General features: G+C 40.4%; 3 protein-coding genes across 3 annotated transcripts; 1 reads left to right on the top strand and 2 right to left on the bottom strand.

The window, feature by feature from the left end:
- Nucleotides 1-22,575: 22,575 nt before the first annotated feature.
- On the bottom strand, nt 22,576-34,620 carry tbc1d10ab (TBC1 domain family, member 10Ab). The gene is made up of 9 exons (XM_080742525.1): nt 34,028-34,620; nt 31,083-31,182; nt 30,321-30,428; nt 28,792-28,898; nt 28,392-28,506; nt 27,966-28,031; nt 26,814-27,003; nt 24,911-25,065; nt 22,576-23,386 (listed from the first exon to the last, which is right to left on the bottom strand). Exons 1-9 carry the CDS (start codon nt 34,234-34,236, stop codon nt 22,985-22,987), a joined length of 1,452 nt encoding a protein of 483 aa, XP_080598651.1. The 5' UTR covers nt 34,237-34,620; the 3' UTR covers nt 22,576-22,984.
- Nucleotides 34,621-35,990: 1,370 nt separating this feature from the next.
- LOC308298851 (protein phosphatase PTC7 homolog) lies at nt 35,991-46,636 on the bottom strand. Its single transcript, XM_080742539.1, has 6 exons — nt 46,165-46,636; nt 44,317-44,496; nt 42,723-42,921; nt 41,060-41,183; nt 40,800-40,929; nt 35,991-39,225 (listed from the first exon to the last, which is right to left on the bottom strand). Exons 1-6 carry the CDS (start codon nt 46,364-46,366, stop codon nt 39,167-39,169), a joined length of 894 nt encoding a protein of 297 aa, XP_080598665.1. The 5' UTR covers nt 46,367-46,636; the 3' UTR covers nt 35,991-39,166.
- A 1,759-nt stretch (nt 46,637-48,395) lies between these two features.
- LOC308298842 (uncharacterized protein) lies at nt 48,396-53,574 on the top strand. The gene is made up of 2 exons (XM_080742526.1): nt 48,396-48,498; nt 49,891-53,574. The coding sequence occupies exons 1-2, from the start codon at nt 48,470-48,472 to the stop codon at nt 51,299-51,301; spliced, it is 1,440 nt and encodes a 479-aa protein (XP_080598652.1). The 5' UTR covers nt 48,396-48,469; the 3' UTR covers nt 51,302-53,574.
- The last annotated feature ends 18,515 nt before the right edge of the window (nt 53,575-72,089 follow it).

Genomic DNA, 72,089 nt, shown 5'->3' with positions numbered 1-72,089 from the left:
GCTTGTAGTGTATTTATACTTCATGATTCATTCATTGTCAGAGTTGACAAGACTCTAGATATATTAAGAATTGGTGTCAATTACCTCATTCAACCCACCCACTGACTGTAGCACTGAGACATTTTATAAAGACAATACGCAGGTTTCTGTTAATAGAAAATAATGGGAAAAAAATATTAAAGCATACCAAGACACTGTAAGTAACTCGCTTAGTTTGCTAACTTCTGTGCACATGATAGAATGTTGGCGCCGTATTTGATTATGACAATAACACTGATAAGTATTCCAACATTCCCTAAGAGTGACAAGTTCCAATGGAACAGATGCATTCCATCTTGACCGCTGCTCCTTTCTCTTGCAATTACGCAATGTTCTTGGTGAGAACCAGCAGTCCTGTTTCCACAGAATAGCATGTTTTTCCTTGGACTAATTGCCCAATGCCCACCTGTCTTTCAAATCGATTGTTGTTTTTGGTACGGTGCACTGTTTATCCTGCTAGCCCCATATCCTCTCCTGTGTGGCCCGGTGCTGTAAACCACACACCATGAAGGCATTGAAGAAGCTCCGTGTCACGTTCCGCACGCTACCCACACCAAGGCCTCTCAGTTGCCATCATCTGACTGTGATCTATCAACACGTCAATAACATCTGAGTTATCTGAGGAACATAAAGGGGATAAATATGGAGACCACAAATATACACAAACACAGACACAGACAGACACGTAGGCCGGCTGGCAGACAGACAAGAGAGAAGTGCACACATGCACACAGACTCAGAGAAGACTGACACGCAATAACGTACACACTCTAGGAGTGTTTCTCAAACTCTCAAATTTCAAGGTCTCCCCTTAACTCTGGCAGTGTACAAATGGAACCAAATGAACCCGTTATCATTTGCTTCCATTTGTACACTGTCAGAGTTACAGACTTGTATGGGTCAATTTAGACCCCCTTAAAGGATCCCACAGAGTCCCTGGAATCCACTATTTGAGAACCACTGCACTATAGTGACAGACAGGGGATCCGTATCTGTCAGCAGGGCAGCTGACACCCCTTTTGATCCTCTAGTATCGTCACCCTGACCTTGTGTGTTAGCTGGTTTATAAGCCAGGTTCTTCTGGTATCTGTGGTGCCAAATGACTGAGTTAGTGGAATTGTCCTTTTGTGTGCGTGAGAGACAGGGAGACAGAGTGAGAGAGAAACGCAGCTCTTAATTGCTTTATTCCCTTTTAACTAGTAGTACATGTGTTCTATTTTGATTGTTTTGTTCCACTTTTGCTTTGATAATATCAAAATATTTCTTCTCATGCCAAAAAAGCCTCTTTGAATTGAAATTGAACTAAGAGAGACAGACAGACAGCTAGAAAGAAAGAGAAACAGAGTGAGAGAGACAGACAGAGAGACAGACAGACAGACAGACAGACAGACAGACAGAGAGAGTGCAGAGAGACAGACAGACAGAGTGAGAGAGAGACAGAGAGTGAGAGAGAGAGAGACAGACAGACAGACAGACAGACAGACAGACAGACAGAGAGTGAGTGAGTGAGAGAAAGAGACAGACAGTGAGAGAGAGAGAGAGCAAGGGATTCAGGCGGGTGACAGGACAGGGCGGCCGACAGTTGTTTGATGTGTGCATAAGCTGTCAGAGACCACATACATTGCCCCCCCCCCCCCCCCCTGCAGTGTGACAGCAGGTTATGCGAGGTTTGATTTGTGATCTGAGAGACAGTAGGCACCACTCTTATCTATCTCATGATACCACACACACAACTATATCTATCTCATGATACCACACACACAACTGATAAGAACTGCTGATAACAACCTGTCAACCTGGATGATAAGGCAGTGGTCTTCTTCAACGGTTTCAGGCCGAGGACCCCTTAGTTGAGACAGAGATGAAACAGGGACCCCCCCACAACCTTTTCATAGATTCCATATAGTTTCATCGTTCATATAGTTTCAGCACAATCATCAGTGTATTTTCGGTTCATGTCAATTTGAACCGTCAATACTTATAAAACTTGACCTTTCACTCTGTACTTGGTCTGCTCTTTTTCCCCTCAACACCAAAGCTCTTTGCCAAAAATAGCCGATCTACAAGCTCTGCGAGGTGTTGTGAGCTTGTAGATCGGCTATTTTTGGCTAAAGTTCTCCCAATATGGACGCTAGGGTTCAAGTGGTTAATTAATTTCTATCACACAAAGATTTGGGGGACCCCCTGTAGTAACTCTGAGGACCCCCTAGGGGTCTCGGACCCCCTGTTGAAGACCCCTGTGATAAGGAGAAATAAAAACTGAGCCACAAGTCAGCCTGATCTGGCGTTCCTCAACTGAGCGAGCCGTATCACAAGTAAACACCTTCTTCACAGCTGGAGAGCGTGAACATTTGGCCTTTTTTACAAGCCTCTTCCACTCCCCCTTGGACCCCCTTTAAGCAGGTTTAATGATTGACACCAGCTTGCTAAACACTGTGGCCACCTAGATTGACAAGGTTTACACCACTGGTTCTCAAAGTAGGGTCCAGGGACCACCAAGGGTCCTTGAGGGTGTTCCAGGTTGTCCCCAGCTAAATGAGGAGCACACAAGTCGCATCGCACTGCGCTGTGAGCTTGTAGATCGGCTATATTTGAAAAAATGTTGACAGAAACCTTGTCTTGTCGAAAACCTTTTCAGGGGAGTTTGTGGCCAAAAACATATCAATTTGGGGGTCCTTGACATGAAAATCTTTGAGAACCACAAGTTAGTACGTCTCGAGAGTCCGGTGATCCATCCATTCTAACAGGCCAGTGTGTGACCTTAACCATAGATAATAAAACCAGTAAGATGCCTTTTATGCCCATATATGGAGATACCTGACAGAATCCCTTTTATGCCCATATATGGAGATCCCTGCACTGAGTATCTGACATCACTGTGATGTCACCTGTTTATGCCTATATATGGAGATCCCTGCTCTGAGTATCTGAAATCACTGCGATGTCACCTATGATGTCACAGTGATGTGTCAGGCTAACCACAGTGTCAGGCGTTACCCGTACAGACGAATATGGACAATCTGTGACGGTTCTGATAGTAAACTGCGACCTATGAATATGAATATAGTTTATTTTCGGTGCCTTATATCATTACAGAACACCAAAAAATCACTTTGCACACATTTTGAGGGCTCTGAAAAAAGGCGTAGGGCTGAAGCCGAATCTTGTTGTGCCTACCCTACGGTCGCAACAATGATATGATAATATCTAAGAGATCATAAGTTTGATCATGTTCACATCAAATCTTTCAGTTGGGTAATCTGTTCATTTCGGTGAGCTAAATGGTCATATAATGAAGTATGAATTAGCCATAAGAATGTGTGACTAATGTCTCTGACTCATAGGCTTCTAATTGTTCTGTTTTGCTTTTGTGCAAATAACTCAAATAATATTGTGATTGCTTGAGGCCATATGACACGTTGGCGTGTGTAATGTTTATACCTTTTAATAAAAAAATGTCTCTCTCTCACACGCAGAGAAAGGACAGTGAGGCGGGGGTGGCGGGGCCCCAAGCCTCATCAAGCCGCTGAGAAAATGAATAATCACTCCTACACAGGCTGACCGTCAGGTCGCATGTAGACACAAATTGGTCTGTCCATGTTGATGACATGACTTTAGAGATACTGTGTACCGCTTTGTGTGATTTTAGGGCAGAATCTGTGGGAGCAGTGCCCAAAAATGTGTTTTTAAAAAATCAGCCTGATGTTGGCGCTAGATGGGACACATGCATTTTGCTGAGATGACTGTAGAGATACTGTGTACACTGTACAGCTTTGCGTAATTTTAGGGCAAAATCTGTAGGAGCAGTGTCCAAAAATGTGTCTTGCAAGAATCTGCCTCATGGTGGCGCTAGAAGAGGGCCATGTGAGAAATGAGGGTGAAACAGAGTCAAGGCTACACATATCCAGGTTAACTGGCTAGGCTAATCGGCCGAGATAACTCGGCTTTCATGAAACCGATTCATGGCTGATCCTGGATAACTTAATCCAGGGGTCTGTTCACCCTCTCGGCCGTTCGCCCTCATTTATTCCGCCGGTCTCAAGCTCGGTGGGGCTGTACTGTAAAGATGGTATGTCACACAAAAACAAGGTAAATAAGGATAGTTGTTTGGCTGATATTGTTGATGACGTCACGCTCTCTAAATTTTAAACTAGCAGTTGCAGCTGTAAAGATAATAAAGATTCCATAACATCATGGCATAATCACCGCAAAATATGTACCGGTACACGTTTTCAACAAACTAGCCGTCAAAAATGCTTGGGGGATGTTTAGCAGCTATGTCCAGCTCTCTAGTCGGTCTCAAGCAACTGAAGTGTCGGTGGAGCTCTTGACTACTGTAGGGTTCATGTGGTTAAATTAACACTAAGTATTTGTATTTTTAGCTTTTGTGTCCTGATGAAAGACGAAAAGTGAAGGAAAGGTCAAGGAAGGTCAGGATAGTTTTTTCCTCTGTGCAATCAGACATAGTGAGAAATGGGCAGCATGCGGCTTCTGTGCTGTAGGCCTATTTATTTTACAGTCTCTTATCAGCTCCAGTCAGAGGACATGGAATTAATGGAGAAGAGAAAAGGCCCAGGCACTTGTTCAGTCTGCCTTTACTGTATGAACGACGTGGCTGTATTTTGATGGCAGTCGATGTGCAAATTGTTGGAAAAGGAAGTTTGTTCTAACCACCGACACACTGTCGCTTAAGCCCTAGTTAAAGTGTGTGTCACGCACCAGTTATGGCCAATCTACAAGTTCACAACGCATCGTGGATGCGAGGCATAGCAGATCTGCTGATTTCAGTGAGTGTGTTACGACGCAGCATAAGTTAATCGATACAGAGAGTCATAGACCTTCCTTGGTGCATGCTTGAGAGACAGGAGTCTATTATGATTATGAATCATAATAATTAATTTCTATTTCATAGCCTATCAGTTTGACAATATAAATATAGGTCACCAGTTGTAGCCTAATAACACTAGTACTAATATTACATTTGGTTAAAGTACAACACAATCCTTTATTTCCTAGTTCCACATGGTATTTTCATGACCCGTGGCCTAAACCAGTGGTTCTCAACCTGTGGGTCAGGACCCCCAGGGGGGTCCCCGGTCCCCAGATGATTAACTTAATGTGAAACATTGTTTTCTCACTCAACAGTAAACAAACCAACATGAAGTTCAAGTGTACTGTATAGAGGGTATCTGCACACTCTAAAGTGACAATTTAAGGACGTTTTAAACCTCTAAAATGACAAATTAAACATTGGCCAAATTGTCAAACATTAGAGGCAGCAATTGTGAAAATAGCCGATCTACATGCTCACAACGCCTCGCAATGCGAGGCGTTGTGAGCATGTAGATCTGCTATTTTCACAATAGAACTGTGCAGGGTGGGGGGTCCCCAATTAAAATATGATTATTTTGGGGGTCGCGGCCTGAAAAGGTTGAGAACCTCTGGCCTAAACAACCCAGCTTGTGTTGCACACGCTAGCAGCTATGCTGGACCTGCCGCTAGCCTGACCCATATTCTATTGGCGTCAAACCAACAAAGCCACTGTTTGTGGGTCAGCCCATCCAAGTCTCTGTGGTGACACCATTTCTGCTTCTGTCAACTTGTTGTTGTCTGCAGCTGAGCCAACAGCGATGGAATATAAATATTGATCAAATCTAAAGGAAGGGGTGGGATTGCTGTATAATATAAATAACTTGCACTCAGGGTCACGGGTAAAAATACCCAGTAACCATCTTGGCTAGGACAGGGAAATTAATTGAAGTGAAAAGAAGTGGTGGAAGAAGTACTCAGATGTTTTACTTAATTACTGTAAAAGTATCACAACCACAATTTAAAAAATACTCTATTAAAAGTAAAAGTCCTATCAAAACGTTACTTGGGTAAAAGTGCAAAAGGATTGGCATCAAAATATACTTTTGGTATTAAAATGACTCATTATGTAGTTGACCCATCATATTATTAGTTTGTAATTATAGTAATGCATTCATGTGTTCATCACATCACAATCACATCAATGTTGTAGTTGTTAAACGTGGGGCTCCTTTTAATTACTTCATATGCTGCTGGGTAGCTTAACCTATAATCATTTATCAGTTCATGAATGTTTTGTGCTAATACTATAAATGTGCAAAGTAACTTGTAACTAATGCTGAAGTGGAGTCAAAAGTACAATATTTGCCTCTAAGATGTAGTGGAGTGGATTTATAAAACAAGAAAAAGTACCTCAAAATTGTATTTAAGTAAATGTACGGACTAGGGCATTCACCAAATATTCGAATATTCGACTATTCAAATATCAAAGTCACTATTCGACGTTGTTCACCGAAGTCGAATATTCGCTTATTTTAATTTTCTTATTGTTTCCTCTTTAGAAAATATATAGTTTATAAAGCTTGGCTAGATAGGAAGTTATAAGAATGAGTTGTCAATGCCCCTGGTGGATGAATTTGTTAATGCTCTATATCAGGGCTTCTCAAACCTTTTTAGGCCGTGACCCCCAAAATAAACATATTTGAACTGGGGACCCCCACCCTGACAAGCACTTGGAATTGTAGGTATAACATTTAATGTGACTCTGTTCCGCAGATAAATATTGTGAAAATAGCAGATCTACATGCTCACAACGCCTCGTAACACGAGGCGTTGTGAGCATGTAGATCGGCTATTTTCACTATGTTCGCCTCTCGAATATTCGACTATTCGAATACTTTGAGGTCGAATAATTCGAATACTAAAAATCACTTTTCGTGAATGCTCTAGTACGGACGGTACATTTACCGTCCATACATTGCAGTAACTCATCCCATGTGCCCACGAGCAGTTTGTTTCCATTTGACAGCTGTAGCAGTGTGACTGGTGAGAGTGTGTTTCCTGTCTGACACAGGATAGGGACCAATAACCTTAAGATGGGGGATGGGTTCTCTCCTTAGGTCATTGAGGATTATTCACACTATGGCAAAGGGGTTGCACATGCCAAGTGAACATGTACACTGGTATTAGCACTATGATATTGACTGTTATTAGATATTGCCGCTGTTGGGTAATAAACGTATTAAGTCTAAGTTCACTCCATTACTCAAAAATAATAATAATAATAATAATAACTGTGTTCCAATGGATCCAATTATTATTGTATTAAACAGTTCTTATTTTTTCTCTTGTTAAAACCAAGAGACATACTTAATCACTTAAATAGCACAGAGCACTGCGATGTCAAGCTTGTACTGTAGATCGACTATTTTTCCTACTTTTTCACTACACTGTCATACGATGAATTATGATTACTAGCCCTTACCCGTTCAAAGATATGAGCTCCGAAATGATGTGCAGTGTGTGGGTTATGGGATGTGCACTGTGCACACAGTATATGAGGGATGGAAAGTAACTTTAACTGGTGCTTGCATGCTAATATGTAGGAGCATCAATGTAAGAAATACCCGTTCCATTTAACGGCTACAGAGATACTGTGTACCGATCTGCATGATTTTTGGACAACATCTGTAACAGGGCCAGAATCCCCACCCCCCCCCCCCCCCCCGCCCCGCCCGCCCCGCCTGCACACACACACTCCCCCCCCCCCCCCTCCCCCCCCCGTGTGTGTGTGTGTGTGTGGGTGTGAGTGGGTTTGTGTGTGATTGTGCATGGCCTGAACAACAGCGCCCCTCCCTTAACATGTGTGGTCACAAAAGGTACTGTAGGCTAATATAGATACACCATAAAAATGCTAATATACAGCATACGATTTGTGAAAGTGACAAACGGGCTTCACAGTTATGTCAGGTGTGTTCATATGCTAATGGTGATGCGATTTCAGATCAATTGCTCCAGCCACTGAGGAGAAACGCTGTTTCAGACAGACAGACAGACAGACAGACAGACAGACACTCACTCACTCACTCACTCACTCACTCACTCAGACATTCGCAAAATTATAGTATAGATGGTATTCATTTATGAAATAAATACATTAAAATATGAAATATGTAAATACAAGGTTTCTGCCCGTCATCATAGATTCTCCATCCAAAATGTTTAAGAAGAAGAGATATGGACTTGTGCCTCATTTCGTCTTCAGTCTAAACAGAGGAAAAAACAGCAGCAATCAAAACACAACCTCTCTTCCTGTAGAGAGGGTCTACACAGCAGTGGTTCACTATCTTTTTAGCCCGTGACCCAACAGAGAAATTAGACCCAATTTGCCCGCGACCCAAACTAGTGAAAACAGCATAAGTATACAAAGCGTCGCTTCGCGCCACGTTGTGAGCTTGTAGATCAGCTATTTTCAATACTTCTTAAACGTGCTCTAATGTATGGAAGTTCTTCTTTTTCTTAGATTCTTTCATGAAATTACTGAAAAGGACAACGTTTTTTTGGAAATGTTTTTCGAAATTATTTTGAATAATAATAACTATATTTTTTTAACGTAGGAAACAAAAAATAATGGACCATAAAAATGTGTCTGCGACCCACAAATGGGACCTGACCCAGTGTTTGGGAAACAGTAGTCTATTAGGCAACCCTTCCTCCTGCTGCTTGCCTTGTCTTGCCTTTAGGACTGGTTCACAGGATGGCCTCTGCAGGTCAGTGGAGTGGGCAGGGGCGTCACAAGGGGTAGGAAAGTGGGACTGAGTTACTGGGGCCCAAGGTGGAGGGGCCCTTATAACTTTATCTATTGAAAAATAGCAGATATACAAGCTCACAGCGCGGCACCGAGTGCCGCGCTGTGAGCTTGTAGATCTGCTATTTTTGAAAAGTTGTGAAAATGTGTGAAAATCTTTGAATATGTGTATTTTTTAAGCAAACATGTCTAACTCAAATTTTGCTTCTGGTGGTCCCTGGAACTAAATAATTTGAGATCGGGGTCCGTGGCCAAATACATATCATCTTGGGGGTCCTTGACATAGGTTTCTTGCACACATTTTCAAGATTTTTCAAAAATAGCAGATATGCAAGCTCGCAGCGCGGCACTCGGTGCCGCGCTGTGAGCTTGTATATCTGCTATTTTTCAATAGTTAACATTCATGGGGGGCCCACAGTGAATCCTTGTACCCAGGGCCCAGAATTTGGTGTGACGCCCCTGGGAGTGGGCAACGTTCTATGAACCGTGAGGGAAATACTCTGAATGCATCGTAGGATTTAGCAGGTTTCTGAACTTTTATCCTTCACAAGTAACATGAACCTGATGGATTTTTATGGCTGTCGGGCTTCACAGTGTATGTGAAACTTAAGCGTCCACTTCGATTTAGTTCAAGGTCTAGAAGACGCATGCATAGGCCTACATCACACACATGCATGCACGCACACACAAACATGCACGCACGCACGCAGGCACGCACGCAGGCACGCGCACGCACACACACACACACACACACACACACACACACACACACACACACACACACACACACACACACACACACACACACACACGTGTGCACGCACACACACACACACACACACACACACACACACACACACACACACACACACACACACACACACACACACACACACACACACACACACACAGTGTAACACCCGTGACGACACCAGTTGGAACACAATAAGCCATTGTAACCTCAAACCAAAGGTCTTGCCGCCCATATGGTTTTATCATTGCTCTCAATTATAACAGCGCTGTGAGGTCACTTTCTGCTGTACGTATTAACACATTTATCCCTTACAGTCTCTGTCTGTGTGCGTGTGCGTGTGTGTGTGTGTGTGTGTGTGTGTGTGTGTGTGTGTGTGTGTGTATGTGTGTGTGTGTGTGCGCGCGTGTGCGTGTGTGTGTGTGTGTGTGCGCGCGCGCGCTTACAATCTCTCCAAGACTGTAAATATTCAATCTACTCTCCCCAAAGATATGAATGACTGCGTGTAAATATTGTGACATTTGTTCTGCTCATCTACCAGTCCAGCTCATTTGCTACGTGCTAGGGAACCAGACCTTCTGTTTTCTCTCTACTCTATCTGACTGTTATCACAGTCTGCTTCTGCGGCTTCCCATCCATATCAACTTAAGTCTGGCCCGACTTTCTCAGGGCCAGGGTAAAGAACAGGGTTCTTGCTTACACAGTGACACACACCAGGGGCGTGCAGAGAATGTTAGAGAGGCAGGGGCTGACATTTCTAAAAGGGCTTTTTTTGGTGAAAATATCGAAAATGGCAGACCTCCGACCTCCAAGCTTGGCTATTGTCGAAGCTTGATTTCTACACATTTCTTGATTTCAACATAAGATGCTGCACTCAAGTTCAGGAGAGTTTGGACAAGGCAATTCTCTTGAATGCTGCCTTCAGGTATGCCATGGAAAGAGGGCTTTGTAGCCCCCTTAGATGTCTATGTGTGCACATGCCTGACACACACTAACATGCTCAAGGTGTGCACATACACACTCGAGCACACATGCACGCACGCATGCGTGCACACATGCACACGTAAATGCACCTACAGTGCACCCACAGTCTTGCCCCCCAGCCCCCACCCTCCCCACTCTATGGGTATCCTCTCTAAAGCCCCTGCATGGTTTCCTTGTTGGGGAAAGAGGGAACTAGATGGACAGGAAGAGAGGAGACAGTAGGGACGTGACACAAGAATAGCAGGAAGTGACTTCAGATCAATACAGATTAGTGCGAAGAGCACCAACATGTAAACACGCGGTTACAAACTTCCCCGGTGAACAGATCAACAAGAAACACGTTCCCCTTGCCAGATAAGTTATTCTCAAACATGCTATTTAAGAAACTTGATGAATAACATTTGAACAACAAGCCAAAGAATAAGCAGATTACAAGGCCCTTGCAGACCAATAAAACACAAACTAAGTCTGAGCACAATGGACTGTAAAATAACTGAACATGCAGTAATCACATTCCCTCATTACAGTTTTGAAGTAACCTATAACAACATTCTCTTTCACTACAAATATACAGTCATTTGTCAAATACGCCTCTGATTGTCTAATGAGTGCAATCAGGTGTTAAGCTCTATCTTGTATGTTGTTGTTGTTCTTGCATGAAAATAGCGAAACTAACCAATCTATACAGATCTATACAGATTAATGCATGTAGACTATAGTAAAAAAATCCCGGTGGATGGAGAAACAAGAGACATGTTCCCCTTGCCAGGTAAGATGTTCATAAACACACTGAGTAACTTGATCCAAGGCCCTTGCATACCAATAAAACACATGGAAATTAAATCATATTGCAAACTATCAGAGCTTGTCTGAAACTCTTTTCTAATTTAACTCCTGAGCCCAAACTCCAATGCAGCAGGTGTTATTTATACTTTGTAGTATGATGGTGTTTGAAAAAGAATGTATCTTAAAAAATATATATTTATACCAAAATTGTGATATGCCCAAAAGAGGATCAATAGGTTGAAAGTGGTGAAAAGATCTTTTTCTCAAAAGAAAAAAGGTCCTTTTTTCACAAGCTTTCATCCTTTCTCCTGATTTTAACTACTAAATTACCAAGGACATGTTCAAATAAAACACAGTAGGGACACATCGATCACAATATTCTGCAAACCATAATCAAGTGCAAAGCAAAGAACAAAGCAACGATGTGAGATTGTACATCATCATACTGTATACATCATTATATACAGCAGGAGCAACTATTGTGCTCAAGCTACTGTTATTCTGAAAGAGCACCATAAAAGGGCACGCACACTTCCTGTCCACTGTCCATTGAAAGAGCATCTGTCTGACCCCTGGTGCCCTCTACCTGATGCAGCTTCCTGCTCCACATCTGCAGCTTCACTACTACTATCAGACACGTGCACACATAGACATCAAAGGGGGCTCGAGCCCCTGCCCTTTCATCACATAGCAGTGATAGCTGAGTGGTTAGTGTCCATACCTAGGACTCTGGAGGTCCCAGAGGACGCAGGTACGATTCCCCGCTCCAGCTATCACTGCTCCCCTTCCCTCGCGCTCCTTGTGGGCAGCACTGGGTTAAGTTGAAAAACTGAATTTCCCTTGTGGGATGATGTAGGTAAATTCTTCGTCTTATTCTTCTATCCGTCTGTAAAAAGCTAGTGCCCTCTCCCGACCATGAATGCAGTTTTTGCTACGGTGAAAGAAATGCAAATGCCCTCTTTCCATGCCATACCCGAAGGCAGCATCTTGAATTTGAATGTAGCATCTTATGTTGAAATCAAGAAATGTGTAGAAATCAAGCATCGAAAATAGCCGACCTCCAAGCTCACGCGTTATGAGCTTGGAGGTCTGCTGTTTTCACCAAAAGGCCCTTTTCGAAATTTCAGCCCTTGCCTCTCTAACATTCTATGCACGTCCCTGACTACTATGTTTCATCAAAGCCAGTGGTGGAAAATGTACTACACTTTTTCACCTGGGTAAAAGTATCAATATTGCTGCAATGTAGAAACACGCCTGAAAAGGTCTGGTAATGAAAACAAGTAAAAGTACAAAAGTATTGGCATCAAAATACTTAAATGAAAACATACTCAATATGCAGAAAGGTTTTCAAATGTCTAAAATGTATAAAGGATATTGTGAAAATAGCAGATCTACAAGCTCACAATGTGTCACAATGAGACACGTTGTGAGCTTGTAGATTGTCTAATGTATGTTTTGTAATAATAATAATACAAATCTACAAAGTAACTAAAGTTTCAAATAATTCTAGTGGAGTACATATTACAATATTTGCCTCTGAGATATAGTGGAGTAGAAGTAAAAGTATTGAAGTGTATTTCGTTGCATTTTTCGTTGAAAATATTGTCCATGCCCATGATGCCTCAATTCTCTCTCTTTCCCTCGCATCATGTATCACACGCACGCATGCATACTGTACATCCATAGATCAAAGCGTTATTGATAGGGTTTACAGACTGAATGCTATGTTAGCTATGTGAGGTATCAACAGTTACATGCTTGCATGCTTCAAGTAATTGTAACATTAAGTCCTAAGACTTGAACGGCAAGTAAAGTCCAATGAAGTCAAATCACAAGTAGCATGTTTTAACACAAATCTTTAATTCTTGACCTAGCAACAATAGCTTTGTAACTGTGAAGTATTATTTATCAAATAATGCCAGATGCCATTATGATCAGTGTTGGCTCTTGCATTGGATACAACTGACATCAGGGTTGATATGACATTTTTAATTAGAGAATAGAGAATATTTGTGCTTTTCTAATATCTAAATATTCGATATTCAAGGCCAGGTAGTCTACTTTCTTGTAGAAAGTATTATTGAAAATGAAAATGTTATTTTAAGTATTTGGATTGGGAATTGTCTACACAGCCTGTATTGTATACAGCTTTATAAAAGCAATAACTCAATCCAGGCCATATTGTCATTATATCACAGCTAAGGGGGATGTCAGCCCAATCTGTAACGCACCTTAGCTGTGATATAATTACAATATACCATGGGCTGTTGTGAGTTATTGCTTAAATATGCAGTATACCAAAGAAGACATCTCGCAGTCATCAGTCTCAACTATAACTCTGCATGGTGGTGTTTTTTGTTGTCCGGCCACCGCCCTTGACCTGTACCCTCTCTAATCCTCACTGGGTAGGCCACAATACATGGAGGCAGTTGGCAGGCAAGGGGATAACTGTAAGGGGGGCTCACTGTTTGTTACCAAAAAGCTTTAGAGGAGCTTTACAGCTTTAAATGAAGTCAGACCATAATCTCCCAGACGCTTCAAACATATGGCCCTATAATATAGTACTGTTCCCCACCCCCTCACAAAAAGAATGTAACAATGCATCTTCACAATAGATGATTAGAGGAAGGATTCGTTGGTAACCCTTTTTACAGGCTATAACTTACACAGTAATAACTGGAATAAATGTGTGTGCGTGCGTGTGTGTGTGTGCGTGTGTGTGTGTGTAGCACAGTCACCTGCAGTACGGACAGACTCGAGTGCAATCCATTGGATTGCCCACTGACTGTCGGCCAGATTATATGTTTAGCACTCTGATTGTCTGCAATCTGGCCAATGGCAAACTCCATGATGGAGTTTGCGCTGTGCATGGTCCCACAGTCATGAGTGAACAGGGAGTACAGGAGGAAGATGAGGACACAGCCCCAGTGAGCCCCAGTGCTATTAGAGGCAGTTTATGGAAGATGTGCTAGTGCCAATCCGCACCACCTGGGGTCCGGCTGTCAGGATGTCTGGGATCCAGTTGCACAGGGCGGTGTTGAGTTCTAGTTCTCCAAGCTTGATGACGAGCATGGAGGGCACGATAGTGCTGATTGCTGAACTGTATACAATGAACAGCATTCTCATTATATTCTCATTGCCCACTTCCAGGTGGAAGAGCGCAGTGTGGAGGCTGAGGGCAATAGCGTTGTCCATATACCTATTTTGGCAGTACGCAAACTGTAGTGGGTCTGAGAAAGAGGTTCGATATCCACTCAAATCACTTCAGGGTGACTGGTGTACAGTTAGTGCAATGTGGCGGTTATTATCCAGTCAGCAATAGTTTGAATACTTTAGTAGGCCTACAGGTACAATAGTGGTCTTTTTGAAACAGGTTGAAGACATGTACAGCTTCCCTAGATATTCCCAGTGGGCAGAGGTGGTGGTCCCGTTGCAAACAATGCATGGGATCTTTTCCTCAATGCATGGAAGGATAAGGTAAGGTAAACCTTCATTGATCCCTGGAGGGAAATTCAGGAAATTCACGACACCTCCTCCACATTATTGAGTCTCCCATTGTAATCTGTGATGGCTTTTACCACTCTGACCCTGGCGGCCGTTGTTTGGGGCAATGTCATTATAGGGCGAAGATTTTCAAAATGTTTCACATTTTGAGTTTATAGATCATCTATTTTTGAAGTATTATGAATAATTGGTTAAGACCATTCCTCATATTCCTGTAGCTGGAACCATTGTATTGAGCAGTAGCTGCTTTTAGATCACATAACCCGAGCCTCTGTTTTAATTTCACAATAAAGGTTTTCAAAAAAGCCATTGCTTCTGATTTGGAAATGACTGCACGGTAATCCTCAGTAAAATGATGCACTTGCTAATGTATGCAGTGACAGATTCCGTGTATTCATCAATATTATTTTTAGGGGCAGTCATAGCTGAGTGGGTAGACCTTCTGGTAATCAGAGGGTCGTCGGTTCACCCCAGCCCACCCAGTCTGTGTGTCGAAGTGTCCCTAAGCAAGACACTTAACCCCTTACTGCTGCCCGGGTTCTGTATTAATAACACTGAAGGGCGTCGGTGGTTAAGGGGCAGAGTGGCCACTTGGCAATCGGAAGGTTCCGAGTTCGATCCCGGGCTCGAAGAGTCCTTGAGCAAGACTCTGAACCCCTAATTGCTCCCGATGTAATGTAATGCACAATCTATGTAAAGCGCCTTGGATAAAGGCGCTATATAAATCCACCATTTACCATTACAACCCTCCACTGCTCCTTACAGTCAGGATGGGTTAAATGCACAGGAAAAATGTCAAGTACCGTACCGGTATTTAAAATGTACAGTCACTGTACATTTTAGTAGTGAAATTGTATTGAAATGACTGTAACTTCCCATGGCCTGTAATTATTACATGCATACATTAGGCCTTAAAGTAAACCTCTCCACCAAGATATCCTGAGGCTACAACAGACTTTTGTGAGAGCAGGTGCCCTAATGACTAGGGCACCTGCTCCAATGAAGGTCTGTGCACGGCCAAGGCAGCTTCAGGATATCTTGGTGTTTTGGAGTTGTACTATTTATATGTAATATAAAGTCACTGGCTGCAGTGGTGGCAGTAAAGTGAACATTCAAAAGTGCAGTATAAGGTCCCACTAAAACAATTTTAGTAGAGATTGCATACTGTAAATGTGAACGTAATCTGCACAGTATCTGTAAACTGTAATCCTGCGACAGTTCGTATCACTGTTTTGAGTGTTATATTTTTATATTACTTCACAATTGATAATCATCTCAAAACAATATCCAGTTGACTACATTAACCCTATAGTGCCCCTATTCTTGGGGGGGGGGGGACATCCGGCGAAAATAGACAAACTGAAAGCCAGAGACGCGCGTCATTGGGAGCTTGTAGATCTTCGTTCTAGAGAAGATTTCTTTGCAGAGGGAATAGAGTATAGGATAGAGCCCTTCAGGACCCCAGTCAACTAGGTTTAAGAAAACTGAACAATCAAAATGCATGTCCTAAATGCAGGTGTGTGTGTGTGTGTGTGTGTGTGTGTGTGTGTGTGTGTGTGTGTGTGTGTGTGTGTGTGTGTGTGTGTGTGTGTGTGTGTGTGTGTTGAATATGGGAGCATGTCTGGGTCATTGCACCCCTCAGATTAGCTTTCAAGTCAGTCTCCCGTTACACCCTCTAGTCTAGGCCCCCGTCTAATGGCTAAATTATACTTCATCGTGCGGCTGTGCTGCTCATTTTCGGCGAGCAACACAGTTGTAACAGTTGTATCAGTGGAGAGGGACAGGTGGAACGGCAGACAGACCAACATTGTTTACTGAGAGCATGAGGAAAATTATAATTATAAGCAGGGAGAAAAACAGAAAATATCCAAATGACAGGCATCGTCAGACAAAAGCACAGACCACCACGCATAGAAATAGAAACCATTTTGATGACCTTCAGGGAATTTAAGGAATGTGAATTGTGAACACAAATACTATGACAGGCTGTATCTGTCATCATCTAATCAGATCCGAGCTGTCCTCTGCCTCTTGTGGAAAACCATTTCCCTTGGAGTGTGATAAATTAAAACCCTCTTCATCGTCACCACTGACACTGACTCCTGGGCCCTATATAAGAAGGCCTGTATTCAGAAGTCTCCTACACACACTAAGACATACTAAAGTGACAAGTCTATTTTATATACTTCGTTGTACAACTGATGTGTCATTCACCCAAATGAGAGATTTTTCAAGTGAAATTTGTATTTTCCCCTTGGAAATTATCAGTTATTTTTTTCAGTGAGCAACGTGGTTATAAGACTAAATATAAATTAGGCCTAAAGCAATAGGACACTTTGGTAGAGAGTTGCCTTGAGCTGTTTCAGTAACCATGCAATGTAAGCCAATGAGGAGGACATTTTGAATGATCAATTTCTAATCAATGGAACAACTATTTTAGATGTTTCACCCACCTTTGGAGTTACATCATGACAAGGCAACTAGAGAACTCAAACCTCTACTTAAAGGGATATTACACTTTCAAACAAACTTTTAGGTCTAATCAGGCTTGTATGAACACCCTGAACAGTTTTTAATTTGCTTCATTCAGTATTTAGATATTTGATGTAAATGTTACCAGCTCCAACACGCCCAGGCCCTCTCCACATACACACCCATTGTAACTTCAAACTTCATTTTAACCATGATAGATTCATTAAAAACACACATTATTTTTTCTGGTGACTCATAATACCCTCCTAATACGTGAGCAGACCGTGTTTTTTCAATAACTTTTTTCATTTATTTTCAATAAAATATTATTGTATTGAATGTTTTCCATTTTCCCAAAGAATTATTAAAAATAAAAGAAAAAGGTTATTGAAAAAACACGGTCTGCTCACGTATTAGGAGGGCAGTATGAGTCACCAGAAAAAATAATGGGTGTTTTTAATTAATCTATCATGGTTAAAATGGAGTTTGAAGTTACAATGAGTGTGTATGTGGAGAGGGCCTGGGCGTGTTGGAGATGGTAACATTTACATCAAATATCTAAATACTGAATGAAGCAAATTAAAAACTGTTCAGGGTGTTCATACAAGCCTGATTAGACCTAAAAGTTTGTTTGAAAGTGTAATATCCCTTTAAGTATGAAACTCGCCGGAAAACACACTCGCCTTGGGCGTCTATCCGGTGGAACGGTAGAACGGTCTCTGCCTGGTAAACCTAACCTTATTCCTAACCTTAAAGGGATATTACACTTTCAAAGTCATTTTATCGTCTAATCAGGCTTTTATGAACACCCTGAACAGTTTTTAATTTGCTTGATTCAATATTTAGATATTTGATGTAAATGTTACCAGGCCCGACACGCCCAGGCCCTCTCCACATACACACCCATTGTAACTTCAAACTCCATTTTAACCATGATAGATTCATTAAAAACACCCGTTGTTTTTTCTGTTGACTCATACTACCCTCCTAATACGTGAGCAGGCCGTGTTTTTTCGATAACCTTTTTCATTAATTTTTAATAATTATTTGGGAAAATGAAAAATATTTAATACGAAAATGGATTATTAAAAATAAATGAAAAAAGTTATCGAAAAAACACGGCCTGCTCACGTATTAGGAGGGTAGTTTGAGTCACCAGAAAAAATAATGGTTGTTTTTAATGAATTTATCATGGTTAAAATGGAGTTTGAAGTTACAATGGGTGTGTATGTGGAGAGGGCCTGGGCGTGTCGGGCCTGGTAACATTTACATCAAATATCTAAATATTGAATCAAGCAAATTAAAAACTGTTCAGGGTGTTCATAAAAGCCTGATTAGACGATAAAATGACTTTGAAAGTGTAATATCCCTTTAACCTCAGTAAAACGGTGCCAAAACCTAACCCTATTCCTAATCTTTACCTCAGTAAAGCTATGCTTAACCCTAAAATTATATCTAACTGTATCCTCAGTCATACAAATAAAAGAATACTAGAACCGTTCCACCAAGCGGTCAGCGTGAGCTCGGTGGAAAGAATCTAGGCGAGAAGGTTTTCCGCCGAGTGTTACCGGTTAACCTAAGTATCCTATTGCTTTAAATGGGTAAATGGTTGAGTTTGGCGCTTGGGTAGAGCGGCGGGTGTTGTGGGAATTTGCCTAATTTGGGATGCAAATTCCTGACAGAGCTGAAAGACTCTGAGAAACAGGTGTCCAAGGAAGTGTACTACTGTGTGTGGGTGTTCTGTGTGTGGAGAGTGGGGGTCTTGAGTGATTACACTAGATGCATTGAATGGGGCTTATTCACACAGGTCTGACAGGTGTTTAAAATTAGGACAAATTCTACTTGTGTTCGAGAGTATGACATTTTATTTGTATAAACGTGATTTGGTACAAAACATTTGGTACATACAATAACAGTTATTTACTGATTTAATTTGTAAAATGAGAGCGAGATTATTCTATAAATATATGAACATGACAAGTTAACAAAGCAGGTTTCTTCCCAAAAATGCCTTCAGTAATGAGCAGTGTGTAGCTTCATACTGGACATATTGTGATGCAAAACCCACTAAAAGACTGTTAAAGATTACCAAGAGTTCCAATGAATCCTGTGACAAAGCTAACTGGCACCCTCTACAGGACAGCATAGAGAACTACTAGTACCTGCTCGGTTAGTTGATAATAGTTTGTCAGTTGGTTTGTGTTGGATTTGGATAATTGTACATGCACCAAAGCTTAACATAAGTATAACATACTCTCTTAATCTCTTAACAAGAAATGGCAACCTCATATGGCACTAAAACCACAATGCTGTTCTATTACAGCAATTAGAGTTTCGGGAATTGCTTCTGGTGATTTTTATTTGTCAGCTATCCCAGTTGTCATAATAAAGTAGAGCCAATTTCTAACCAGATAAAAGTTTTATGTGCCCTTCACGTTTAAAGTTGACTTGCACTTTATAAATCAGCTATATGACTTTACAGTATGTACAGGCAATCTCTTCTAAATTAGCGTTGAAAATACAAATGGTATTACTTGCATATATAAAAGGTTCATTGTTATATCTTAAGATTCTTTAAAAGATTTGGCAAATAAATCGAGCTTTCTAATGGATGAAAAATAAATCTCTAACCCTCTCAGAATCTCTAACCCAGACTGTTAAAATCAACACATTTAAGACAAACGTCTTCGCAATTAGTGTCTACAGTAAATATAATATATCATATACATATGATTGATAAGAAAATTGTGGAATTGACAGACATTTTGCATTGCTTTTCCTATAAAGGGGTATAACAGTTAAAAAAAAAAGAAAATACATACACGTAGCTTGCACTTTTGACATTTAGCGCATTTTGCTGCCCAACCAAATAATTTAACATTGTAGGATTGTTGTATTTGGCTTTTTCACATCTACAAAAGTTGTCTATTCAATCAATATGAAAATATACCTCAAATCATGGGAAGGTAAAAAAAAATCATATACAAGAAAAATCGAGTGATCATCTAGTGCAAAAGACATCCAAATGGTGTCCATAGAAAATGGGTCCAATATGTTGCTTTGCTCTTCACTTCACATTTAATTTGCAGTTGTGGGTTTGGAACAAGATTTCCATAAACAAGATATTGTTCTCCATCTAAAGTTAGGTCTCTTCGATTTACCTCGATAAGATTTTTGCATGTATACTTGATCCCAATTAACCACATGAACCCCTGCTTTCCTATTCTGGGCATGTCAGAACAGGCAAACATTCTGCGAAAATAACTGATCTACAAGCATGCAGCACGTTGTCATGAATGTGTTCTGGGCTTGTAGGTCTGCTATCTTACTTTGCAATTTACCTATAATGAAGTATATACGGTTTAAGTGGACCAAACAAAACAAGAGCATAGTGAGGACTGTGCGGTTCATTACTTCATTTAGAGTACAGTTAGCGAGGTTTCAAAGAAAAAATATAAATCACTCTCACTGTTCAATGTAAAGTACAAATACAAAGTATGCACTTTCAGTGGATTTTCTCTTACTTCATTTACAGAAATAAATTGACAAGCAATTTGATCCCACATTTTAAGCATTGTATATACATATTCTCCCATACTTCATTCAGAACATAACATTCTGCTCTCTCGCTCTCTCTCCCATACTCTGAACAGAATATGACATGTTTTTGTGGAAAAAAATCTTTGGTTTGGTACTTTCCCTGCAAACGTTTTCCTTAATTGGAATCAGAGTCAATACTTAAAGGGCCACTTCACCTCTGGGACAACTAGATCTTATTTTATTGTTGTTTGGGACACAATCAACACAATCCTGAGTTATTTTTGTATTCAATCTGTGTTTTGAGATATTTTAGTATTTCAGCTGTGCTAGTGATGCATTTTGCATCATATGATGCATTTTGCATCATCATGCTGCATCATATGATGCAAAACACATCACTAGCACAGCTGAATACTAAAATATCTCAAAACACAGATTGAACACAAAGAATAACTCAGGATTGTGTTGATTGTGTCCCAAACAACAATAAAATAAGATCTGGTTGTACCAGAGGTGAAGTGGCCCTTTAATATCAGTTTTCACACTCTCCAAATTGCTGCTGGTAATGGCTGAGAACCATTTTCTCAAGTGTTCAACAACAGCAAACAAAAAGACACAGACATCATCATTCCAACCAAGAAGCCAACCTATATTAGCAAACTGTGCGCAGTTCACTTTGAGTTATAAAAGGTGGTATAAGTGATATTCTTTGGTAAAATAGAAAGGGTTGTTAAAAGGTTAAAAATATACATTCCAATAGTAATCATTGCAATGTAGTTCTTGTTCAGTGACAGGCATTTCTCCACCTCTTTAATAAACAGAAAATACAGTTCCAGGTTGGGATATCAAGTGTATCCGATCAGGTGAGAGAACCCCACGCAAGATCATGTTTCAGCTTCAATTTTATAGTGTTCAGGTCAAAATGTGCAGATTTATTAATTTATTTTTTTGGTTCATTACTTAATTTTTTACTTTAATTTGTATTCTTTATGAGTTCTCTCTCCTGATTGGATACAATTGGTATCCTGATCAGAACATGCAGAGACAGGATGATACAGCAATGATCGCTATTAGAATATAGAGCTTTTGAACAATTATTTTAATGTAAAAATATCCTTTACACCACCTTTAAATGTGAACGATTTGATTCAGTACAACGTAGGATAAGCATGCAACTACTGTGCTGATGAAGTAGTGATTAATGTGGGTCAAGATGAAGACTACCAAAAGAAAAGTGCTATAGGAATAATCCCATAATTTATAACTATATCAGATTTCATTCATAGGAATTTATTTCAAGTCCAACATGAAGAAAGACCTTTACTATCCGACTCTCCCACTGTGTGCAAAACAACATTGTCTCCACTCGCCAACCCAAGTTGCTCCTTGGACAATTCATGTATTAAAAAGCCTTCTAACGGAGTGCATGTATACAGGGCTATGGAAGGTAGGAATTACACTGAGGACTTTGATGATTGTCAGATGTGTTTTTTGTGTGTATGCGTGCGAGCGAGCGTGTGTACGTGTGTGTGTGGTGCAGGTCGGTTGATCGGACGGAATGGTACGGTATGATTTAACCACTTAAGCCCCATACAGTATATATACTTATAGTTATTCGACCAATAGCAAAAAAATAACCAATCTACAATCTCACAACACATCACCTCGTGACACGATGGATGCTTGCAGATCGCCATCGAATTAACATAAAATCTTGGATATTTCTTTTGAAAATCTTAAATAGGGATGCCAGACCTGGAATGTTTTAACCACTTTAAACATTATTTTATACTTTGGCTATTGAAAAATAGCAGATATACAAGCTCATAGCGCGGCATCGAGGTGGCATCGAGGTGCACTCGGTGCCACGCTGTGAGCTTGTATATCTGCCATTTCCTATCTAAAGCATAAAATGATTAACGCCGTTCAAGTCTTAACGCGACAAAGATGCGTTCCATGTCTTAAGGTCTTTGCACACTACTGCGTTTTTCGGGTTGAATATCGGAATGAATTTCAGAACACGTAAATACAAAAATCAACCTCACCTTATGTCAATCACGTTTGTACACTGCCGCCCGTTTCGTATTTATTTTCGGACCAGGGTTGATTTTTTTCAGCTTTTCGCAACTGTTGCTACCGAGTCCCTTGCTCTCTCTCTCTCTCTCTCTTTCCTATCTCTCCCTGGCCTCTGGATTTTCGGATTTCCAAAACGCAACGAAAACACGCAGTGCAGTGTGCAACCAGCTTTAATGTGGTTAAACTGGAAGTGGTGGGAACCTCTATGGTCACTGTTACAGGTAGGTGTCGTGCTCTGCACTACTTAGACTCTCATTGGACCCTTGAACTGGCACGTGTTTGGGGAGAGGTGAGGGGTCACTGGGAGAAAGGTACGGTGTGCTCATCTCTGGTGGTAGAGACTGGGTTGCTTCCTTGTTATTTTCCCCTCTGGTCTTTTCCTCCGTCTCCTCTCCTCCCTGCACATCGCTCTTAGACGCTAGCGGAGACTCTACTATGATAGTGGGCCTCTGTCTCAGGTCCTGCCGGCTGGGGGGGTCGGCGGTTATGATGGCCTTGGCGCCGTGCATTCTGGGAGGGGACTTACAGTTTAGATCGCCGCGGGTCTCTTTCCATTGCCGCAGCTGGGCGAGGTGCTCCTTCTCGATGTCTCTCTCCGATACCGGCAACTCGATGATCTGAAACATGCAGAGAAGACAGAGAATCGAAAATGTAATAATAAGATTTAATGCATGACTTGGCCGAGTTTTTACTTGAGAATATGAGAATACATATTCATGGTTTTAAATGAATATTGTCAATTAAAAAAGGTGATATTTAGGCTCCAGTTAGATTTTTAGGCTGCATTGTTTGTATTTGATTTTCCACTAGGTGGCGACACATTGTAAATGTTTCACTTTGTAAATGTTGGAGGATAAAAAGATTATTGCCATATTATTTCATAATTCAAATGAATTAAATTAGATGGCTGAGCAAGCACACAACATCAACCATGATTCCATGTAGGAATATAAATACATATAAAATATAAACAAATAATATAAATACTTGGGCAATTGTATTGACAACTCACTAACTTGGAATGCACACATGGACAGTCTCTGTGGTAAACTACAGCAAAGACTGCACTTCCTCCGCTGCCTCAGGGTTCACGGTGTTGACCAAAAATGTACGCTAGTGTTCTAACGAGCGGTCTTGGAAAGCCTGGTCAGATTTGGCATCACAGTTTGTTTTGGTAATCACTCAGTGCAACTGAGGTCCAAATTGTTCAGATTGGTGCAGACTGCAGGGAAGATCAATCATAGGTAAGACAACTCCCCTCTCTGCAGTCTACTTATGAGCAGGCTATGTAAGACAGGCTAAAAGAAAGTCACGGTACCCATGTTTTACATGAAGAGTTTGTACTTCCGCCCTCTGTTAGAAGGTACAGCGATCCATCAACTAAAATGTTGAACGAGGCTCTGAAACAGCATTGACTGTGAGAGATTCGATTAACCACTATTTGTGCACTTGTGTAATGTTGTGTCCCGCGCTCTGTTATGCATTTCTATAATTGTCACTGATGTTTTGTGTGTGGCTGCAGCCGGGGTGAAAGCCCAGCCAAATTCCCCTTGTGGACAATAAAGTTTACCTTGACATTGATATCCAATAAAGTACCATACTAAAAGTACATTTCTTTTGAAAATAGCAGATCTACAAGCTCCCAACATGTCGCGATGCCATGTGTTGTGAGCTTGTAGATCATCTATTTTCAAATAGCCTATGTATAAAATAGGGCTGAAGTGGTTAATGTACATTTTGTAATGTTTCAATTTATACATGCTCACAACGCCTCGCGTTGCGAGGCGTTGTGAGCATGTAGATCAGCTATTTTCACATTTTCGGTCTCTAATATTTGACAATTTGTATTGAAAAGACCTTAAATTGTCACTTTAGAAATGCGAAGATACCCCCTACACACACTTAAACATTATGTTGGTGTGTTTACCGTTGAGTGAAAAAACAATGTTGCACATTAAGTTAATCATCTGGGGACCCCCAAAAATAATTTGAGGACCTCCCTGGGGGTCCCGATCCACAGGTTGAGAACCACTGCTTTACACCACTGTGTGTTACATTTACAGCACTGTATGTTACATCGACACCACTGTGTTACATTTCTAATCCAAAATGCTTTTAGTGAGTCATTGCCAGTAACATACCTCGCGCACTAGGAAATTGTCTTGCATGTAGCGTGGCTCTATGGCCTTCAGCAGTGACATTGTCTCGTACAGGCCTTGACAGCTCTTGAGTTTCTCCTGGGAGCCCAGCATGCTTTTCAGCAGCACCAGGCCAACTCGGAAGATGATCTTCACACCTGAGAAGAGTAACATCAGCCAACACACATTAAGAACGGTGCTTCTCCCTTCCTTTTAGATGGTGACTGCATTGTACTGAATTGCCTTGCAGGGAAATGTTTTCCCAGCATCGTTTGCTTTCTCACATTTCTGCCCTCTCGTGCCTGCACCTCCCCACCCTTATTGTGTGTTTGCAACACAGAATGTCTACCAAAGTCAAAGTTTGAAATACCAGTAAGACTCCCTAAACGGGAGATAAGTGACCGTCAGGTCGGCAACCTCATGGTGGCGCTAGAAGAGGGACACGTGAGAAATCAGGGGCGGAGGCTGTGGTTTGCCAGCCAAGGAGTGTGTGCGCAAAGTTTGGCATGGATAGGGGCAACGGTGCCGGAGATAAGAGTAGGGCCAAAAGTGTGACGTGATGGACAGACAGACAGACAGACAGACTGACTGACTGACTGACAGACAGACAGACAGCCGGTGGAGCTTTTCATAGTATTAAAGATTGTGAATTTGGCTAGATCATTCATGGCACTGTTTCCCAAACAGTGAGTCGGGACCCATTTGTGGGTACACATTCTTATAGGCCACAAGTGAAAAGATATTTATATATATTTTTTCATGCATTAAAAACAAATAAATGTATTTCTCAAAGAATTTCATAAATAAAAACATTAGATAAAAATTCCAAGTAATTCCATAAATTAGAAACGTTTAAGAAGTAGTAAAAATAGACAATCTACAAACTCACAACGGGTCGCATTGCGAGCTTATAGATCTGCTATTTTCACTAGTTTGGGTTCTGCATCAAATTGCTTTTTGGGGCTCGAAGTAAAACTGTTTGGGAACCAGTGATTTATATGGCATTGGTTATTTCATGAGTCATTGATAAAATAAGTAAATGAGTGCATGTATTACATTGATCTTGTGCATTTGTTATATCTACAGACAACCAGAACAAACAAAACTTTCATCCTGATTCCTAGGCATCATAACATCTGTGTCTTGCCCAGTCATGTTAATGTGTGTGTGTCTTGTCTTGCCTTGTCTGTAACATAATGTACACACCCACTGTTGTAATGAGCTAATCCCACTGTTGTAATGACCCACTGATGATTTGCACAACTGTCCAATGGAAAAAATACATGGATCCCTATTTTATACTTCGTCGTGCATGGTGTCATGGACCACACGGTCTACAAGCCCACGCTTGTAGATATCGTTTTTTATTTTTACATTTTCGCCTATGACATGCCAAAAATAGGAATGCCAGGGTGGAAGTAACCCATTTAGAACGGGTACACATTATTGTGTATCATTATTTTATGCTTTAACTATTGAAAAATAGCAGATATACAAGCTCACAGCGCAGCACCGAGTGCCGCACTGCGAGCTTGTAGATCTGCTATTTTCTTTAAATCGTGAAAATTAGAATTTTGACCCGATTCTATAAGTGTCTTTTGAATCCTTCTAAGTTGTTCTCAAACCTTTTCATGTGAAGGACCCCCAAACTGATATTGATTTGGCCACGGACCCCCATCTCAAAATATTTAGTTCCAGGGACCCCCCAGAATCTGAGTTACAAACGTTCGCTTTGAAGGTACATATATTCAAAGATTTGCACACATTTTCACGACTTTTTCAAAAATAGCTGATCTACAAGCTCGCAGCGCGGCACTCGGTGCCGCGTTGTGAGCTTGTATATCTGCTATTTTTCACTGGTTAAAGCATTCAATGATTCTAGGCCTAAATAATTCATTCATCTTGCCTTCACAGAGGAACATGTCCCAAACACGCAGAACTGAGGCCCACGGTAGAGTCCTGGAGAATGCACACATGAACCACTCTGTCATGTACAGAATGGGCTCCAGCTTGTGCTTCTTCAGGTGGCGGTGGGCCACAGGAGACACCCTCCTCAGCAGGGCATAGAGGATCTCTCCATCCAGCTGGATAGCTTCCTATGGGTGTGACGCGGGTAAGCGTGGAGGTTGGACAGAGAGGGCAATGGAGAGAGAGAATGTGTGAGTGTGTGTGAGAGACAGAGAGAGACATACAGTTGGCTGGTTGCATAATTGCTTAAACAGTTAATATGCACCCTGCGTGTTATGCCATGGGAAGTAAGAATGAACAGAATCTTCTCTCTCCCTCTTTAATCTGATTGAAATTTTATCGAGGCTTCATTGCCTGGTCACCCACTCATGGTTGTTAAGTAATTAGTGTATATCATGGCCAGGCTAGAGAGACACACCAGCAGCAACATACTGAGCGCGTCTTAAGACTGACTGTGTTACACATTGTAGGAGGAAATCAGCTGGTGTCTGACATGCGTATGCCATTGCCGTGTGTGTGTGTGTGTGTGTGTGTGTGTGTGTGTGTGTGTGTGTGTGTGTGTGTGTGTGGGTGTGTGTTGCTTGTCAAATCAGGTGATCTTTGTCTCATTCTAGACCTTTAACCATATGAACCCTATTGTCCCTATTCTGGTGCATGTCGTAATACAGTATGTGAACATACATCTAAAATAACATCTACAAGCTGACAACGCTTGTTGTAGAGGGACATTATAGAACCTTGGGGGATCCCAGTTTACAAGGTACCCGTATATAGAATTTAAGTGGTTAAGTACAACGGACAAGTTGGTCAATTTCCAACACAACAAAAATTACATTTAGTTTTTGTTAGATATTTTCTAACTTTAAAAGAACTGACTGAGCAATTTTTTTTTCATATCACTGACAATTATTAACATGCTGAGCACTGTGAATATGTAATCTATCTAATTTTAGAGTCAGCTTAACTGTAGCACATTCTATAGTCTAGTTCACGCTTTTCATCAAGGCATAAGCTAGACTTAGACTAGTCTCTAACTAATGTGCCTCAATTCAGACTTTTTTCACTTAAGCTAACAAGTTGTCAGTCTCACCAGTCCAACACTGTAATATCCAGGAAGGTACTTCTCACAGATCTGGACCAGACCCCAGAATGCCTCCTATAATAAAAAGAAAAATATTTAGTATTTAAAGTCAAAGGCAAGGCAAATCAATTTTATTCATAAAGCACAATTGAAAAACAAGAGTTTCCCAAAGTGCTGTACAGTATGTGAATAAACAGTACTATGAAATATAACAGACAACAAGGTTAACCACGTATTAAATGGATATTTCACGTTAAAGCATCTTTGGGCTCATTTTTGTGTATACTCTAGCCTTTGTGTGCATCCAGTTTTTAAGTCACTTGAATCAATATTTATAATATAATTAGTTATCTTATCATGGCGTGTCGTGTCGTGTCGTGTCGTGTCGTGTCGTGCGTGCGTGCGTGCGTGTGTGTGTGTGTGTTGTGTGTGTACCTCTGCTGGCATGTGCATCAGAAGCACAGCAGCAATGGGAGCCTGTGCCTGACAGTAGCCCTCTTCTGGACGATACAGAGTGTAGGCCTTCAGCACACGGAACAAGTCTTGCTGCCTACAATATGCAAAGAAAGACACAGCCATTTTAAATCACAAGCTGGCAGTAGCACAGGGTTCAAAAGGCTCCTTATCTAACGCACTATATAACCAAAAACAAATACTACTTGATTAATCATATACGGATATGTAATAAATCATAATTTGGAGAACCTATTAGGTTATAGCTTGGTTATAAACATGTTTTGCTTATCAAACCTGTCTGGTGGCCTATATCTTTGGGAATTTCCATCTGCTGTAGTCTGTGGACATTCTTTTTTAGATTCTGACACCATATGCTCACCCATGGCCTCCTCTCGCCACAAACATCTCATGGAAAGGGAACTGTCGATGGAGGTCCCTGTGTATCACGTCGATCCACTTGGGATCTCCTGGCTGGCTGTCTAGATCCTGAAACGCAGTCGTGCAAACACAGTATTAATTAACAGCACAGCCAGTGGTCATAGGTTCATTTTGGATTATTTGGGTTACCCGTTAGCAGTGCTGTGTTATAGATTTTTTTTTTGGGGGGGCATACTCTAATTTTTCCCTCCCACACCGAGTGTGCGGGCGTTCACCCTCCCACACAGAGCGTGTGCACGCGCGTTCACCGAATGAAATTACCATCCCTGTGAGCTCTATAACTATAACTATTGTTCACCATTGTATTTTTTTAAATAGTTGGTGTGAACTTTGCCATCCACTTGACTTTTTTCAAAACTATATATTTAGTTATACATACTGTATAGTGCTCAGTGTGCTGTCTCAGTCACTGCTATAACTACAGTATAGCACTTATTATGAAGAATAGATACTTAAATAATGACATTAACAAAAGCAATTTTTAGAAGTTACTTTTTTTTTAATTGCTTATCATTCAAACAACCATTTGTTAAGGTGCAATAAGTGTTAAATGGCTACTGTAGGCCTAATATAAAATCTTGTTGAAAATGAATATTAATTTGTTCTATTCCTCTTTAACCAAAAAAAGAATAGAACTATATTGTTTGTACTACATTTTACTTCTTGCAGATACAGTAGGCTACTTTGTGCGTGTACCGTCGCGTTGTTGCAATCACTTCTCTCTAGATTTGAGTTTCGCAAACTGATTATTATCAACTGGATTTCAGCCTATCTGATGCTAATTCTCTCAGAACAAGTTTGGCCACTATAGACCTTCTTCAGTCGTCAGCGGGGTGGGCAATAGCGACAGCAGTCAAGGCAGGCAACATTTACATGAAGTCGCTTGTTGTTCCCCCAGCCAGCCCCCCTCCCATCTGAGGATTCTGAGCGTATACCGAGCGCTTTTCATGGACGTCTCGAGTGGGCAGACGTTATTCCTATTTTTTTCCCCCGACAGCATACAGGGTAGACCCGCGACCGCGTATCACGTAGAACACAGCACTGCCTGTTAGCTTTAAATCAATTAGCTGGTTAACTTCAAGGCCTCCATAAAGAGCTGGTTGAATGGCAGCTGGACCTAACCATCAATTAGTTGAGTTGTAACAGGTTCATTTTACAGTACCCATGTTATTTTTTGCTATCCTATTTTACTTGTCTGGTACGATGAAATTGTATGAATGTATTTATGTTATTTCCAAGACTGAATTTGCCTTTAGAATTCACCAGAGACTTGTTGTAAGCTAATATTGTTAAGTTCATTACAAATATATCAGATCCAATAGTGTTTTGTGGAGGTTGATGTTGTTTTCGCTATACAATGTCACAAGGAATGTTTTGGAAGATACAATTAAACCTTGAATCCTTTATGGTCAGGAAACTTGAGATTTGGCTTACATAATCACTGAATTTAACAATGAAAGTATGGCTGACCTGAAACTTGCCCAGGTTCTGCTCCCTTTTCACCTTCCCCCCAGACAGGTAGAGCCATGCCCGCCCACGTAACGACGGTGGGATTCCCTTTTGACAGCGCAGTTTCACCTGACAATTAAAAGAAACCCACATTGTTATCACTAGAGAAATGTATGGAGTGAAGAAACTAGACAACGGTTTACGGGATAACTTGAAAGAATACATTAACTATTTGCTTGTTACTTTTTTTTTTTGTTCAGATAAATTAGACATGGTGTGTATACCAGTATGCATTTGCTGGCATTCCACAGTGAAGTGAAGGAGGCAATGAGCAAAACCAGCTTCAAGCCAGAATAAATAATAAGGGCTTGTTGTTTTAGATGGAATGTGAAAAATGCTGACAAATGAGACATATTTGTAGTATAAGTGCCAACAGAGGAAAAATAAGCAATTTATCCTTTTAATTAGACGATATCCACATAGCAGCCATTTTTCTTGAACATGAACAGTATACTCTGGGATTTTGGGGTTGGGTGGAATGTTTATGTTTCTCATCACCTGAGTTAAATCACAAGGGCCAGTGTCTGCATATGCTCCATTCATGATGAGTACATTCAGTAGTAGAGTAGTACATTTCAGTCAATTCTCAGTCAGCCTGAGAAAGTTTATATGATCAGGAGACACTACTACTGACCACAATTTATAAATTGTGGTCAGTAATAACTATTTAAATGTGAACACATTAGAGATGACGAAGGGAAAAGACATGTTAAAAAAAAATACCTTCTTGTGTTTTTTGGCCATCCACTTGTCCCAGCTGCTGAGCATCTCTAACCATTTTGCCTCTCGCTCTCTCAACACCTCAGGAGTGATGGCTCCAGCACTTTGGAGACAGGAAGACAGGTATTAGGGCCAGTAAAAAACTAATTTGTTTGCAATTTCAATTTCGAGTTTGTTAACCCAGATGGAAACAATACAAAAAGCAAGGAAGATATACGATTTTTCCTAATGATGCATTCAGCTACACAACATATAATGCAATTTCAGATAATACAATTTACTTTGTGAATTCAATTTAGATTTATTTACAAGGCAACTTATGCATAAGGGGAAGCTATATTAAATTATGCCAACTTATAGTTATAAGCATTAGATTAGAGACTGTGGTGGCAGGCTGATTATCATAAACTGGATTTGTGTGTATAGGATGAGATTACAACCAAGTGGACACAGATGATATCTCAGAAATACAAATAAGCCAAATGAGGATGCTGTAGTAGATGCATGCTGCCGTGCTAACCACACACACACACATAAACACAATAGTAACAATGAATGAAGAATAGCCCCAAGGTGTGGCATGCACACTTTTCATCACTTCCTGGTATTCATGATGGGAGAGGCCTGTCATGGCATGGGAGGGGGTGGGACAGTGCCTGATCTCTTCCACACAGGAAATCTGTCCTCAGACAAAACAGTGGAACACTTGCCACGGCCAGTGAAGTATATGGAAAACAGGAAGTTGAGAGAGAACTTTCCTCTAGTTATTTTCTCTACTGCCTCTTACATGACATTCTCTAATATCTCACCTCCTCCAGTACTACATTACGATGTTATCAAAAATACTACAACAGGCATTGAGAAGCCAGTCCAACCCAGCGGTGCCTGGAAAGCGGACTTAAAACAGATGATGAGGCATTATATGTTTATATGTGCATTATATGTTTTTTATCCTACAACATGACTTATTATATTTTGCTGGAGCTTTTCCCCCGGTATGTTATCAACAAGGAAAAGATCTGTGGCACAACATGGGCCACTAGGTCTCCCTACTTTTCATAAAGTGGAATTTGCATTTTTCTGTAGAAATCAATAACCGAGAGTTTGTCTGAACCAAAGTTTCAAAATAAGTAGACTTACATACATTTAACATATTTTACATACCCTACAACGATGCGATTAAGAACTCGATGGATGACTATCACTCCTAAGCTCAAAAGCTATGCAAATTCCCTAAAACACAGATGTTAGTCCAATAGAGGCGGCAGCCATTGTGTAATATGTTTTTAAAATAGTATTGAACTAGCCCTTACCCGTTCAAAGATATGAGCTCCAAAATGATGTGCAGTGTGTGGGTTATGGGATGTGCACTGTGCACACAGTATATGAGGGATGGAAAGTAACTTTAACTGGTGCTTGCATGATAATATGTAGGAGCATCAATGTAAGAAACCTGTTTCGTTTAATGGCTACAGAGATACTGTCCCCTAAGCTCAAAAGCTATGCAAATTCCCTAAAACACAGATGTTAGTCCAATAGAGGCCATTGTGTAATATATTTTTTAAATAGTATTGAATGGACAAGTTACTGAATTATACAATTTGTGGTTGATATAATTAACTCTGGGAGTTGACACATTGAGGTGAAAACGTGGGAAAACGCTAACAAACAAAACAGAATTAAGAATTAGGCTAGCTCAGGTGGCCTGGTAATACCACTATTTAGGCTAAGCTCGGCATCACCCATATTAGAGAGAAAAAAGCTTGAATGCATCAAGCAATTACCAAATAACTTCTCATTTCATTCAGTATTTCCTCTGGTACAAAACTGATTCAGGTGACTTGAATAACATTTTGACCAGCTCAGTGGCCTTGTGGTAGAGTGTCTGCCCTGAGATCCCCTGGCCAGGTCATACCAAAGACTATAAAAATGGGACGCCATGCTTCCCTGCTTGCCACTCAGCAACAAGTGTTGGATTTGGGGTAGGTCCCTGTGACATACTGAAGCCTCGAACAGAGTGTGGTGTAGTGCGGTGTAGTCTTTTTGAGCGTTAACGTTGTAGTTTTATGACTCAAAAAGACTACACCGCACTACACCGCAGACTTGACTCTGTTCGAGGCTTTAGTGTCAGGGGCCAGGGGATGTCATATGGAGGATGCACTTGACTTGTACACCATGCCCTGTTCTGTGGGCTACATAGATCAGGAACTGTTGGTTTCCAACGCTATTCAGTTGAATCAAAAATTGACTTATCACCAGGTCCAAATCAACAGTATCAGTCAGCCATTCCCTGAGGTTTAATACATCAAAAGGAATTGACAAGGATGAAGTTAAAGAAGTGGCAGCAACATTTTTTCTGATGACCACACCAGGTAGACTAGAGGGGTGTTTCCTGTTCATCTGGTCTGGCAATGGTATGCTTGCTCGCTCTGTTTATTATGTTAAAACAAAATTCTTCACTTCTCTGTGGTTATCTGTTGAGATCATGCCAATTCAGTCCATTCTGTCTGCGTCATATTATTGCTATTTAAACCATGCACAAGAGACTGATTCTATATGCTATTTTTACACTGGCATTGCCTTATCGGAAAAGCCTAGCAGACCTATCTGATTCTTAAGTATCTTTCTTTCTATTCTTTACCCTTTTCTTGAAACTGCTAACGTTTGATTGATTAATGACTTTATTAGAAGGTTGCATAGGGAATGTTTCATGACAGCACAGTTCAGTTCAGTAGGTAGCTGTAAAGAAAATGATGGATGTTACAATAAAGTTTAATCTGAATTAGTCTTGGATCAATTTAAGACTATCATAGATTTTGACAAGATACGAAAGTAAAGGTCAGACTGGATAAAATACATCTATGATAGTCTTGATCAAGGGGCTAAATCTGAATCACTAACACTATTCACAGTATTCAGGTGAATTGATATGAAGAAATGCCACTTACGATTCGTCAGCACCTTGCTGGCCATCCCTGAGGAATCCATATCTGTCAGTCTGTCTTTCTCCAGGGTTTGCATAGCCGTTCACTTCTGAGTCGGAGCCCAGAGAGTTGTCTTCCAGTTCCCCATCAGCTGTCAAATTCTTCATGGTGCTTCGCAAACTTGTGCTGGACTCTGCTGAGTGGAGTCCATTGCCTTGCTCAATTCTTGCCATTTAACTAACATTTAGCATTAGCTAGTTCACATCCAATTTACGTAGGTTACTGAGGTCAGCCTTACAAACGGTGTGTGACATCTCCATGAAGACAACCGGACTGTTCCTACAGGATCGCAGTAGTTAGATAACGAATGTTTTTGCAAGTTCACCTAAGTCGCTAAGAGGAATTGCTGCCTAGCAACTAGCTGGTGCTAGAAGTAGGCTGGATAGTTTCATATACCATCCGAAAAAATATATCTGTTGTCATCACATACATAGGTTAATCTTAATCTTAATTTCACGAGAACCGCCGCAGACGAGCTGTTAGAATACTATGCTAAATAAAATGACGCGGCTAGCTAACTAAAAGTAGCTAACCTGCTAGCATCACACAGCTGTCAGCTGACAGACACACACACACCTTGAATGGACTGAACTGAATCCCTGTTGTCAGCAAGTATGGGAGCAGCTCATTGGAGCAGCTAGCTGCAAACACAAAACACCTGTCCTGTACTGCCATCTAGTGGTACAAATCTCATTATGGCTCAAGTCAAAACATTTGTTAGTTTGATGTGTTTCATGTATTATTATTTGTGGGTAGGTGATAACTTATACCACCTCCAACTTAACAAACAGAAAACATACCGTATAAGTGTTAAATAATCAATATCACTTAAACCACCATTAATAATGAATAACAACCCATAGTAGTGCCTTTATATTATAAAAGGTTTCAACATTGGCATCCGAATGTCTACTTTCTGTTTAAAATTAAACCAACTACACACTCTACTAATAGATTAAGATAAAGTAAAATCTTCAGAGAGCCTAAGTAGGCAGAATTGTTTACTGTTAACATTTTCCCCTATGTATAGCTAGTAGAATGAGCCTGGTGCAGGTGTGAGTGTACACTCAAGTTTGGGTCAACTATGTTGAATAAGTCAACAACCTTGAATCTCATCTGCATTATAGATCTCCTTTCTGCTTCTCTGGTGTGGTTGAACTTGATTGACTTAAATAACTCTTTTGTCATGACTATGATTCGAGTTACATAATATGCAGACAGACTGCCAAGATTGCAGGCAGATACACACTGCACCATGTCTACTTACACACATGGATAAATAATCTATTGCCTCCTAGACTTGACTCATTTAAAGTCAAGTCAGTTTGGCATGGATAACTAGTTTATCCATGGTATTAATCCGTTGTAGTGTTTCCACCAGAATTGACACTGACACAGTATTGCATATCTCTGCTCAAAGTCCATGCTGATTACTTACCATTAACATTAATGACTAAGGAAAATATCACACAAGACAACATTCTAGACTCATTTTATGCATCACACATAGAAAAATGATAATATGAGTAACTATTCTTTAACAGTCAATATGTCATTCACAAACTCTTGAGTTATTGACTTGTTAAATGTGTTAGTAGTTGGTAAATGATTTGATTACTTGATGTTTTTCTTGAAAAGTGCTCCCATGATCATAACCACTAAATGGCATGGGCAATTGTCCCTTGTGCCCCCCAAGTAACACTACATTTTCTTTAGATTCCCAGCTAACTCCCCAAAAACAGTTCTAGAATGTTCACTCGTTTCACTGTGCATTAATACATTGTCATTCAAGTAGCCACTACATTACATAAAACATTATCATGTATTTTGTAAATAGAAAAACAGATGACGTTACTAAATAGTATGCATAGTTCAAACACAAGATATGTTAGTGTCTACACAATAAAAAAAACCTCAGATAAACAGATTTAGTATAAATACTAGATTCTTTATTTAAATATTGTACATCTTTTAAAATATATATACAGAAATTAGACCTGCATTGTTACACAGTATGAGTGGAACGTTCATACACACAGACATAGCTTGCTGGAAAAAAGGACAATCATACCTTGTACTGACTGTAGAAGCACCTTTGAAAAACCACTTTAGAGGGACAGGAGAAACACAGGGGCAGATTTCATTCACATTTAACACTGAGCAACATGACAAGACAAGCAAGGAAAGGCCTCGTTTATTATTACAGGTCTAACTTTTTACTAAGGCTGAAACTGTGCACCTCTACCACATCAGTTAACAGCACCACACCACTGCTCACCACTCCTGCTTGTGTGCATGGGATATGTTTTATTAATCTCAAATGTCAGTAAAAATCTTTACATACTGTATAAACCATTTCTTTACTTGCTTGAGAAAATAGTATTAGCATTATTTTAAATAAACTTTAGTGCACAGTAGTTGACCGATATTTTTATGAATGAGGCAAGTTGTATGTCAACTGACAAAGTACAATGACAACTTAGTTTATGCCAGGGATCCAAATAACTACAGTGGGAACGAATTCAAGGACAAAAGCAAAGGGGTCCCAACCAGAAACGTATGGTATTCATTGGAGAACTCAAGTTTTGGTTGCACTGGTACTCCTGCAATAAAGTCCTGTTTGACTGTTTACAATGTCTACTGCTGCTTGTTTTCTAGAGAGTGATGTTAAATGCTATCTTGAAAGCAGGGCCCAGAGAAGAGTACCCTAATGACGTACGTGTCTATGGCTTTCCTTCTTTGGTCTTTATAAACCTGCCTTGTAGTTCATCACAGATAACCAGTCGCATACATCTAAAGCCAGAACTATGATATAAGTAGTAAGTGAAAGTCCTCCAAATATTTTTATGAAAAAGAAAGACGAAGGGTCATCAAGCATGAGTAGACGTGTGTAAGCATAAAGATTTTACAGTACTGTTACATGTTTCGCTTGCTGAAAAGCATAATGAAGTAGGTCAATAATACAGTGTCTTTGGTGCAATTGCTTTTAAAACATTTTCCAAACCACATGGACAAGTGTGGGCAGCATATTGTCAGTTATAAGAAAAGAAATGGACAAAATACCAAGACTGGGACAGTATCATGATTTTGAAGAGCATGACTCCATTAAATCCAGCGCACACATTTACATACAATTAATACAATCATGATGACCATGTTCACGTAGATCATGTACAGGTATACACAGACAATTGCATTACAAAATAGAAGCAGCAAATTATTACAAAGGGTCAGGAGATAAAGAACCGGAACAATCTAAAAAATAAACAGAAATCACACACACACAAAATCACACTCATTGCGCAACATCTGATTCATGTTAAGATAGCGTTCAAATCGTTTTAACCATCCATCACACTGTGCCAGATGACACTTGGACATTTTACTCATAAAACTAAATAACAAAGCTATAAAAATAAATCTTTTGTTTCAATTCATGCCTGACCTATCTTTGCAGTCGTAAGCATTCCCAGATGCTAGCGCCAGCTTTGCAAAATAACAAGTGTCAACATTAAATATCTCACAAATTCTACAGCTTACACTTACTCAGACATATCACACACACACACACACACACACACACGTGCACGCACGCGCACACACACACACACCTCTCCACATTACAGACACCCCAAGGACCTGCTGTGGACTGTGAACATGCACAACCCTAATGGCAATGCTGTCAATATCAGCAGACATCTTATTCATTTTAGCCAGTGGAAGTGCAGGATTGATAAAGCTTACTTCAAGATCCGATCCATTAGCTAAAAAACTGGATGCATGTGTACATTGTTCACAATGATTACATAACTCTTTGCTTTAACAACCAAAGCAATAAAACAATGTAAAAGCCAGTAAATACCCCTAAAACACAATAAACAATATTTACAATTCGTATGAACGTGTACACCAATTGATCTATTCTGTAACGGGTTAAGCCATGTGACAAAAAAATATTTACCCTTCAATTATAGGACATACTGTACTTAAGATAACTCACTCACTAGGTATTCCATCAAGCGCATACCCTGACCAAAGCCATGGACCCAAACCCTCACTGCTCACTCTGCATCTCCAAACCGTAGCTCGATACCATTCTCACATCCATAAACCGGTCTTACAAATCCATCTTCCGTATAACCCCAACATCAACAACATTGGACAGAGTCTAAAACAGTGGTGCACAAACCTGTGTGTCACGACCCAAACGTGGGTCACAGGAGATATTTATTTGGAATTGTGTAACGCAATGGGAACACAATTGCATGAGCCAAGTAATGTGAAGAAAAATACTTCATGGCTGCTGTCAGCAGTCAAAAACAATTAATTGATAATGAATTATCATGTGTGAATAATAGAATGGGTAGGGTCGTGACTCGTGACAAGTGTGAATCAATATTTCTGGATCATTGCTAAATAGGTTTGTGCAACCCTGGTCTAAAACACAAAAACACAGCCCCTCAAGTTTCATTAGGCAACACCACGAAAGAAAAATCCTCAGTGTTAATTTATCCACGTGTAACTCTTGAGTTAAATTTAAACGAGGATTTGACTGTGTACTTTCCAAAAGAACTCCAAACCATGGCTTATTCCTCTTATGATATCACATTTATGAATGAGGGCTATGCAAACATCAAAGTCCTTAGCCTAAAGCCCGATTTATACGTAGCTGAAAGCCGGCGCCATGCAACGAAAGTAGCAGATCTACAAGCTCACAATTTGCCATGTCATGACAGATAGTGAGTTTGTAGTTCGGCTATTTTCAGTACACAACACCGCCACGCTACTAAGTATAACTCTCTCACTCACATTACCTAGGAAGTGTTCAACATGCAACGAGACATTGGAAACTGAAATATATCCCCTAGCCCACTCACACTTCATGATCAACATGATCAATATCCTAGCTGCCTGCTTCCCGTCAAACCATTTGAGCACCAGCACTAAATGGACAACCGGGTAGCCTTCAGTCCCACAGCAAGGAGTGTGTGGTGTGGGGCCGGGTCTCCCCCGTCAGCCCCAAAGGAAGCAGTGCAGTTGAGAGGGCCACAGGTGGAAGACTCGGGCAGAGGGAAAAGAACGGCACACATACTCATACACACATCAGTCTGTATATTCGGCCACAATGGACAGCAGCACCGTTATATCATCTGGTTTCCCTCCTGCAGAAAAACAAAGACAGATGATAAGAATTTGACAGGCCTGAATCATTTAGATCAATTAAAATAAAACAAATACATTGGTGATTGACCAATTACTGGACGGGTTCACCCACTTTACACCTGTAACATGTGATGTGACAATAAATATTATTCTAATTCTGTAGCCTATATCCAAAAATCTGTCTTCTTTAAGCTGGTGCACAAGAACACGAAGGGTACAAAAATAGTACACGATGCATATCTATGGCTATGATCTGAGTTTCACAATCTGCAGACAGACTGACAAGATTGCATGCAGATATACACAATATATTTGTTTTAGAGGTGTTACGATTCTCCAAATCCACGATTCAATTTGACATGATTTTATATGTCACTTGTGTGGGCACCATAACTGGGGAGCATTGTAAGGACTAGAATATCAACAATCTCAATCATCCTTAACTCATTGTCTGCCCCTTCCCGAGTTTCCCAGTTATTCCCGTACCCCGCCACTGCCACGCCCAAGTTTCCCAGAGTTTTGGGACGTTTTGGGGTGGTCAGCTCTGCTGCACCGTTGCAGGAGTTGAATAATCTTGGCAGTCAGTAATTTAGCTTACTATATAGCTTTCAATTATGAGAATCATGGCTGCTGTCAGCAGTCATGATGATTTGGCAGTAATTCTCTTTAACTAGTTCACAGCCAAATCGCCAAACGTCGCCATTTTGAGGAGGCCCAGCCAGCCAGATCGCCAAACGTCGCCTGCCTGATGATTTTCTGATTTTTTGGGTATTTTTTTGACATTTTTAGAGCCATAAATGACCATTCTAGCTTCATTTAAGCTTCAGCAATGATATTGCGATGGAAATGATGTCATCGATGACGTAACCCGGAAGTCGTTTGGCCATAGCATAGCATAGGCCTTTTTTAGCATTGAAATCTAACGTTTTTCTTATCAAACTTTACCATATTTAGACGGATTTTCATTCGGAAAAAAATGAGAGGCTGACAGAGTGGTCACCCAGCATCATGGTCGATTGTTTGAAATAAACTGATTGCGCGCGTGAGGGCGTGCACGATGCTGTTTGTTTGGGCGTTCCGGCCGGCCGGCCGTTCCATCTGCGGTCATTCTCATCCAGTCTAATGAGTCAGCCTGATCACTTAGTCGTTGGCGCACTCTTGTGGTATACAAATCCACTGCAGTTTACAATTATATTCTGCCTCATTGGTTGTTGTATTGTATGACTGAAAAAATAATATTCCTGGCAGTATAGGCGCACAAGCATATTGTAAATGGCTGGGAGAGAGTTTTTAATAAGTGCAAAAAGAATTACTGACATTTTGCCAGCACGATGTACTGCATCTACCCTCTGTGCTGTTGAAAGGTCAGTAGTTCTCTCTTTGCACCTATTAAAGGTTTTTAAGATGTCCAGCGTGCTCCAGCCTTTTCCTTTTTGATGGTTTGGTCCCTGTCTGAGACATGTTATATACACATTACACACACTATACATCCTATTTTTAAAAGTTGCCTTGTGGGTGGACGTGGAACAGGAACATGGTCTTTCAAATGGGCACACAGTGAAATTTGACATACCTCTAACATTCAGGCCATTGGCACAGGCAAACTGTGCAAACGGGGACATGTAGTTGGGGTCATAGGCTAGGTCATGAGCCTGCTTTGCAATGCTCTGTGCAGTCTGCAAGATGCTGTCATAGTTGGTGGTCTGAAATAACATAACATTGCATTACAACATGGAGAAGGCACGACAAATGCGTTTTCTGAATATACTTAAAACACTAAGCTGGATATGCTTTGCTGCATAACTTATATTTATGGACTTCAAAATGTGGCACCTTAAGTTTTTTGAGCTCCTGCAGAATCATGTAATCTGGCATGTTGTCAAAGAGGCCATCGGTGGCAGTGAGGATGATGTCACCAAGCTGGACATCAAAGGAGGAGCTGTCAGCTGCTTCAGGGCTGGTGGAAAGACGAGGGCACAGCCAGGTCGGTCACAAGTGAAACAGGAGCATGCAAACATTGCAAAGGAGTACTGCTAGTTCCATTAAGGAACATCTTGGTCTACGGTAATTCTCTCAAGTCTTGAGGGTAGTGGGGATGGTAGTCATTGTCTGTCTATGCCATACATTTCTCTCATCTCGAGTTGATTTGCCTTTGCATTGCATTAACGATGGCAAAAGCCATAGGTTTAGCCCCTATTAAACAGTCTGCTAGGGTAGGAAACTGAATGTTGTAACACCAATTAGTGCTACTGAATGCAAGCAGCCAGCTTTTGTGTGTTATTACACTTTCTAGCATGCACATACCTTCGCAATTGCACAGGGACAGCTTGCACAATAGGCTTTCACGCAACAAACAATAAGGATGGATATAGGCCTGTCACAATTATTACATAATCGTCTAATCGAATCGTTTGACATAATCGCAATTATTTTGTCATAATCATTTCCATGTTGAAAAATGTTTATATTTTCAACCATTTATGTGTCAAAGCCTAAAAGCCAAACAGGAATGTAATTGTCAATGACAAAAACACAATTAAATTGTTAATCACAATTATTTGAGTGACTATTAATCATCATGTAAAATGTAATAATCGTGACAGCCCTAGATAGATATAAACATAGATAGAACTCCTTTTCCCCAAAATTGGATGTTGTATATCTGCTCTGCCTGGGGTGCAATACAAAACACATGTAGTGTACATGTAAACAGATATACATTAGACGCCAAGATTAAAATATATATACCCATCTTGGGGCGACCAGATAGCCGAATGGTTAGGGCGCATATGATATCACATGGGATATAACGGCTGACAGCGAATCCCAAGTATGATTCTCGTCCAGCCGAAACATTTGCTGTATGTCACTCCATTGCTCTCTCTGTGTTTCCTGTCTCTCTCACACTTTAACTGTAAAATAATGGCTCAGAACCCCACCCACAAGAAAAGAAAAAGAATCTTATGTCAAGATTGTTTGAATGGTAGCAGGAAAAGAACCACAATGGGGAAGACAATCTCTAATTGTCCCCCTGGGTTTCAGTTCAGTATATGGCCCCACACACTGTTGGCATAACAGCTGACGTGAAGGTCTGTTGTCACATGGCCAGCTCAGTAGCACATGCTGGCAGTACACAGGGAAACACGTGCATCGTAGATCAAGTTGTAAAAGACTACGGGGGAGGGGAGCTTTTTGGGGTCACATCATCATGTGAATTACTCTAGCTAATAATGGAACCCATAAAGTTCACCCTTTGCCTTAGTTTTTGTATCTAAACTTCAGAGTATTTTTAGTCTGAAACCATGCAAAGCCCCTTTGTAGTTTAACATTTCTCAAACTACCTTTCTTTCTTTGAGGATTATTTTTTCATAATATCTGCTCAATTTCTTCTAGTGACAAATAAGCAGAGAGACAGGAAATGCTGGAGAGGGGAGATGACATGCTTACAGTCATGTCAGATGCTAGGGTTCATGTGGTTAAATGTAACAGTACTGACCTATCACTGAGTACCACTCCTTCAGCCCCTGGGGGAGCGATGGACAGCTGAAAGGGAGTGTTGAAGTAGTGCTGTTGCTCGTCTGATCGGTGTACCACCTCTCCTCCTCGCACCACCAGGAATCCTGAGTCACCAAGGTTACACGTATGCAGTCGGTGACTTCGACGATCTAGAACCACAATACAGGCTGTGCTGCTCCCTGGAGACATGAGAAAGATTGATAATGTTATGGATAAAGCACAGAGAGAAGGAATATTTGGTGAACAAGATTAAGGGCCCCATTCTCCACACGGCACAATATGGCCCTAGGTGCAGCACAATTATCTTTGCCATTTCCTTACCAATGCAGTTCTAATTTTCATGCCCAGCGCCGATGGTGTATAAATACCAAATGATCGTGGTCAGGTACAATTCTTATCGACTTACATACAGAGAGAAGAGAATGGTAGAAAAGCCATTGCGCTTTAGACCAGTTCCAAGTTGCAGGTGTTTCCTTTCTATTTAGAAAGCGCAAGATTATCAAAATATTGCATTATGGTGGTGACTGTTTTCTAAAACTAATTTGAAAATCAAATTTTACATTTTTCTTTCTTGCTCAACTTTAAGACAGTCAGTGCTTACAATGTCTACATCCTTTTTGTAAAATAAAAAACACACAAAAACAGCTTCATTTGATAATTATTATATTATATTTTTCTGCAAGAAGCCAATCAGGGAGGAGGTAGATTTGCGACAAAGTCAGGCTGCGCTCTAGCTGTCAAAAAGCAAGGGCATGTTCCTTTCCCTGATCCCCATTAACCTCTCCAGTAACGGCAGTCCTAACAGCCAGCAGGCCCAGTAACCTTGGGCACTGACTGTCAAGCACACGCCTTGTCACAGTTTCCCAAAATAAAACTAGACCTTTTGATAAACATTGTGTCAAGCGGGTTAACATTTAGTGTCAGCTCTGGCAGGAGCCCAGACATCTCAGTAGAAATGTGACCTCTATCACATTTGACATGACAGCTTTTACAGTCTGTTGGGCCCAGTGACAGCTACAGTTCCTTTCCTATAATGCCTTTAAGATAGTTTGGACATGAGTTGCAATGTAGATCTGTGTTAAGGGGACAAAGCTTGTCCTTATGTATGACCTCACAGAGTCTAAGCGTCTGGGCTGAATGAAATACAATCTGATCACCTTCAAGTACAGTTTGTTACTTTGTCAGTATTACACCATTCAATGGAACAAACATTGAGGTCTAGTGTTCCTTCTAATTACATACCGGTATAATCCTGTTTATTCTAAGCATTTGTGCAAAGGTAGTAGTTAGTGTAGCCAATTCCAACAACAACACTTGTTTCAGTATTGAGAGCAAAAGATCTTTATGTAGTTTGGTATGCTGGGCCTCTGTCGAATGCCTCTGACTCATCTTGCAGCTATGTTATTTATTTCAGTGAACACGGTTTAAATTGGTAGCTTTATTTATGACTCACTCTACCCTTGACTTTGTATGAAGTTAATTACTTAGGATGGGTTAAATGTAGGACAAATTTCTGTGTGTGTGTGTGTGTGTGTGTGTGTGTGTGTGTAAACACTACCTACAGGTATACTCACCTAGCAGGGGTACTTTGTTCTGTAGAAGCTCATAGTAACCAGAGGTGAGGATGCCCACTGGGCTAGTGGGTATGAACCGGCCTTCTTTCACCAGCCGCTCACACGTCCTCATCAGCGTGGCAGAGAACTGGGAGGGGTCGACGCCGTAGTCACGCCAACCACCCACGCCATCTGCTACACCTGATGGTAAAATAACATACGAAATTATGATGACTTATTTTAGTATTCTTACATTTCTGCTTATAAGGACATTTATGACACATTAGGTAGCATATGCAAACAACACCCAAATAACATTTCACATGCATGCTTGACAATCCAATATAACACTGGATAAAGGCTCCAGAGTTGAGGTAGCATCAAAAGATATACCTCAGATAAAACCCATCTCTGCTCAATTTCTCATCTGAGAAAGACTAAGCCCATGAATTGTCTTTATTTCAGTGTCCCGCCGGGATGGAAATAGTGTAGCATATCCCTAAATAAATTAAAGAAAGGGCCATGACAGTCGACCACACAAGCTGGGACCTCTGCATCCTCCATGGTTTGCAGGAACAGAGGGCAAACTAAAAGGCTTAGCTCTCAGGGCAAGTCACAAAAAAAACATGGCCCATTAAGCCAAAGCCATTCTATCCAGATGTTTTGTTTTATAAATAAAGGGACACATTTGAGTTACAAATGTTGACGAGAGCCACATTGTTTTGTTGTTAATTTCTCTCTAGAACTGTAATGCTCGGTGCTTAAATCCGGTCAAGAACCCACCTTCTGTATCCGGGCAATTTGCGCAGACACATATAAAAACACGCAGACCGTTTCCGTATCCGCTCTATACCGGAAACTCAACCAGTAAAGTGAATCGATTCCAGAGTAGTAAGGACAAAGCCATTTGAAGCCAGCTCTATTAGCTAGGTAGCTAACAACGTTAGCAACATGGCTGCCTCCATGCGCTACCATTCTGACCTTTATTCTAAGTAAAAGTTTAGGCTGAAATATTGATCTATTCTGACCTCGATTGAATCATATATGGAAAGACATTGCGTTTCTCTCGATCCGTGGGTTTATTTCTGATTATATTGGCGTGGGTCTGAACACCGGTCTCTTCTAGGTGAAAGGTCGTTCAATGTTTCACCTTAATAAAGTGTTCTCCAGTCGTCTCCTTCAAATGTTCACGTATTCAACACACAAATCCAAATCAGACATACATCGAGCACTGTCAACTTTGTCAAACATGGCCTTGCGTTGTCCCCATACTACTACCATAATGTTTTACTGTAATAGATGGTGGGCTGGGGGAGGAGAAGGGGTCTGTTTTGTTTTCATTCGTGCACGTGTTGGCATCGCTCACTGACTGAAGGTCATCCAACCACAACAAGACGGATGCGTGATGTTAACTCACAGTGGGACGTAGTGGGGAATCACAAAATACAGACGTCATCAAGTATAATGACAATTAGTAGACTAACACATAAAGAGCTAGCCCTAAAATACCATTACAGGTCTGTAACTCTGAGAGTGTAACAAATGGAACCAAATACTGTACGGTTCCATTTGTAAGCTTTCAGAGTCCTTGCAAATAAAACGTTGTTGAGGGCCACCAGTACTAGACTCCCAATTTAATTTGCCATAGTGTGATAGTAAATCAGTGTCATACATATTCTGAAGAAAACCTGGAGACTTGACATTCAGTAATTGGGTCTCGTGATAAAAATAAGAACATTATAATGATGTATAAAAACAAAACCTAAAAATTACCACGGAGAAGGCCAAGTCTTGCCAGTGCCACGGACACATTTTGTCCGTGAACGGACATAATTTGATGACGCCTGATTATTGATGCAGCCAACCTACCCAAGACATCGGCGGACTTGTTTTGTGCTATGAAACAGGCGTCGTCCCCATAGCACATGCCTTTCTTCAGGATCCCCTTGCGAAAGTCCTTCCCGAAGCCACAGCTGGCCGTGACCAGACTGTAGTCCCGACCGTCCGTTTGAGAGAGTCCGCCTAGGACAGCCCTGGCGACCAGTCTGCCATAAGAGAGCACGGATAACATCCCCCCCTGCCCTGTGTGTCTTCTTCACGGCCCCCCCAAAACTCCACTTTGGTCTTCTTTCTGGGACAACCTTCACAACCAACGCTCACTCTATTCGCCCATTAGTCGGTCCAATTTTACGGAGGAGAAAAGAAAAGAAGAACGAGCACGGTAGAAACGGCTAGACACGCCACCGTCCGACTGACTGCGACAACGATTACTGAATTTTAAAACGTTGTTTTGGTAGAATTCATTGACGAGGTTCCTCCGGCGTGCACTATTCTTCCAGACATGTTTCCACTCTACGGAACGCACATGCAACAAACACGCAGCTGCTGCGTACCAACCTCGCGTCACGGCCAGAGGCGAGGCTTACAGAAGTACCCGTGGAAAGCCTGGTTTTTATTTACTGCTCAGTGCTCAGATCCGGTTTAGAGCCCCGCCTATTGTACCCTCTAATTTCTGTGCGCACAGGCGCCGTTTCCGTATCCGCTGTGGACCGGATCTGCAACCTGCAAAGTGAATTTGGTCCTCTGTGTCTAACTTGAACGGGTCCTCACGATGGGCTGGCCTGACGTCACGTCTTTTTGCACGTGGGGGCCCGTCCGTGATGAATAAATTATAGCTGGGAGGGAATTCGGCCAAAATCATCAAAATCGTGCACTTGGTGAGTATGGTGTAGGTAGGCAAACGAGCTGGGTTCGCCCCCCTAGTGGTCTGTTTGCAAATAATCCAATATTAATTGATGGAAGAAATATTTCAGTGAATAACATACTACTAAAACATAATTTATTTTGGGTTTCAATATAGCCTGCAGACCTAATATTGGATTCATTGCAAACAGACCACTAGTGGGCAAGCCCAACTTGTTTGCAATGGTTCTTGAAAACCTTATGCCCAGTGCCCACAAGGCCACAACACCATACAAAAAAATTCAAAAACTTTCCTCCCAGCTTTATAGCTATTAATACAATCTGATGCTGTGCGTTTATTCACATTTTACATGGTGCACCGACCACCGATGGACCTTCTTTACGGTATCCTTAAAACAAATTATAATGATCTCTCCCATAAAATATGTCCAAGTGCACAACAACCAACACTGGAATCCTCTGAATTCCTTAAGTTTGTAGGCTAGTAGGTGACCTAATTTAAAATGATTCTAACAATATTATAAGGCCTATTAAACCTCTGGAAGTAACATAGCTCTGGTCCATCGCTTTCACCTCCCGCATTGCTCCCGGTGAAGCTCTGACAGACCCGTCGGGAAACGCATGGACTCGAGATTGTTGGCCCCGCCGAGCGCTCAATACTAGTGAAAATAAACAAAACCGTTTCACTACTCACCAAACCAAAGGTCGTTTTGCGCTGTTGAAAGTCTATTCTCCGCGGTGGTGAACCCCTCAGCACCCCACCTACTCTGTAAAATACATTATTTTTGTCAAGAAAAAAAACGCACCCACCTCGAGCCACCTAGCGGCCACCACAGATACAATGGTTCACAACCCGGAAATAAGCGGCGGTCGAGTTGGATGCACTTTATTTCATGACAAAAATAATGTATTTTACAGAGTAGGTGGGGTGCTGAGGGGTTCACCACCGAGGAGAAGAGACTTTCAACAGCGCAAAACGACCTTTGGTTTGGTGAGTAGTGAAACGGTTTTGTTTATTTTCACTAGTATTGAGCGCTCGGCGGGGCCGACAATCTCGAGTCAATGCGTTTCCCGACGGGTCTGTCAGAGCTTCACCGGGAGCAATGCGGGAGGTGAAAGCGATCCAGAGCTAGAAGTAACACAACATTTAAAAATAAACTGTCGTCTGCTTCTTCACTTGTTATGATCATTCTTAAGTTATGACCAACAAGAGAACATGATGATGATGTAATGTTTTCAACACACTCAGGGAGTTTAATCCATAGAGTTATAATAAGAAGGTTTAATCATGTAAAGGCAGTAAAGCAGCCCCTTATCTGTCAATTTTACGTCAGTCTGAGTGTAGCCTGCTGGTGCATGTGTGAACTGCACTGGGCAGTAAGTCGAGCACACCCATTGTGAAGCACCAGACAGGACCAGAGCTGCCTCTCCTCGCGCACATCAGCTAGCGATTGATGAAAATCCTTCGATTATGAGGCCACCGCCAACCATCAATTTTGGGTAAGAAAATTCAACCGTACACAACGGTAATATATTTAACGCAACAATGTTATTAAACTGTAATAATATCTGGCGAATGCTGCGACATGACGTAATATCATCATGGTAACGGACACAGCTTACTGCGTTGTTCCAAAACAATCTGTGTCATTGCCACTGTGGGTGATGACGCCCCGAAAAATATATAGGATATTTTTTACTTACAGCCATGGAGGTAACAGAGAATAACCCAAAGAATGACTCAGTAATGTAATGATTAATGGTTGTTGTTATCAAATAGCCGTACGTTTGTTTCATTTATTCAACCATCAATAAAAACATGGAAAATGAAAGAAAAACAAATGATTTTCACTGGCTATAGCTGGTCCAGTGGCCTACACACATAGGCCTAATCATCTTTACAGCCCTGTTAACCATATATCATTATTTGAGAGGAAATGTCATTAATCACAGGTTACAGATGGAAACGGAGTCCTCTTTGTGATAATTAGGCCAAGCATATTTTGTTTGTATTTGTAGGACTAATTGTCATTGGCTGATTTCATTGTCATCACCAGAGTTCCCACGGTCATGAAATTCCTGGAAATATTTTGAAATTAGAAAAATATTTTTCCAGTACTGGAAAAGTTTTGGAATTTATCAAGGGTTCTGGAAGGTCCTGGAAAAAATAGCTATGCATTGTCTTTGGTTATTGATTTTGTTACTACCTCTGAAATGACAAATTAAACATTGGCCAAATTGGCAAATATTAGAGGCAGAAATTGTGAAAATAGCTGATCTACATGCTCACAACGCCTCGCAAATTTTCACAATAGAACCGTGTTATACAAAATTCCTCTACTCTTAGTGCTCATCAGGGTGGGGGGGGGGGGGGGTCCCCAGTTAAAATATTATTTTGGGGGTCACGGCCTGAAAAGGTTGAGAACCACTGGAATACACTACTTGTCTTTGGGCATTGCACATAAGAGTAAAGCCTCGATCAGAGTTGGCTCCGTCATGAAACTACAACGTTACGTCATTCCACGCGGTGAAGAGCTTTCCACCGCGAGTCCCGACACATCTCTCTGTTTTTACTATCAGACAGACAGGCTCTTCACCCCGTTCACCGATTGGTCAATCTAGACTAGTCAGTCACGGTGAATAGGACTCCACCATGGCGTACTATGATGGCCTTCACTTATTTTCTGACTCAAATTTTCACCGCAGACTCTGATCGAGGCATACGCGACCTGTTATTGAGCTGAATTATTGTTATATAGTCCTGGAAATTGGGTTAAATATTCTGGAAAAGTTTTGGAAAGGTTTTGGAAATTAATTGGTAAAGATGTGTGGGAACCCTGCTGATTTTATTGTCATGACACATATTTCACCAAAATACTTTCCTTACTTTAGGTACATGATGGGAAATCTGTACAAGGTGGTTCTCGTGTCTCTTCTAATGATTGCCGTCCTGCACACTGACCTAACATGGGCCAAAGTACGAGGCAGCAGCAGCAGTGGCAAGAAATCCTCATCTTCCAGTTCCAGAGAGAGAGGACGCTCCTCGACTTCCCCCAAAACGCCAAAAGCAACAAACACCAATTTAGGTAGCAACTACCCCAGACAGCAGCCGCCACAGGTTCCCAACAGAAATCCCTATCCCGCGGGTGGAAGTTATCCTGGCAGAGGCGGCGGCACCAATCCTGGAGGCTATCCCAACCAGAATCCGGCAGGTGGTTATCCCGCGGCAGGTGGTTATCCCGCGGCAGGTGGTTATCCCGCGGCAGGTGGCTATCCAAACCAGAATCCCGCTAGAAGCAATCCTGGAGGCTATCCCAACCAGAATCCTGCAGGTGGCTATCCAGCCGCAGGTGGCTATCCAAACCAGAATCCCGCTAGAAGCAATCCTGGAGGCTATCCCAACCAGAATCCTGCGGGTGGTTATCCCGCAGCAGGTGGTTATCCCGCGGCAGGCGGATATCCAAACCAAAACCCAGGCAGAGGGAATTATCCAAATCAGTATGGTGCTGGAGGCTACCCTGCAGCAGGTGGTTATCCGGTCAGAGGGGGGAATACTGGACAGGGCTGGGGTCAGGCCGGTGGTGCATATCCAGGGGGCTACCCGGGTGGAGGAATGGGGGGAGGACACCCCAATTGGAACCCGAATAATCAGATCCTCAGTCCCCGCTATGGTGGAGGAGGCTACGGATATGGTGGAGGAGGCATGGGAGGGTCTCCTTTCTCGCGTTCTGTTCAGAGTATGGGACACTACCCGTCAGGCAGGTCTCAGGGCTTTGCAAAGAAAGCCATCATGGCAGCGGGTGTTGGCGCGGTGGCAGGAATGGCGATAGGCTATGGGTTAGGGCGATTCCCTCGACCAAATTTCAACTTCCGCAATCCCGAAGAGGAGCAGTATTACAACAACTACATGTACCGTAAATATGGCTCCCGTTCCACAGATGAAAATGACTTTGGGCGTGATTACAACTACAGCTCTCCTCCTCCAATGAAGTATGATAACTTCATGGATACCTGCTTGAAAAGGACTGATCTCATTGCAGGCAGAGGTGATGAGGATGGTGATGACACAGTAAGCATTGAGGAGGTTGGGTACCCGGCCCTAATTGAGCAAGTTAAGTCTCGGCGATGTGTGGAGATGTATATGGTTTACTCTGAGCCCTATCTGCAGAAAAAGACAGCTGAACAGCATGTGGCCAGCCATACCAACCCTGATACCAACAAGAGCAACCAGCTGAGTTCTGGGCTGATTCAGCTTTTCACCTCCCTCCTCATGCTTGTGAGTAGCATGCTCCTGCTTCAATGAACAAACAGCATATTGATGTCATAGATGTATTCCACTGTACTGCAGCACATACTGTTGATGAATCATTCCATAAAAATAGCAATGCAGTTTAGTTTTTACTATTGTTTAGTTACCAAACAATAGTTTTGTACATATTTTGTGTCACACACACACACACACACACACACACACACACACACACACACACACACACACGCACGCACACGCGCACACACACACACACACACACACACACACACACACACACACACACACACACACACACACACACACACACACACACACACAAACACACACACACACACACACACACACACACACACACACACACACACACAAACACACACACAAACACACACACACACACACACACACACACACACACAGTAACTCGGAAGGAAACTAGCAAATATAAGGGAAATAAAATTCTTTGTACATAAAAAAAAAGAACTTTAAAGATTTTGTTATACTGATGGCACATTTCTTATATTCTGACACTAATACCAAAACTTACACAATCACAAATAAAATAAATACTAGAAATATATAAGAAAGTATTTGTTTATCACTTAATGATGCAGATACATATTCTGACACTTCAAAATTGAAACATTTCTAGTATTTAATTTACACTTGCAGCTTTTGATCAGTTCATAAATCATATTAATGAATGTTTAAACACCATATAAAACAACCTAATTTATGCTAGTGCATGGTATTTCATGTATTTTGCTTGTTTTACAAGACATGTCTGTGTAAAATACAAAATAGTAAGAGTTTGTATTTTTGTTTTCTTCAAGTAACACAAACACAAGTATATTCAAATATTGTGCAATCTCTCTTAAATGTTGATAGATATTGAGTATTGATTGAAATACTTTATTATTCAGAAATGTAAACAACACAAGGTACAATAAAAGGATAACGAGGTACAGTAAAAGTCCTGGGAACTGTGTTCCACTGTAACTGTGTTATATTGTTTAGGCTATTCCAGCACCTTTTGCTCATAGTCCTGTATTTCAGGGTGCAAATTAATCTATAACTTTAAATTCAGTATTTGGAATGAACAAAGTTATTTTCCATGAAGAAGTCATCTCAGTGCATTGACTTCTAAATACCCCACTACCAGAGTATAAATGTCACCTATAATCACCACAGTGTATATCATTTTGTCAGGTTCATTTGCAGTCCGCACTGTGATGCCACACGGCTGTAAATTAGAACTAAAAGAGGCGTGAGTTATAAATCCAACCTTGAATAGAGATACAGTAGCACACAACTTCAAGGTTAGAATGTCCAACTCTAGCACTTCCCGATTTCTAATATTTGTTCTATTGACTTACAGTATATTGGGTCATATTGAAATGCGAAGAAAAGCTAGAATGTTAGTAAAATGTAACAGTAAAAATGCATTAAAATGTGCACATACAGTATACTGTTTGCAGTAGTAAGTTCACATACTCATGATTATGTCTCATTAGTATTGGCAGCCTGAAATGTGGTACTATAAACAAACGGGTGTAGATGATGAGGGATCTCCCACAGATTCATAAATCACAAGTCTGTTACAGACCAGTCACAAGATTTGTGGAGCTCTGGGTCTAGTTGTATCTTCCGATTACAGCAACGGCAGTGTATCTGGCAAATAGTCCACTTATTAGTCACTTCAGTCTCTATAAAGGCTCTATTCATAGTTTTTCTCCTTTATTCTCTTTAGATCTGGGTCTGTATCTTTCCATGCTCCGCTGCCAAGTAGGGTAGAGTGTTATACTTCTATTAGGTCCAATTCTCTTTTCCCTGCTTCTGTAAACATGTTTTGTTTAATTTAGATGGTGCATTCTCATTATTATTGGCTGGATTACCCCTATTGTTTTCTAAATGTTTTATAACAGAAATATTCATATATAATAATTTTCTTCTCATCATCAGTTTAATATCTTAAATTGGATAATCCGCTCGATGCTGGTAAACAGTTGTAAACAGAAGACCAAAAGAAAGGTTGCAGCAAAGATGTTAATCTGTTTACTTTGTGCTGTATCTTTTTCTCTGACTCCAAATGTACCATTGTATATTAAATCAGATTAAAGCACATTTTCTTTTAACTATAGCCCCCAGTGTTTACCTTGTAGAATATCACCCAAGTGCTCTTATTCATCTTTACAAGTGGCTATTTTGTCTCAGGCTGTTTAACTGCTTTCATGCCTTTGTCATGTCTTCGTATACTTGCCTGTACTTACTGTATGAAAATACATCTAACCTTATATGTAAAACTTTTTTCTTTTTTTTTTCTTTTTTTTTCTGCTATTGATATTTAGTTGGTACTTACATGGCTGTTATTTAGTAGGCTACATGTCCCAAATAGAAATGGATTCAATAAAATAAACAGCATCACATGTATTCATTGTAAATCATTAAATCTTGACGTCTCCAGTACATTCAAACCTTTCAAAGATGGCGCACTACAGCACACAGCTAGTTTTATATATTGTACTTTCAATTCCCAGTGACACTGCCCACAAGACAATATCATTCATATTTCAAACACTACAGCATTGTCATCATAATGTCTGGTCATAAATGAATCGATACAAGAGGAACTTGTTTAAAGGACATTTTATTATCCATTTTTATATTAGCTTCTCTAAACAGTAAATAATCTTTTGGACAATTACATTTTATTCAAGTGATGAAAGGTGACACTAAATGCCCCTTATCCAGGCACCAATTAAGAAAGGAACAATGGGTCCAAGTGTTATGAAGATGTTACTCATGGGACCAGTGGCAGCTCCATTTCTGAAGAGGCGCTTGTTGGACAGGTTGTGGATCCCTTGGCCTTCACGATGGTATAGTTGTTGGCCTGCGCCAGATGTACCTTTGTCATAGCCATAGCCATGCCCGTAACGCTGCTTTGTCTTACCAAGTGAGCCCAGTCCATATCCAATGGCAGCACCACCAATTGCACCAGCTGCCGCTACCCCAGCCAACTTCAGGCCTTGCTTGGAGGAGGATTTGCTTGGTGAGGGTTGCACTTTGTTACCTAGCTCGTCACCCTTTTCCTTGCCCCCACGGAACCCACCTTTACGTTTAGAGTGTACACCTGGGCACAGTGCTGCCATCAGCAACATGCATGCCCAGAGAATTAGAAGCTTCTGCTGGCCAACCATAATTGCAGATCCCTGTTGTGCAAAAATACATGCATTAATGGTATAATGGATGATTTGACCACTTTAAACCTGGTGTCCCTATTTTGGGCATGTCATCATACCCAAAAAGTGAAAGTTTTAAAAACTCAGTCAAAATAATCAAAGATTGCAGATCTACAAGCATTGTTTTGTGAGATTATAAAATCAGGTATTTTAATCTTTCATTTCTTCGTGAGGACATGTACAATAACATAAAAAATGCAGTGAAACACACCGTGTAGTTGTCTATGTAATTCAAATGGATGCTAAGTCCACTTATATATGGACCATTGCACATCAAAAGCTTTGAGTCACATGCTTACCACAGTGCCAACAAACAAAACAAAAACAAAACTACCCGCATGTTCTTTTGGCACTAGGACTGCTCAGGCCTTGTCAATCTATTGAACACAGCAGTGTACCATCCTTTCACAATGCATTTATTCAATTCCCTGGCTCTTTCATTCAAATGTATTTAACTGGTCTTAGCAATAAAAACGAATTGATACGATCTAAGTGTGTAGCATGGGATGGATGATATTGAACTTGTTACAGTGTATATATATATATATATATATATATATATATATATATATATATATATATATATATATACTGTACATACATGAATACATGGTATATGATTACACATTATTTCAGAGAAAAAGTTGTAAATATTTTCTCAAAACAACACAAACATTATACACATTAGTAGCCGTTACTAATAACTAGTATTATCAGATTTACTTTTGGAATAGTCACCTTGGGAGAAGAGATCGTGTGCGTTGATGCTGGAGCAGCTAACTGTTTTCAGATCATACCCCTTACAGTTCAGCAGCACATTGATGCCCAGTGATAACTGTACCCAGTCAATAGAAAGCACATAGCTCCACCCCAAACCACCTGCAAACCCCCCTCCACCCTCCCTCCCCACCCCCTGCGCTATTGGTTCGAGATCACTAATAGAGTAGAAGTTGAATGATTTTTGCTGATGGGAGTTTTCTACTCTCCTCCCATTATCCAGCAAATGTGATGTTTATTTCAGTGTGTATGATAGAAACCTGGCCAACGGTAACAGATCTATGTGTGAATGGTTGTGCCATTTTTACATGTTATGCAATTGCAATTATTTGTGTATGATACTATTGGTAAAAGCTTTAAAAAATCGTTTGAAAATAAAATAGCAGATCTACAAGCTCACAATGCGTTGCATTTTAGAGGAGTAAAAGTACAACATTTGCCTCTGAGATGTAGTGGAGTAGATTTCGGAAATTAGAAATACTCAAGAAAATGAGAAATAAGTTCTTATTCTAAAGGTTACCAAGGACAATGCATTTGTCGAACAATCTCACGGACCACCCCACCCCGCCTCCCCACATTTCTGTTCTTTTCATTTATTATATACAGAAGTATCTCAAACCCTTAACAGTATTATATAATTTAAATATATTTTGCCTATTAGTTACAAAATTCCATATACCAAAAATCTTAAATTTTATAGTATATCATTTTGAAATATATTTATAAATATTGTTCTGTACTATTTAACAAAGTTAAGTACATATATAGTACAATATATTCAGTAGTTGGAAGGAGGACGTTAATTCATTCAATTTAAAGAAGAATGATCAGTATACGGAGCATCACCAACAACCAATCCATCTTTTTCCTCATCGTTCAGATGCTGCTTCTTTGTCTGGGGTTCCATTGACAGTTCTACAGAATTAAAGATATCTTCCACTGTCATTTTAGGAGTCACTGAAGACTTCAATCTCTACATTTAAAACAGACATAGATGGATGTGTTAGTGTAAAGTGTAAAGTAAAAAATATATAAACATTTATTGGTGCACTATTTTGATGAATTAGACACTAGAGCTTCCACTTTTGTTACGGCAAATCCCTGCATAGATGGGAGTGGAATGACAGATATGAGATGACATTAATTAACTGGCTCTCTGATCTGAGGCAGACATGGTTCCGTAAGCATTGCCAAAAGAACTAAACAAAAAAAAGAATAATACCTCAAATGTTATTTGTCTTTTTAAACATAGAAAAAGTGTGGCTTAAGTATGTTGAAAAAAGAAAAGGAACGTGTGAATATTATCAGCTTTTGTTTGCTACTGAACTTATTTTCTATTTTACAAAACACAAAGTAAATATTCCATTCGAATTGTGACCGAAAGCCAGGCAGAGGTGTTGGCCTAGAAAAGGATATCATGCCTGTAGCACACCTTACTCTGTGGTTCAGCTTCACTAAGCCTATATTCAACATTTCCATAATTTATGTTTTTATATCAGTTGATCAATATTGCAATATTGTGTAGTTAGTCTTACTACACAAGACTAACTACACAATGTTATGTTTCCTTACCATTAAAAAGGTCCCTTTATGAGTGTACAACTCATGCATGGCTCCCAGAGGAATCCACATGATGGCCACCAAAGCTATGAGCCATGCCACAACATTTGCCCATTGAGGATAGTAATAGGTTTTTCCATAGTGAAGAGGGGTGTATTGGATTAAACTGGACACCAATATGGCCTAAAAGTTGAATCGAGCAATATTGTTTTTAAGCTGCAATCTGTTATAGACGGTTGACCTAATGACAAATGCAATTTGATGCAGACAAGCATGGATGAAATATTATTGTAAATGGTCTCTACCTGTAACAAACAGTTTTACTATTAGGCTGTTAACAGTGGTAGCCACATTCTTTACTTAAGTAAAAGTATCAATACCGAGCAATACAAGTAAAAGTCCGGAATTCAAGATTTACTCAAAATCTAAATGTACAGAAAGTACTCATTATGTAGAATGTCCCATTTCTCACTTTTTCAAATAATAATAATACAACAACAAAGTAACTAGTAATGGAGTAGAAGTTACTTATGTACAGTACTTGAGTATAGTAAACTGTGCTGTTGGCTTGCATGAATAGAAAGGAAAGCCAAAAGTGAATGTGATGATCTGACAGATCTGGCTGATGAGACAACAGACAAATGTGAAATAAAACTTCAACCTACCATAATCAGTAGGGGGGAGATCACCAACCAGCATGCTTTGAAGAAAATACTTGGGGGCTTCTTCAGAATTCTTTCTACCATGATGGAGAGACGACGCACTCCTGGAAATAGATTAGATTCATTTTGGCGGATACAAAGAAGAGCAAACTAGAATTAATATTTGAATTCTACCCACTCAATGTAAAATTGAGATGAAGCACTGAGACTACTCGCCAAATATCCAGGAGATGGCAACAGTCTCCAGTAGAGCTGTTAATGCCATTGGTATGCCAATGGTATGGTCAAAAAGCTGGAAGATGTAAATACCACCCTGTAAACAACCAGATCAAATGTATTATAACACAAATTACAACCAGGCATGGCATTTATACATACATATATGATAGACCTATATGGTTCTGATGAATAATATCTCAGCCAGGATTTAGACAGGTTAATTAACTTAATCAAAACTTGATTTAAGTTTAATTTAGAATATGAAATCAGATATGTACCGTAAAAACTCAAGGTTGAAGGTTGTACAGTATACAAGCATTAAGAACATTCAATGTTGTGTTGATCTGCATTTCTATAGTTTGTATTGAAGTAAAAAAACACATCAAATGTTATTGTGTGTTATTTACACACATCTGTGTTCTACTGCATACAGCAATGTTGAGATTTTGGTAGAAGTTGTGTCTATCCTGATTAAAACTCATGATACAAGTCCATATAATGTTGATCATCTTTATCAATTGCTTCTGTGCTCACTGTGGTTCTAGACAACCGTCTAACCAACCGACCTGAGGCAGGGCACTACACTCCCTCAGGTCGTCAGCGACACTGAGTTTTACACCGAGTTTGAAGTCAGTTGGTCAGACGGTTGTTGAGATATGTGAACTACAGACACACGTACACACGCAACCCATAAAAAGGTATAAGGTTTAAGTGATCAAAGTCTGGGCATTTCTTTCTCTTTCTTTCTCATAGCCACACAAACACATGCACATACGGACCAACGCCCACTCACACACCTGAGTGATGCAGGGAATTCCAGTAAGAAAGACAAGCAGGCATATGAATGCAGTCACACTCTCCTTTCTTTTTGGTCGGCAAAGAATTCGATTTTTTGAACTAAAGGTGTCAATTAGAGTTGTCACCAAGAGCTCAATGAGTGCAGTCTGCATTTGGAACAGAACAAAAGAGAACAGAATAGAACACATTTTTGTTACACAATGAAGGGTTGTCTATTGTTGTAAGAATGAGTAATATATGCATTTGTGTGTGCATGTGTGTGCGTGTGTGTGTGTGTGCGCGTGTGTGCGTGCGTGCGTGCGTGCATGCGTGCATGTGTGTGTTTGTGCATGCGTGCTAAGTGAGAATGTATGATAGGAGGGGACAAAGTAAAAAATCGAAATATAGAAATATAGAAGAGAGTAGGGTGAACACTGGTTTCAATATACTCAACCTGGCTATCCAGACCAAGGGTCAGGAGCATGAGAAAGAAAAGAAATGCCCAAAGCTGAGGGACAGGTAGAGTAGAGAACACCTCAGGGTAGACCACAAAGACTAAACCTGGCCCTGCACAGAAAACAGGATTACTCATTACTTAAGTCACAGTGAAAAGGCCAGTGAGTGTTACTTCACACACAACTCTTCTTTTATTCCTGCCTTTCCATGTATTTGGGCCCTGCTTTCAAGGGGTCCATGGACAGTCATTTGGGATCAAAGTACTAAAATGAGCATACAGTATATATTATTTACTATAGTCCGGAGTCGTCCTTTAAGCAATGTCAGCCATTTGCGCTTGTCTCTGCAGTTAACAAAAGGGGACCATATGTTTTTAAAGGTTTTCTGATTACTCACATACTTTTAAAATCTACTGTTTCTGTGCACAAGACGTCCATGATTCTTTAACTACATTTGAAATGTTTGTGTTGTATGCTTGCAGGACTTGAGAGCAGAGCAGTTATTGTGGTCACTAATTGGAAGCGATGTACCAAGCATTGCACTTGTTCACTGCTTCAAGATGCAAGTTACAATAATGAATGAAACAAACTGAAACGGAAATTATTGAAGTGCATCGTTATCATATGTCTTCGATCAGTCTTACCTCCTACAGCAAGGTTGTTTATGTCAAGTCCATGAATGTGAGCCATATATCCAATTCCAGAGAAAATGGCAAACCCAGCTAAAATACTCGTTGCAGAGTTGGCCAGTGACACGATCAATGCATCCCTGGTGAAAGGTGAAATTATTGTGGTGCAATTTGTATTGACTGTTTATTGTTTTGACTTATCATTACATGGAAACTAGTACAACTATCCTTCCTATTAAACCCATTGAATTATTAAAGCCAATGAGGCATTTAAACTTGATTCATAAACTACACATAACATTGATTTTAAGCCTGCTTTTAAGTCTACTCTCGCTGTGCCCAGATGATAATGCCATTTATGTATATCTCCATTAACCATACAACATCCATCATTTGCTCACTCACTATTAGTCTGTCTGATCAACATTCTCATAGTGAACTCTATGTTGAATAAGGACCCACGATATGATATGAAACTGTACACCTAAATTCTAAATTGTTTGCATTCTAAATGTTTAAAATGCACTGATGCTGTGTACCTGAGCATATTGTTTTCAAATGTATTATGACTGGATATAGAGATCATGACGCCCAACCCAACCCCAATGGAATAGAAAACCTGTCCACTGGCATCAATCCAAACCTGTTAAAACAAGAAAATTAGGATTTTGTGAAAAGCTGCAATCCAGAACTTATTTAAACGAATAATGTTATTTTAACAAATACGAATTGTGGAATATGTTAACACAATATAACTAACACATCTGCAGTGGTTGGAGGCGTTAGACCCTGGTTTCAGATAGTACGCCTACTGGTTCATAAGTAGAACTGCCTGTATCTCATTTGAGAGATGTTGAGTTTACCATGCTTTTAGACAGTGCTTAATTTGTCAATGAATGGTTGCCGGATCCCAGGCTGTGTGCGTCAACTGTCGACTTGTGTGTGAAAATGTACATTTTATTTGCATTTTTTATATATCTATCAATTTGGAATGATAAATCTGAATAACTGGCATATTAAAAAATATCTATATTTTTATTGTTAACAAAATTCTATGACACCATGTATGTGTGTACTGTATATACAGTATAGCTTGTCTATTGTGTGTCACTGTCACCTATATGAAGCACCACATCGGAAAATTACAAGAAATCTAACAAAAACATGTAAATATAAAGTAAAGAAAAATGCTGCATCCAAAAAGGTCTCTATTTGGAAGGATGAAAGACCAAACAGCACTATTTTGATTGACAAGGTCCCGGATCCACTCAAATAGGTGCCGGATCCACCGGATCCAATAAAATAGGTGCCAGATCCAATCAAAGAGGTGGTTACCCCACAAACTAAGCACTGCTCAACATTTTAAATGTACTGCTGAAGTCCATGTATGAAAGCCTTAGATTAGAATATCACATATATCAATCATTTTGGCATAACAAGGACTAATAAAAAGTAATAAAGTAGCCATTCCATCAATGTCAGTGACTCACCTGAATATCCAGTAGTTTATGCCATCTGGGTTTCAGATAGAGGACAATACCATCCAGGGCTCCAGGCAGCCTGGCGTTGTTAATCAATAGTACTAACAGCACCATATATGGAAATAGTACGGTGAAGTACACCACCTGTTTGCACATAAGGAAAAACAAAAAGTGTTGTTTTGAAGCACTGATGTGTTACTGGACATTACAGTATGTATTGTACATTTTTATAACGGGTGAAGGTACACTGTAAACTCCTCAGTGTTCATTTATCCTTTTGTAACTCTTGACAGTGTACAAATGTATCCTACCCTTAGGGGTCCATTTGGTTATGTTTGCACCCACTCAGAGTTTGTTTGGGCATTCCACTGGGGTCTGACTATCTGGTATGCATTGTCCCAGTCATCTATAAACATACAGTATAGTACTGTATGTATAGTACAGTACTGCATCACACGCAGAACAGTCGGTTTACTTGGTTAAATAATTCATACATACGTCACACCTCAAAACGTTTTGAGACGTCTAGCCTTCATCAGTGTGTACAAATGATTACACTCTCACAGAGTTACATTAACACAGAGGAATTTACTTGTGATGTAACTGAGCAGTGCACAACCTTTCCTGTGGATTTGATCCCTTTGAAGGTGCAGAGGTATATAAGTATCCACAAACAAAGAAGGGTCCCAAAAAGCTCCCATCGTACGTGTCCCACGTTCTCTATTCCTTCTGTGGCCTCCAGGAGCTTACGGCTGTACATTTCCAAAGACAATCATTATCAAATTGTATTCAATGCAACATTTTGAAATGTTCAAATCTTCATGTTGTGTTGCACTTTACAGTATGGTTATCTGTGGCATATACTGCTCATATTCTGTATACATACTGTAGACTGACAGACAGACAGACAGACACATTTTGCTTTAACAACTACATTTGACTATTGGCTGTGACTGCTACGCTGAATTTACTCAAAGAACTGCTGGGAGGCGGTCTGAGTGTGTGGGGCATGCCCAGCCATTGAGCAGTTCTCTGGGATGTTCCAGGTGCCATTGCAATGGTTCCAAGGCAGAGAAGCTCTGAAGGTGTTGAAAAGGTAGTATAGAGCCCAAGTTATGGCAGTATTATTGTAAGAGCATATGACGAAAGTCAGCGCCACGGTTGAAATGCCCACTCCTGTAAACAAGAGATAACATTTTTCTATATTAAAATATTAATATAAAGCGTCCTAACGGCATATTTCTTTTAAATAATCAAGATGCACAATAAAACGTATATGTAAAACAGTTCAAATGATCTTTTCATGCTTTTTGTCACTGTCAGGCAGAAACCTTATATCTCCTGTTTCAAATGTGTACTTTTTTTAGTAAAGTATAAAGCCCTGCTTCACCATACAAGACTGTCACACAAAACTAGTGAAAATAGCTGACCTACAAACACACCACGAGACAAAATCATGAAAAGCATGAAAAGATCACAACGCCTCACGGTGTGAGGCATTGGGTGCTTGTAAATCAGCTATTTTCACTAGTTTAGATCATTTTTAAAATGATAAATATTAAACGAACGGTTTTGGACATACAAGGTTTCCACCCGACATCAACGATTTGCTGGTACTTTGCCAGGCAATAAAAAACTTCATGGAGGATTCACTATCTTGGATTATAATTTGTGTACAGGCTCTGTGTCTAACAACCCAGAGACATTGAACCAACCTTTCATTAGAGGGCAACACATGGAGATGGCTTGTATTGGTCCCGACTGTGTGTATTGCCCCAGTGAAAACTCCAGGAATACAAGTGGAATAACACAAAGACATGTCAAAATAAAGTATGGGACAAAATAAGCACCTGCAAAAAGAACATGACACATTTTATTTTGGTGGAAAAGGCTTAATGAGTGAAGAATAGTAGCCTACACACATGAAAAAATTATTTATTTCTTCCAATCTTTCTGCGAGTATGTGACTAGGAGTAATAACTGGTGGAAACAAAAGGGAAATATTCTTCAACATAATTATTTGTCTTTACATATTTCGGCTTTGAAGGGATAGTCCAGGTTTTACTTTGCTACTTTATTGTTATTATACTTGATAATATGATTATAACTTTGCATTCTCCTGTGGTAAGACTTCTATACTTTACTGTTTATTTTACTTGTCTGGTTGCATATAGATTTTAAAATATATCTTTTTATATTACCTCCGCCGCTTTTGAAGCATACGTACGGAAACCGCCAGACATTTCCGAGTCCAACCGCATAACCTACAGATACAAGAATAGATTCCACTCGATTTGGCCATACAGGTCGGCTCCCTTCCAAGGACCGCATCATTATGAAGTGATCTCTTGTGCACAATGCTTCACTCAAAAAACTGCTGCGTTACAAATTAGCCCAACTTAACCCCACCGGTGGGTAGGTTAACTGTTTTCGTATGAAGGCCAAAACATCTATTGTGTTTGATCTGCTGCTGGGGCATGACTTGAATAAACAAGAAATCCTAAAAGCATTAAAGTGAGAGCTGTTATTACTTTATACAAAACTATGAACATGAACACACTAGTAACAGAAAAAGAAAGGCAACCCACCCCCATTACATGGGTCACAGACAGACACACAGACAGACAGATAGAGAGAAAATTGGATTTTGGTTCTGGCGAAGCACTGGTTCGACACATTTCCATAAACAACCCCTTGGTCTTTGGCGATACATACAGTAGCTATACCAATTTTGAAGTCGATCGGAAGGACGCTTCTTGAGTTATAGTCCTACATGGCAAGGGACAGTTACCCAGACACGTAAGCAGGCAGAGATTTTGTGCATCTTATATATACATTCCTCTAAGAGCCGCATCCCACTTCCAAGCCCATTCACGCCCCCTTTACATCGACTTCAACTCATAGGTAGGTGCTAGAACGTAAGGAATACCGCCCATAACTCTATCATTGGCCCCCCGTTGCCATGGTGACCGCCGTCCATTGGCTCGTATTCCCAGCTATGGGACCGGCGGATCCAATTTCAACCGAGGGGGGCGTAGCCAGAACACACACACACACACACACACACACACACACACACACACACACACACACACACACACACACACACAAAAATAGCTAATAGTTAGCTCACAACTTTCCACTTTTCTCTTTCACCTCAATCGCAGTAACATCCGTATACACCACTTGGCTAGGACTGATCACGTGGCACACAGAGTTCTTAACCGGAAGTGCGTCCGGCGGTCAAATATGTCCGACCGGAAACGTGCGCTGCGCCACAATAGTTCCGCCACAATTGTTCCCCCCCCAAAAAAATTTTTTTTTTAATTTTTAAAAAACATTTTTTTTTTCTTTTTAATTCTTTTTTTTTTTTTTTTTACTTTTTTTTTTTTTTTAAACTTTTTTTTGAAAAAAAAACTTTTTTTTTTTTGGAAAAAAAAAGTTTTTTAGTAAAGAAGCGGGCGTGGACTCTAGATGTGAGCGGCCCGAAGGGCCGCAAACCTCTAGTTTATAGACAAATTGTCAATCAGGGCACTGAGCAGAGACGCTCATTGGCTCTTCAATTTTTTTGGTTCATGCAAAACGCCCACCTAGCGCTTGGGGCCACATGTGTATGCAGAAGACTCATGATAATATGAATTTACGCGACCAGGATGGTTTACCAGGCCAGATCTGAATGACTTCCTACTTGGCGTTGCAATTTGCACTCCCTCGTGTCCTCTGGGAGGACAAACACACAATGGTATACTACAGTATACCATGAAGGTTTGACATACACCTCAGTATCTGTACTGATTCACTCTAAATTGCGTAATAATACAGATGTTTGTGACTGGATGTGGGATACTCACAAAAACATGATGTTCTACAACATAGATCATTTTCTTTTTGTCTCAATCACTACCCTATTTCTTGACACTTAAAGATGTGTTCTGTACACATCATAATAATAACAAACAGACTGTCATTATTTATAGGCAGACATTTAATTTCATTAGGCCAAAATCAATCAAATAAATAATTATATTTTCATTATCACAAATGTGACTGCATATCAGGCTTGCATTGCCGTATATATTACAGTTAGACTGTATTGATCGATTGAATACTTTATTAACACAATTATTAACAGTACAGATAGTACAGTCAAAGGTTATGCTAAAAGGACATAATAAAGCCCCAGGGGCTTGTTTCCATTGTGGTCCATTGCACTCAACTCATCAATACATACACAACAGACGTTTTGGCCTTCATACGAGAACAGTTAACCTACCCACCGGTGGTGTTAAGTTGGGCTAATTTGTAACCCAGCAGTTTTTTGAGTGAAGCATTGTGCACAAGAGATCACTTCATAATGATGCGGTCCTTGGAAGGGAGCCGACCTGTATGGCCAAATCGTGTGGAATCTATTCTTGTATCCGTAGGTTATGTGGTTGGACTCGGAAATGTCTGGCGGTTTCCGTACGTATGCTTCAAAAGCGGCGGAGGTAATATAAAAATATATATTTAAAAATGTGTATGCAACCAGACAAGTACAATATACAGTAAAGTATAGCAGTCTTACCAGTCACAGGAATGCAAGGTACATGTAAAGACAAATTATGTTGAAGAATATTTCCCTTTTGTTTCCATCAGTTATTACTCCTATAGTCACCTACTCGCAGAAAGGAAGAAAGAAATCATTTTTTCATGTGTGTATAGGCTACTATTTTTCACTCATTAAGCCTTTTCCACCAAAATAAAATGTGTCGTGTTCTTTTTGCAGGTGCTTATTTTGTCCCATACTTTATTTTGACATGTCTTTGTGTTATTCCACTTGTATTCCTGGAGTTTTCACTGGGGCAATACACACAGTTGGGACCAATACAAGCCATCTCCATGTGTTGCCCTCTAATGAAAGGTTGGTTCAATGTCTCTGGGTTGTTAGACACAGAGCCTGTACACAAATTATAATCCAAGTCAGACAGTGAATCCTCCATGAAGTTTTGTATTGCCTGGCAAAGTACCAGCAAATCGTTCATGTTGTGTGGAAACCTTGTATGTCCAAAACCGTTTGTTTTGTATTTATCATTTTAAAAATGATCTAAACTAGCGAAAATAGCTGATCTACAAGCACAAAATGCCTGCACCGTGAGGCGTTGTGTGCTTGTCTCGTGGTGCGAGGCATTGTGTGCTTGTAGATCAGCTATTTTCACTAGTTTTGTGTGACAGTCTTGTATGGTGAATTAGGGCTTTACTTTACGAAAAAAAACACACAAATTTGAAACAGGAGAGGTTTCTGCCCGACAGTGACGAAATGCAAGAAAAGATCATTTGAACTGTCTTACATATACCGTTTTATTGTGCATCTTGATTATTTAAAATAAATGTATATGCCGTTAGGACTCTTTGCTCTCTTGTTTATTTTTGGTGGTTTTGAGCTTAAATGGCTTTATATGAATATATTAATATTACTTAAGAAAAATGAATTTTATCTCTTGTTTACAGGAGTGGGCATTTCTACAGTGGTGCTGACTTTCGTCTTGTGCTCTTACAATAATACTGCCATAACTTGGGCTCTATACTACCTTTTCAACACCTTCAGAGCTTCTCTGCCTTGGAACCATTGCAATGGCACCTGGAACATCCCAGAGAACTGCTCAATGGCTGGGCATGCCCCACACACTCAGACCGCCTCCCAGCAGTTCTTTGAGTAAATTCAGTGTAGCAGTCACAGCCAATAGTCAAATGTAGTTGTTAAAGCAAAATGTGTCTGTCTGTCTGTCTGTCTATCTGTCTGTCTGTCTGTCTGTCTGTCAGTCTACAGTATGTATACAGAATATGAGCAGTATATGCCACAGATAACCATACTGTAAAGTGCAACACAACGTGTAACAAAAGTGCCACATATCGATGTAATTTGATAACATTAAACTCATATTGTATTTCAAAATGTTGCATTGAATACAATTTGATAATGATTGTCTTTGGAAATGTACAGCCGTAAGCTCCTGGAGGCCACAGAAGGAATAGAGAACGTGGGACACATACGATGGGAGCTTTTTGGGACCCTTCTTTGTTTGTGGATACTTATATATCTCTGCACCTTCAAAGGGATCAAATCCACTGGAAAGGTTGTGCACTGCTCAGTTACATCACAAGTAAATTCCTCTGTGTTAATGTAACTCTGGGAGAGTGTAATCATTTGTACACACTGATGAAGGCCAGACGCCCGAAAACGTTTTGAGGTGTGACGTATGTATGAATTATTTAACTAAGTAAACCGACTGTTCTGCGTGAGACCCTTTCCTTACATACAGTACCTGTACTATACTGTATGTGTATAGATGACTGGGACAATGCACACCAGATAGTCAGACCCCAATGGAATGCCCAAACAAACTCTGAGTGGGTGCAAACGTAACCAAATGGACCCCTAAGGGTAGGATACATTTGTACACTGTCAGAGTTACAAAAGGATAAATGAACACTGAGGACTTTACAGTGTACCTTCACCCGTTATGAAAATGTACAATACATACAGTAATGTCCAGTAACACATCAGTGCTTCAAAACAACACTTTTTGGTGTTAAGGTTTGTTTTTCCTTATGTGCAAACAGGTGGTGTACTTCACCGCACTATTTCCATATATGGTGCTGTTAGTACTATTGATTAACAACGCCAGGCTGCCTGGAGCCCTGGATGGTATTGTCCTCTATCTGAAACCCAGATGGAATAAACTACTGGACATTCAGGTGAGTCACTGACATTGATGGCTACTTTATTACTTTGTATTAGTCCTTGTTATGCCAAATGATTGATATATGTGATATTCTAAGGCTTTCATACATGGACTTCAGCAGTACATTTTAAATGTTGTTTTTATTTTTATTTTTCTGTTTAAAGTATTTCAAACAGCTGTTAAAGATGCAAAACCCTATGTGTAAGTTTCATTTCCTAAGTGTCTATGTCTAAAGCAGTGCTTAATTTGTGGGGTAACCACCTCTTTAATTGGATCTGGCACCTATTTGATTGGATCCGGTGGATCCGGCACCTATTTGAATGGATCTGGGACCTTGTCAATCAAAATAGTGCTGTTTGGTCTTTCATCCTTCCAAATAGAGACCTTTTTGGCTGCAGCATTTTTTTCTTTACTTTATATTTTCATGTTTTTGTTAAGTTTCTTGTAATTTTTCTGATGTGGTGCTTCATATAGGTGACAGTGACACACAATAGACAAGCTATACAGGACACACATACATGGTGTCATAGAATTTTGTTAACAATAAAAAGAATATATATATATATGTTTTTAATATGCCAGTTATTCAGATTGATCATTCCAAATTGATAGATATAAAAAAAAGAAAAAAATGTAAATTTTCACACGCGACAGTTGACGCACACAGCCTGGGATCCGGCACCTATTCATTGAAAAATTAAGCACTGTCTAAAGCATGGTAAACTCAACGTCTCTCAAATGAGATACAGGCAGTACTTATAGCCGGGGACCCAGTCACCAAAATGGGAGGGGACATGTGATTTTCTGCCGTACTTTTTATTTACGTTTTATCTATTAGTTTGGTCATTAAGGTCCACAGAATGAGAGGCCTGCTCTGCTGGAAACATCGCGAAAAGAAGTTATGGCGATTTGTATATTCACTGTCCCATTGACTCCACTAGAAATATTTAAAAAAGGAAAGAAAGTCTGCTTTAAATAGCATGTGAGGGGTCAAACTGGGGGGGTTTCATGATTCTGAATCCATTGCAATCATTTGTTTTGCATGAAAAACATTCCTTGGGCTAGATTTCAGCCCCTCAAAACTGTGAAAAGTGATGAGTCATTACCTTTTTTCCACTTTTCACAGTTTTGGCCATAACTTTTTTTCGCGATGTTTCCGGCAGAGCAGGCCTCTCATTCTGTGGACCTTAATGACCAAACTAATAGATAAAACAGAAATAAAAAGTACGGCAGAAAATCACATGTCCTACCCTATTCCTTGAGCTTTTGGGCTTGAGGGTCCCCGGCTATTATGAACCAGTAGGCGTACCTACTATCTGAAACCAGGGTCTAACGCCTCCAGCCACTGCAGATGTGTTAGTGTGTTATTCCACTATTCGGATTTGTTAAAATAACATTATTCGTTTAAATACGTTCTGGATTGCAGCTTTTCACTGATTCCTAATCCTAATTTTCTTGTTTTAACAGGTTTGGATTGATGCCAGTGGACAGATTTTCTATTCCATTGGGGTTGGTTTGGGCGTCATGATCTCTATATCCAGTCATAATACATTTGAAAACAATATGCTCAGGTACACAGCATCAGTGCATTTCAAACATTTAGAATGCACAGGTGTACAGTATCATATTATCATATCGTGGGTCCTTATTCAACATAGAGTACACTACAGTGGTGCTTTGGGATTTTTTTTCCGGGCGGACGGTCATTTATTGACGTCACGTGCACGCGCGTGCACGCGCCTCTAGAGGCTATTTAGATAGAAAGGATGTCAGCAGATCTAATGGTGGGAAAACAATAGTTTTCTAGTCTTAATTACATTTGCATTGTTACTTAAGATTTTATGTTCTACTTTCTTTAAATTCATTTAGAAAAGTAGGATAGAGAAACAAAGTTTGACTTGAACGAATCTCAAACACTAAATACCACAGTAATGGAGCCTTGTATGAGGACACAGCACACACATCCGACACATGCACATGCAGTCACAGCTGGAAACCTAAGTAGGCTATATATCCATAGAGGCTTGAGGACGCTCACACATTCACCACTAGAAACCTGTTATGCATAGTAGTAGCCACTGATTAAAGTATTGCTTGTAGTTATCGCGGATTCGCGGGGTGGGGGGTTGTCGCGGCTCTCGCGGGGGGGGGTATGCACGCGTTTACACGGTCGTGCACCGTTCGGTGCCGTCCGTGCGCGTGCATGTGGGGAAATATTTCCGGCCACACAGCGTCCGGCCCCGTCCGGCCCCCAAAGCACTACTGGTACACTATGAGAATGTTGATCAGACAGACTAATAGTGAGTTAGCAAATTATGGATGTTCTATGGTTAACTCTTTCTGTGCCAAATGCCAAAATGGCTCCAAGGTAGCTGTGCCACAGAAACAGACACAGTTATTGTGATTCAGTGGCAAAAAGAATTTTGTCAATCAGACAAATGGTTCCAGAGATAGAGCTGTTTGAATCAAAAAAAGTGTCCATCCACTAGAATGAACACACATTTTCTCAATCAGCTAAACGAGGGAGCCAACACACAAACAGAGAAAAGCATCTCTCTGATCTCAGGTAATTTTGACATCTTTAAAAAAACGTCATTGGCACCCATGGCTTTTGAAAAAAACGTCAAGAGACGTCATTGGCACAGAATGGAGCTATACACATTACATAAATGGCATTATTATCTGGGCACAGCGAGAATAGACTGAGAGCAGGCATAAAATCATTGTTATGATGTGTAGTTTATGCATCAAGTTTAAATGCCTCATTGGCTTTAATAATTCAATGGGTTTAATAAGGATAGTTGTACTAGTTTCCATGTATTGATAAGTCAAAATAATAAATGCAATACAATACAAATTGCACCACATTAATTTCACCTTTCACCAGGGATGCATTGATCGTGTCACTGGCCAACTCTGCAACAAGCATTTTAGCTGGGTTTGCCATTTTCTCTGGAATTGGATACATGGCTCACATTCATGGACTTGACATAAACAACCTTGCTGTTGGAGGTAAGACTGATCGAAGACATATGATAACGATGCACTTCAATAATTTCCAATCATGTTTGTTTCATTCATTATTGTTACTTGCATCTTGAAGCAGTGAACAAGTGCAATGCTTTGTACATTGCTTCCGCGTAGTGACTACAATAACTGCTCTCAAGTCCTGCAAGCATACAACACAAACATTTCAAATGTAGTTAAAGAATCATGGACGTACTTGTAATCAGAGTAATCAGAAAACATATGGTCCCCTTTTGTTAACTGCAGAGACAAGCAGAAATGGCTGACATTGCTTAAAGGACGACTCCGGACTATAGTAAATAATATATACCGTATGCTCATTTTAGCACTTAGTCCCAAATGACTGTCCATGGACCCCTTGAAAGCAGGGCCCAAATACATGGAAAGGCAGGAATAAAAGAAGAGTTGTGTGTGAAGTAACACTCACTGGCCTTTTCAATGTGACTTTAAGTAATGAGTAATCCTGTTTTCTCTGCAGGGCCAGGTTTAGTGTTTGTGGTCTACCCTGAGGTGTTCTCTACTCTACCTGTCCCTCAGCTTTGGGCATTTCTTTTCTTTCTCATGCTCCTGACCCTTGGTCTGGATTGCCAGGTTGAGTATATTTAAACCAGTGTTCACAGTGTACTCTCCTCTATATTTCGATTTTTTACTTTGTCCCCTCCTATCTTAGCACGCATGCACTTAGCACTTAGCACGCATGCACAAACACACATGCACGCACGCACGCACGCACGCACGCACGCACGCACGCACGCACGCACGCACGCACGCACGCACACACACAGACACACACACACACACACACACACACACACACACACACACACACACACACACACACACACACACACACACACACACACGCACATGCACATGCAAATGCACACACAAATGCATATATTACTCATTCTTACAACAATAGACAACCCTTCATTGTGTAACAAAAATGTGTTCTATTCTGTTCTCTTCTGTTCTGTTCCAAATGCAGACTGCACACATTGAGCTCTTGGTGACAACTCTAATTGACACCTTTAGTTCAAAAAATCAAATTCTTTGCCGACCAAAAAGAAAGGAGAGTGTGACTGCATTCATATGCCTGCTTGTCTTTCTTACTGGAATTCCCTGCATCACTCAGGTGTGTGAGTGGGCGTTGGTCCGTATGTGCATGTGTTTGTGTGGCTATGAGAAAGAAAGAGAAAGAAATGCCCAGACTTTGATCACTTAAACCTTATACCTTTTTATGGGTTACGTGTGTACGTGTGTCTGTAGTTCA

Source organism: Nannobrachium achirus (genome assembly GCF_963921795.1).
Source record: "Nannobrachium achirus genome assembly, chromosome: 15".
NCBI lineage: Eukaryota > Metazoa > Chordata > Actinopteri > Myctophiformes > Myctophidae > Nannobrachium > Nannobrachium achirus.
The sequence above is the reverse complement of the archived record's forward strand: the minus strand, read 5'-3'. Positions and strand labels throughout refer to the sequence as shown.

Bases quoted from the DNA above. Each gene is read 5' to 3' on its own strand.
- tbc1d10ab (XM_080742525.1), bottom strand. From the start codon at position 34,236: ATGGCAAGAATTGAGCAAGGCAATGGACTCCACTCAGCAGAGTCCAGC. The intron at 30,429-31,082 runs GTATTTTTTTTT...TTTAATTGTCAG, and splicing joins TGGCCAAAAAACACAAGAAG to GTGAAACTGCGCTGTCAAAA. The intron at 25,066-26,813 runs GCAAGATGAATG...TACTCTTCTCAG, and splicing joins GGACATGTTCCTCTGTGAAG to GTGTGAAGATCATCTTCCGA.
- LOC308298851 (XM_080742539.1), bottom strand. From the start codon at position 46,366: ATGTTATCCGTGCTCTCTTATGGCAGACTGGTCGCCAGGGCTGTCCTA. The intron at 44,497-46,164 runs GTAGGTTGGCTG...TTTTACCATCAG, and splicing joins CAAGTCCGCCGATGTCTTGG to GTGTAGCAGATGGCGTGGGT. The intron at 42,922-44,316 runs GTGAGTATACCT...TCATGTCTCCAG, and splicing joins GAACAAAGTACCCCTGCTAG to GGAGCAGCACAGCCTGTATT.
- LOC308298842 (XM_080742526.1), top strand. From the start codon at position 48,470: ATGAGGCCACCGCCAACCATCAATTTTGG. The intron at 48,499-49,890 runs GTAAGAAAATTC...TCCTTACTTTAG, and splicing joins CCGCCAACCATCAATTTTGG to GTACATGATGGGAAATCTGT.